The sequence below is a fragment of the Ylistrum balloti genome, unplaced genomic scaffold (assembly GCF_031769215.1).
Source record: "Ylistrum balloti isolate Yb309-2 unplaced genomic scaffold, AGI_CSIRO_Ybal_v1 Utg369794, whole genome shotgun sequence".
NCBI classification, from domain to species: Eukaryota; Metazoa; Mollusca; class Bivalvia; order Pectinida; family Pectinidae; genus Ylistrum; species Ylistrum balloti.
The window spans coordinates 573716-633340 of record NW_026781975.1 but is presented as its reverse complement, the minus strand read 5'-3'; the positions used below and the strand labels follow the sequence as shown (position 1 = coordinate 633340).

The following is a 59625-nucleotide window of genomic DNA, read 5'->3' as shown; positions in this document are numbered from 1 at the left end:
CTTGTGCTCATATTCCATGAAGTTAAATTAAGTTTTTTAACTACATTGTTTTCTATTTGTGAAAAATGGTTGTGTTAACATTTACATGTCATTCTTGTGCAGGATGTTAAAATTACATACGCATTATGGTTTGAATTGAATGGTCCTAAAACATTTTAGAAAACAGAACGAATCAGAATATGAAGTAATCTTATTTTATTTTCTCCTGGTTTGGAGCTAGAAGCAAGATAATGTTCATTTATGGAAAGTGTCAACGTTTCCTGATTCGGTTTAAGTATATCGGAACTCTCGATATTCTTGCTACGCCAGACTTTAAAAAATAATGCATTAATGATATCCATGATATGTACTTAGTACTGCTGAAGGTCTCGAAATTTTAATTAGATGTCTTTAAAAATTTTGAAATGAAAAAAGAACACAGAATCATTGTAATGATTTAATGAACCTAAATAGCTAAATATGTTTTTTATTGGTCATATTACATTCCCATTTATTCTATACCTATTCCATACGTTAGTACTTATATGGACAGACCAATACACAGGCTTACACGCTCTACTTAACACATTTGCGACACAAACACCACCCACATCCGATGTACATAATTCTTGACCAACGAAGAAAAATATGTTCAACTGGACAAATATGTTTATGACCAAATAGGGTATTTGTTTATTGGTCGAAAAGTGACTGATAAAGCACTTTGAGAAATGAATAAAATGCAATGATCGTCATATTTACATGTTGACAATTGAAGTTGGTACAATACATTTATATATAATAGAGAATTCTTATAGAAACTATCTCAATTTTATACTGTTGTCTCCAAACATTAGCACACGAAGTACTTTTTACATGTTTTGATATTCATCAAAGATTTTGTCATTTGTCAGATTTTATACAATGCATTTTATGTCTTAAAAATGCCTTCTTATTTGTTTTTTCTTCAAGATACGATTTGAAAAATGTTGTGACGTAGAAAAGATCGAAATGTTACGCTATGTACGTCACATTGTTCCCAAGGTCGAAGTGACCAGATTGACCATTGTCCGTATTTTAAAGGTCTAACCACATGTGTATATAGCGACGACCACTTTACGCTCCAAGGGAAAGATTATATCCGATATAGATATACACCAATTGACCAAGGATTTGTGTAATTCTTTTTACATAAGAACACTAGTTTGTTGATACATTTGAATAAAAGTGACGTCCACACACACGATTAGATAATATCCTGGTGTTGTTCGTATCATAATAATGATTTTGACTAATATTCTTGTGGATTGTTCAGAATAGTGCCGCAATACTTGTTTACCTACGTCAACGATGAAAACATCCGTGAGACTTGTTTGTCTACGTCTGTCAAAAAACTATAAATACAGATAGAAATGCTGAACGAATTCAAATCGTCAGATGCATGTACTTAATACACATTGGAAATCTTGGACAATTCAACGTATCACAAAGAAAGATCAGCATGGTTGCAGGTGAGTCTTTACAAAACACATCAGTTTTTGGTAATTTTCTACCCATTGTCTTAGAATTACCTTGTGTAAATTGTATAAATTTAACAAAATCTTCGATGCAATGTTAAAATTACAGTTGAGTTACATTATCAAAATATCAGGTAGCTTTTCTTTTTGTTTTAAATTGAGAAAGATAGATATGGAGAAGAAGGGAAATATTAGAGCCTTGATGTCGGAAAAGCAGAAATGACTTACCCGTCCAGAACAAAATATTTAATTTTGAGGTTGCATTCCCTTTTCTAATTTTTATTTAAAACGTCTTTTTCAGATATGCTGCTGATTTTAGCTTTATGCATGACGGCGAGTGCGGATTACTCCGTTCCGGTGGTAGAGAAGGCGGTGTGGGGAGTAGTTCCCAAACAAACTATGCAAGGTGAATGTACCTTCCACATAGGAGAATTTCAAAGGGAAGGAGATTGGCATGTTAATATAACTCTGACCAAGGCAACGCAATCCATTACTGTAAGTTTCCATAAGGACTGAATAACTGGGTTATATTTTGATATTCCAAATTTCTTCAGATAACCTTAATCTCCAACCGTCATTGAAATTAATGAAGGTGTTAGAAATAGATCGATGATTTCTTATTCACAACTGATTGTTTATTCCACATGAGCACTCTGAGAAGATATTATCTAGTGAACTCTAGTGAAATGCCGTATTGATTAAAAGCACCACATGTATATAGTGTTCTTGAAACATTTTGTTTACTATTTCCTAATTTATTTCTTCATTTATTAAATTAACTATCACGTTAAGGTGTCAAATTATACATTCTTTCGGCCTGATATGATTGTCTTAATTTCCCCTCTGGCTTTTAATGTATTCATTACAGTTTTAGGTTATTAACTCATTATTATGTGTAAATTCCAACGTACCAGTGCATTTTTATTTCCATTACGAGCACCAATTTACCAATGATACTCCCGATACTGAGGTATGGTGTGATGGTACGAGTTATCTTGCATTGCTGAACATTCATTTTTTGTTAACATTATAGTTAAAGCATACACAGACACAATGACAACGTAAATGCAGTCTTATCGATAAACCATATGATAAGCATGATTTAATATCCTTCCTCATTGCAGTGGTATATCATGAATGTCACATCACAACATAAAAGAGGGAAGTGGTATTACGGGGAAAACATATATGAACATGGCCCCCAGATAATCAACATGCAGTTCCAAGTACAGTTCAAGTCAAAGCGACCACCAAAGGGAATGTGTGTCACAAATATCCCCTACCCGACCACAGCTCCAACATCTACTTTACATTCAACAACGTCACTTTCTTCATCAACGGTAGATACTTCAACTCAACCATTCTCATCAACAACTGTGATCTCAACAACACAGCAAATCTCAATAATGACCGATGCTTCATCAACCCCAGACACCACAACAACTACAGACGTTACAACAACTCGCCAATCCTCAACAGACGCATCATCAACACAGTCATCAGTAACAACAATGGAGACTTCAACAACACAAACATCAACAACAACAACAAGAAGTACGATGGGTTCTACTGTCGAAATGACGCGACTGACAGAAAACTGGGTGTCAAACGGAAATAATTTTACCAAGTTTAATTGCCGTTTTCCTATCAGCAATACACTTAAGGAATTCAACATCTATATCAACTTAAACGGGCCGTCATCAGGACTGTCTGTGAGTATCAAAACTGAGATTTGTACTGCATTGTTAAATGTATCGGTATATTATCATTTGTACACCCCTTATCCTCTTTAATATGGTCTTTCAAAATTACACTAACTGAAATAAAATCATTACATATATATATATTTATTTAAATATTTAACATTGATATTTATCTCCTTTCAAGATTTGGGTCGGCGCCATTGACTACAGCGATGCCAAAGGCCGGCAGTACAGGATCAAGAACTACAACGAAGAACATCCACCAGCTCTAAGCTTTGATTTCATCGTGAAGTACTCCTCTCCTAACTTTCAATCTGGTTCTTGTTCACTGCATACATCGGGTCATACAATGGCTACCTCTCCAGTCACCACATTAACTACGTCATCCAACCCATCATCGTCATTGTCTACGTCATCATTATCAACAATATCCACCACTGAGTCGTCATTGTCATCCACAACAACAGGACAGAGTTCTACCACTGACGGTAGTAACGTGCAGACTACCACAACACAAGGTCAGTACACTAATAGAAAGGATCGTTATGTATCTATGGCAATCATTATTGTCATTTTGATTATGCTAACAGTAGAAGACATGCTTCTATTTGTACCTTTAAGTTGTTTAACATTTAAACGTTGGTTTACAGACCTGAACACCAAATATGACTACTCAAAAGTATTGGGATACTCGATCTTGTTCTACGAGGCTCAACGATCTGGTGTCCTTCCAGCTAGTAACCGTATACCATACAGAAATGATTCCGCTACAAATGACGGAAGTGACGTAGGATTGGACTTGACAGGAGGATGGTATGACGGTAGGTACATTGGTTTGGGTCCAGGAGTATTTTCACAAAGGCAAACTGAACCTGGGTGGTCGAATGTCGAAGTGGCAATGCATTCGTCTTTCACCTGAACGGGCGTAAATAGGTAAGGGTCACCTGACCGACCACGTGAATTTCCCTGGGTGCTCCGGGTCCCTCCCACAGTATGACAATGGGTCAACAAGCGTGATTAGAAGTTAGTTGATTTGTTTCGCAATTGTTGTAAAACATAAATACATAAAACATAAATGTTTACATAAACAGCTACTTAATAACCTCCTTATTTTCATGCTTATTTGGACGTTTGTCTTCTGATACAGCTGGGGATCACGTGAAATTCAACTTCCCAATGGCGGCCTCTACAACCATTCTGGCATGGGGATTGTCTGAATGGAGAGATTCGTACACGGTTTCAGGGCAGCTCGGACACATGCTTGATTCCATCAAATGGCCACTGGACTACTTCCTAAAGTGCTGGAATGCCTCTTCACAAGAATACTACGCACAGGTGCGTTGCTGATTTAAAACTGAACAAGTACATACTACACTTATTTTATTTTTTAAATTATTACTAACAATTGTATATGCATTGTTATTAAAGGACCTGGGGAGAATCACACAATTGATATGGTTTGTTTTACTCTTAGGTTGGGAACGGCGGACTGGACCATTCATTTTGGGGTCGACCAGAGGAAATGACCATGCAGAGGCCGTCTTATAAAATAAACAAGCTCAGTCCCGGAAGTGACGTAGCAGCAGAAACTGCTGCAGCTTTAGCGATAGGATCTTTAGTTTTCCAGCGTGAAGGAAGTAAGTTAGTCATTTATTATTTCAGGATGTGACGATGAAATTTTCAATACACCTGTACATAAAATAATGGGTTCGACAATGGCACTATTTCTGATCAGGTACATGTATATCTAAGCCCTTTGCTTACATTACAGACAATGACTACGCTAATGAGCTTCTGTCAGCAGCCGAGACACTATATAACTTCGCAAACAACTACAGAGGCAAATACAGCGACGCCATACCGGATGCTAGAAAATATTACGAGTGAGTATGTTCATATATGACAACAGGATCATTCTATTATTAGGAGATCAATTTTATACTTGTTTAGCACCAACAAACAAAACCATTTTTATCAATATAATAATAATTTAGACATATTTAAATTTTCTCAATTGCGTTGCAGATCTTACAATGGTTATGATGACGAACTGTGCTACGCCGCGGCAATGTTATATAAGGCCACGGGAACACCGAGGTACCTCAATGAAGCAGAAGCAATATTTACTCCATCACTAAACAAAAGACCTTGGGCTTTCTCCTGGGACGACAAGACTGTGGGATGTCAGGTATGTAACACATTTATAATGAAGAGCATGTATTTGTGACTTCCTCCAGTTAAAACACCATTTAGATTTGTATGTGTCGTTCCATATAATGATATTTTCTTTCTCTGTAGGTGTTGCTGTATGAAGCTACAGGAAAACCTATTTACAGGGATCTTGTGGCATCGTTCGTGCAATCCTACATGACCGGTAATGACGTCCATCATACTCCAAAAGGTTTGGCATGGCGGGACCAATGGGGTGCTCTCAGGTACTCAGGTATGTTGATTTTCCCGATCCTTATTTGGAGTTAAAATCATATAAAAAGTCGGTATATTCCTTCCCTTACATGTTGCATTGTGCAAATGACAGTTGGTTAAAATTCCGTTGGTGTCAATACATAAGACACACGAGTGAATTACACATTCCTAGTATAAAATCAGAGTTAAATAGAGTAGAGTCAAACAACCCATTGAACTACATAACACAGTTTATATATATATGTAGTAAATTCAGATGTCCCAGTGCTTAATTGAAAGATTGGCATAGCTTGAAAATTCCCAATTGAATTGTTTCAGCGAATTCCGCTTTCATCGCGCTAATGGCAGCCAAGACTGGAATAGCCGATAGCCCCGCTTTAGTGACGTCATTTAGAGACTATGCCCGGAAACAGCTTCATTACATGTTTGGCGAGAACGAGATCAACCGTAGCTACGTAATCGGTTTCGGGAATCATTTTCCAACACAGCCTCATCACAGGTCCAGGTAAGTTGAACTGATGGAGAGACGTTGAATAAAGCAAATTAATTCTTATACTGCATATCAAATATCACACGTCTCCTGATTCTGCAATTAGATGTTTTTAATTATCATTTACATGAAATCTTTCACATGGTTTGTATGTTTTTTAGTTCCTGTGATGATCTGCCAGCTATATGCAACGACAGTAACCAGTATAGGGACAGTCCCAGTCCTCAAATTCTGTACGGCGCTCTTGTGGGCGGTCCAGACAGGAATGGACAATTCATAGACAAGCGCAGTGATTACATTCAGAATGAGGTTGCGTGTGACTACAATGCCGGCTTTCAGTCCCTTGTGGCAGGTAAAGGACCTAATGTCATTTATCATCTCACCTAGACAATGGAATCATCTTAATACCTGTAGTAGTTTATTGTTCAACATTCACCGAACATTGAATTGTAATGATCTTACATATATGGACTATTCGTCCCTGTATTGGTAAGACTCCATTAAGAACTACGTTAGAAGAAATAGGAATATTTTAATTACTTGAGTGTTTTGCTTGGTTGTCTTTTCAAGAAAGGTATCGGTATTTCTTTTCAGGCATTCTGGATCTGGAACTCCCCTGAAATGATACAGAAAATTTGCCATTTACTCTGAGATGTGAAGAAGTATTGTATATTTTGTGATGTTATTGTGATTGTGAACATGACAGCGTGTGTGCCATAGACCCGTGAACATTAAGGATTTCAGAGCGCTAATTCTCCATTGGGTAATATTTGTTTCTTTTCTATTAAATTGTTTTAATTTCTTTATTGCAATAAAATATTACAAACAAATGCGCTGCATTTTGTGTTATATGTTAATATATTCATTGTTTTCTAGGCACTGTTGCCTTCTAACAACAGTGACGCTCTACATAAAGGTTTTACTCACGTACAAACTTTATATATCTTCTCTTGACATCTTCTCTATACTAAAGTGATTAAAGTTGATACATATGTAAATAATACTATCATATTTCAATGTAAACATTGATCAACAACAGATGTACCATTCAGGTTAATTCCTTGGTGATTAACATTGAAATATTACCATTCACTATTAACATTGTACAAAATACATACATGTGAATAGCAGATTTTGATAATTTTGAGTACAACTAAAAAATGGATTAAACTGCTGTTTCGTCCTTCTAGGACTCGTCAATGATAAGAGTTTAAATCAGTCATGGATCAGAGCTTAGACGCATGAAAGGAGGACAAATATATAACATGGAGAAATGAGGCAGGGAAAAAAGTAATGAAAAATGAACTGTAGAATCGTTTGTTACAGTGAGTTCGTTACACTTGTATGTAGTATAATCCAATATCAAGAACAATTAGGAGTTGGTCAGGTGAAGACAGGGCTTTAGGGAGATACAATGTTAAGGATAAAATTATTATTTATCACAATCAGCTTATCCAGTTATTTATCGTCTTACCTATTTACTTTAAATATAGGTTGAATTATTCTGACGCTCTATTCACTACACTATATCTGTCTACAGTTGATGAACATCGGACGATTTCTCGACTTCAGCTCGATATAGAAAGTCTCTATACCGTCAGAATAATTCCTATTACTGTAAATATTGCTGTTTTCGAACTTACGATTTTTATTGGTTTAATACTTAAACCTAGAACCAAAAAAACGTCCTCGATATTCCACGGGTTACGATCACTATTGCTCTGTAAACTTGGATTATGCTATTTTTACTGGTGAACGTAACCATAAATGGCTTTTAGTGTTTGATTAAACCTTTAAGCTAATTAAACAATAGGGGAGATCTATTAGATTTGTTCTCACTAAATTTGGATCGTTGATTTCATAAACAACTTTACGACGGAGGCTTGAACACTAGGTAGCGTCAACCTAGGATTTTAGACACTCGAAAGTTTGCAACACCGCAACAGTGTCTACCCTTGGTGTTTATGCAATGCTGTTGCTGCTTTCATTGGATTCCACCATCCTCCACACGGCTCTCATCATGGCGAACACCTGATCCTATGAAGATATCATAGTAACACTACTATTTACTCCGGCGTTTGTTTACTATAAAAAATATAAATATCCTAAAATCCCGAATTGTTACAAATTGTTTTACATGGTTTTCATACAAACCAGCACAAGAATATTTGCTTTTATATACATTCGTGATTTTGGAAGACATACAAATTTTAAAAAAAAAGACAAAAATGAAAACCCAATCATATGATTCCGTACGGGTAATTTTGATTTCTTTTGTGTATTAATATTCGTTCAGTATTCCTGAATTAAACCAGGATACAACAAATGTACTTAACCTCACATGTAACGTTATCAAACACAGCATCACGTCACAATCTTACCTTAAAGAATAGCAACTAAAATCGGTAACCATATATACAGGATTATCTCCAATGATCACTTGTACCGTCATGAAAAACCATTCCTCTACGTTATGGTATGTGCTTCGTAACAAATATGGTGACCAGATTCAGCATTTGTACTATTCTTCATTTCCGCGATTAACGCTGCCGAATAAAATCACGATGATGTTGCAATTACATGTACTCAGTTGTCGAGCATCCTGATTACATATCTCCTGGTTAATTCTCTCCTGGTTACCTATCTCCTGGTTAATCCTCACCTGGTTACCTATCTCCTGGTTAATTCTCTCCTGGTTACCTATCTCCTGGTTAATTAACTCCTGGTTACCTATCTCCTGGTTAATTCTCTCCTGGTTACATATCTCCTGGTTACATACCTCCTGGTTAATTCTCTCCTGGTTACATGTCTCCTGGTTAATTCTCTCCTGGTTACCTATCTCCTGGTTAATTCTCTCGTGGTTACCTATCTCCTGGTTAATTCTCTCCTGGTTACATATCTCCTGGTTAATTCTCTCCTTGTTACATATCTCCTGGTTAATTCTCTCCTGGTTACCTATCTCCTGGTTAATTCTCTCCTGGTTACCTATCTCCTGGTTAATTCTCTCCTGGTTACCTATCTCCTGGTTACATATCTCCTGGTTACATATCTCCTGGTTACCTATATCCTGGTTACCTATCTCCTGGCTACCTATCTCCTGGTTAATTCTCTCCTGGTTACATATCTCCTGGTTACATATCTCCTGGTTAATTCTCTCCTGGTTACATATCTCCTGGTTACATATCTCCTGGTTAATTCTCTCCTGGTTACATATCTCCTGGTTAATTCTCTCCTGGTTACATATCTCCTGGTTACATATCTCCTGGTTACCTATCTCCTGGTTACATATCTCCTGGTAAATTCTCTCCTGGTTACATATCTCCTGGTTACCTATCTCCTGGTTACCTATCTCCTGGTTACATATCTCCTGGTAAATTCTCTCCTGGTTACATATCTCCTGGTTACATATCTCCTGGTTAATTCTCTCCTGGTTACATATCTCCTGGTTACATATCTCCTGGTTACCTATCTCCTGGTTAATTCTCTCCTGGTTACATATCTCCTGGTTAATTATCTCCTGGTTACCTATCTCCTGGTTACCTATCTCCTGGTTACATATCTCCTGGTTACCTATCTCCTGGTTAATTCTCTCCTGGTTACCTATCTCCTGGTTAATTCTCTCCTGGTTACATATCTCCTGGTTACCTATCTCCTGGTTACATATCTCCTGGTAAATTCTCTCCTGGTTACATGTCTCCTGGTTAATTATACACAATGACACTTCCTCTCTTAACAACTTGAACATAATTGCACACAAAAGATTTTGATTGACAAAGAACCATAACTCATCTTTGACAGTTGAACTGGCCATTAAAAGTACTCTCAAATTCAGTCACAGACTGACAGTGGTTATCGAAAACACTTTTACTGAACGAAGGGAGCTAACTGTGTAAGTCTAAGATAAAATGTTTTTGTGTACGAAACATCTGTCTCATTGACACAGTCTTGTAGTAACGATATTTAAAACACTGAACAATATATCTACACGGAATTAAGGGGAAATCAATGACATATCCCTGGTAAAGAACATTAACAATCTTGCATAAAAGCAGGCGATATACTTGTCGATGATTAGCAAATGTACGAAAGTAAAATTTGCGAAGAAATCTTTTAGTCCAAGTCAAATCCCTATTCGTTCTATTTTCACAACATCAGCCTTGTACATCAAAGAAACCAAAAACGTCTACTAACCTGTTAAACAATCATGAATTATTTTCACAACATCAGCCTTGTACACCAAAGAAACCAAAATCCTCCACTAACCTGTTAAACAATCATGAATTATTTTCACATCTATCTTGTACACCACAAAAACGTCTACTAACCTGTTAAACAATCATGATGAGTCTATATTCACATGTACTGTTAGTAATTATCAGGTGCCTGTGGCACATCAGGTCCATATTTAACTCAGCTGTGACTAATTCTCATGATACAGACCAGAATAGGTCCATATTCACCTAGCCTGTAACAAATTATTGCCCTTGTGTATGCACATCTCCAGAACACTGACATTCGTCAGTGAGACGATACTTGGCAAACGGGAGGAGTCGCGGAGACGGAAAACCTGTAACAAGCTAACTATAATGTCCTTGTGACAGAGGCAAGTTTATTTTAGTCAACAATACAAGATCGTCTCTTTGTTAGCCATGAGGAAATTTGACCGGTCAAGTAATATATATATCTTTACCAGTATTTCTGGCGTAGTGTCGCAAAGTTTTTTTCCCATAGCATTTTGTCCATGTATGTTAAATATCAAATGCAGGAGGGACAGGTGCCACTTAATTAGAATTGTTAAATTTACCTGCGGTCAATATCGTCTGGATATCGGTTCCGGGCCGTTGTGTATTTCGGAACGACCATTTTGTCAAGCGATATCACATGAACTATTGACCTGCGTTGCATCGCGTTCTGATAATTTTGGTAGCTGTTACATGCCAAGATTCCAGAAAAAAGAAAATATTGTTAGTTAAACAATTCACTAAAAATATTATGAGTATATATTCATTGGTAAATTTGTGTATTTTTTTCTTTATACAAAGTTTTAAGTGTGAAACAACCTCTCAAATATGATGAAATAACCTATTAATCAATCCTCGGATGTCGGCGTTTTATTGTCGTCTGTCAAGTGAATAAAAATCAGCCATGGATAATAGGCCACTTCTGTTTGCAAATTTTTGGCTACAGAATCCAAACATGTATGCCTTATATTGAAAAGTGGTGATATTAAAATCATTACGTTTGATGCCTCATTTCAGATTTGATTTAAGTAGCAAGTTGTATGGCGAGAGATGAATAAATGAGTTTCATGGATGGATGGAGAGGAAGAAAAGTTCCTTTGTATCCATAAAAAAACTTATATAAATGTTTAATTAATAAACTTGAACCCATAAGTGTTAACACTTAATCAACAGATAGTATTTACAGGTAAAAGCATTGGCCTTCTGTCTACTCGAGAATTTCTTTATCGTAACGTTAGTAGTCTTAAGACCGTTTTTGAAACTGTTAAGATCGCAATATAGTTCTAGGTTATCTGAAAGGTGTTGGTCTGTGTTATAGACTATGACTTGCAATTTTTAGCATTGTCTTTTACCTTTAGTTTGTTTGATGTTATTTCCTTTTGGATTGCTGTGTGTTTTACCGGGTGATGGCCTTAATTACCTTTTAGGTGTTGACGGGCCGTTAAGATTGAAATAATAATAAAAATAACAATAATAATGATAGTATCAAAGTAGAAAGTCTAAGAGTTTAATTCTTAAAATTTTCGGTGGGCGAGTTGTCGAACCTGGAGACTATTTGACCATATTCAAAATAATATCACATATATATACATTTGTTTTGTGCATTTAACTGGTGACTTTTGTCAAATTAAATTTTATTGTATCTACACATACATTTGTTATTTTTTCACAATAAATTTTCTTATTCTAAATCAAGCAATTCTTCATTTAGAGTGTGGCCGAGATGTACCGGTAGACAACTTTCCTCCGAGTGTGACATGCAATTATTTTCGTTGCAATCACATGTATGCTCAGTGTCTACAGTGCAAGACATACTGAGATTGATATAAAACATTTTTGATATTTTAGTCACCATCTTCCATACAACAACTTAGAGTGGATTTTTGTCCCTTATAGATATATATAGATATGTCCCGTCTATCGGCCGAAGGGATTATCGGGACATCTAAAATTACACCACCGCTCTCGATTTAGATTTGTAACTTTGTATTTGTTTTATGTTCGATGTATGTGATGTAATTTATGTAATGTTTGTGTTTTGATAAAGGGGCAGGTTGCCTTGAGAATTTGAAAAATTAAAAATCTGTTCCAGTAATACGCATCCAACGAAGGGTTCAGTACTGAACCATACCGTCTTTTTACATTTAGCGAAACACTGAACATTCCGGTAATGGGATATGGGGTCGGAAGTAAAGATGATTATTGCTTGGGTTCAATGAAAATTAAATTTATCTTCTTGTTATCAATATATTTTACAAAAGCACCAGATAAAATATGTATTACAATTGTGCATAAGAATCTCATCACATAAGTGAATCCGACTGCCGTAGCCTAAAGGTGAAAAAAGTGGAGTCTAGTAGGCGATTTCGGATGAAAAAAAAACAAACAAAATCGGCACACATCAATGCTAAACTATAAATAGGAAGGTGCATTGAACCAATATTTGAATCATTTCCATACTGACACAATGAAACAGAATACAATGTATTTCGTAATATTGGGAACAAACAACAGAGTATATAAAATCAATTTCTAGATTCAAAATGTTGAGGAAAAAAGATATTAGGGTTTGATGTTATTAATCAGTTAGGATCGAGGTGAGCGATATTGAATGACTTGCCAAAATTAGCACGGCCTTTATTATGTATTTCAGGGTTTCAGGTTAAGTGTACAACATACGTTTACGTACATCATTGTATAACTTAAAGGATGAAATAAAAGTAGTCTAGTGAAGACGCTGTGTACGCGTACGATGGAATCTGACCTATCTGTACCTGCTGAAACACAGATAACTACATATGATAACAAACGTGGAATAGATTTAATTACACCTGTTTATGATCACCTTTATATAACGTTGGTTTCACAATTATATGAATATATATATATGATTTCTCAAATATCCCGATGGTAAATATTGATACATTGAATTGATATACTCAGAAACAAGCATACCGGTTCTGTACAGTAAAAGGACGTGGTATATCTAGATCATACATTTAATTGATGTCTCGTTCCAAACCCTAAGCATTAATTATAAATGTGTACAAATAAATTTGAATCGAATTAAAAATATCAACTCACAAACTTGTAGGTAAACCGAGTAACATACAAACAACATCACCAATAATTTACATATTTGAAAACAATGGACGCAAAAATATTAGCTAAAACGTTTACTATAATTTCCCAATAGAAGTGTTTTTTTAGTAGCTATGATATCTAAGGTTGATAACGTATTTTGTCTGCGATTTAATTGTCACAAGATGGTAAAAATTGGTGGGTAGTTTCAACATAAGTGACCTATCATCCTTAAATATGTTGTGTGCTATTACTATACTTCAATCTTAATCGTGTATGTAAAATCTGAAGATGTCTACTTTCAATGTTAAAATATTAAGGAATTATTCCTTTGTCTTTTTATAAGAACTTTTTAATCATACTGTCGGACGAATATTCACGAAACGTTACATGTAATGTATTCAATAATTGTAATGATTAATTTAAAAACGAGTCTTTGTAAAATTATTTGAATTCCTTAGTGTGAATGACCGATACTTAACCGTTGATTACATTTGACATAGATGTATTTTTCTTGTGATATATTTGTGAAACTGTATTTTTCCCTTCTTTTTTCCGTCTTAAGATAGTTTTTTCCAACCCACATTTTTTATACAATAAACATACACTTGATGATTATGTAGCACCTGTGACTCCTATCGGGATATTTTTCCAGATTTTGACTTAAATGGTTTAGTAAATTATCCAACTACTTTCTAAATTTCCAACAGGTCTTGGTGACTCATTTTTCAATGCATAATCAACGCTTTTTAGTTTACACCTTCGGTAAATCATCTATTGTCTCAGCCTATTTTAGTATTTAGCCTGAGTGAGATATACAGCAAATAACAGGTAAATAACACGCTCTGTGTCTGGTCATGACACCAGACAAAACCCATGTTCATGTACCCTCTGTATGGCATGGAAGGATGTCAGCACGTGCTGTTGACATTGTGTTGCTATTTGACAAATGAGACAATTTATCAGCAGCATAAAAGAGCGATCCCGGCATTCGAGCATGCTGCCAATAGCCAAGATTACTTGAGTTCGGTGTAAGGGGGGAACTAAATTACCACCCTAAAGTGTATAGTACCGTTCAGATATTTTTTGTCAAATTACGTTTCCTACGTCCTCTCCTAATATCAAGATAAGGAATTTAGAATAACAATAGAACAACTAATAAAACAAAAAACAAACGTGACTAAGACTTAATTAGTGAAGTGGTAAATCTGTAATATGAAATTTAGTTCCGCCACTTCACATGTGGACTGACACCGGGGATTCTGATCACCTTGTGAAACTTTCTCTATAAGCTGTCAACAGAGCTAATAACGTGAGTGACAGGTAACGTAACTTTTATGTGTTATACCATGCAAATTATCTAATATGAAGACACTCCGTGTTAATTAATAAGTAAGATTCATGAATATTCTATTTAGTTATTGTTTCCAACAGGCTCACAGTCACAGGGGCACGAGCACATGGGTCTGACATTTTGTCAATAACTTTCTTTCTAAAGCTAGTAAATGCACATTTCATACATATTTCGTGTTTGTAATGCGAGACATTACATTACATTCAATTACAAAACCTTTAATGTTAGTCATTGTAGAGGTATTTTGATTTATCACAGGTATGTTTAGCATCAATGCCAACTGTTAGTTGTTGATTTGTGGTTAAGTCAAGCAACTTTAAATTTGCAAAGCATGTTACCAAAGAATTTTTGACCAAGAGCAGTAAAACTTGAGAGGTTAATTAAAGTCTTCAGCAAAATGTTACTTATACAAACATATCATAGATAGCTTTCTATACAGTATTAGTTTACAAAATACATCTGAAAGAATGCCGGAATGAACATGGTTATCTCTGTTTTCACATTACTCAGAGATAAAGACAGGTAGGTACCTTAATATCAATCAAATGCAAAGATACTCTACAACTTGTGATTCAACTGCTGATGTTGAGAATGAAGATAATTTCATTTTGATATATGATGCCTACAAAAACTGAAGACAACATTATATCAAAACTTACTGCCTTGTGTGAAAAATACCTAGGAATTATTTCAACTAGGTAAATTTATTATAAGTTGAATATGTTAAGGAAATGATTTCTAACTCCATTCTTCTCTTTCTTTGTCTTGTTTCTTGTATTCCCCTAACAGAGGTCATTATTTATTTCAATGCCTCCGCTAGGAATCAAATCCACGACCCCTGGCTTACTAGTCTGACGCTTAACCATTCGAGCTAAAGAGAAGAACTCTTTAGCCGAGCGGTATATTGCGGCAAGTATTTACCAGGATTACATACTCCACCTCTAGGAAATAACTCATCCTTGAGTGTCCAGAGGTTACTGTGGAACTTAAGAAAATAATGCTAAGTGTTATTTCTTGAGTCCCTACATGGGGACCAATGTAACAGAGGTCATTATTTATTTCAATGCCTCTGCTAGGATTTGAACCAGGGACCTTTTGACGTACTAGTCTGACAAGAAACCAATCGAGCTAAAGAGAATTTCTCACCAGCCGAGCGGTATTTATTGTGGCTAGTGTTTACTAGGGTTACGTTCCATGTTTATATTGTACCTTGTATGTGAACTCATGTATGTTGTACGGATGGGCCTTTTAGCAAAAAGTTTATAAAAGGAATGAATGAGTTCTGCGATAACATTGAATAATCGATCATGTTATCCTTTCCTACTTCAAATATTTAACAGCCAGGACAGAACTCTATAAGAAATTATCCAATGGAAATAAAATTCCAATTATTTCCACAAATCAAATTTTAGCAGGGCATCTTCTCTAGAACATAATACTGAAATATATGTAAATAATAGGTTTCTACAACAAAATTTGTCTTAGCATCTTGGACATATACTTTAAGTGGTGTGAGATATTGGAGACTTGGCCCAATGCATACCTAGGATGCTGTATTAGGGATGTAGAAGGCCTCCTCTTCTGATCATCAGAACCCAGTTCTACACTATTTATGTTATAACTAGGTATGATCCCCAGAATACGGAGAGCTGTACAAAGGAGGAATACTGTACTGATCCTCCCATTAATTGGTGCATACTGAGACAACAAGAGGTTTAAGGTCTCCTCTTTTGAGCCCCATCCTCCACATCATATGTAAACACAATATTGCAAATGTGCAACATCACCACGACCTTGCACCGCTAATGTTTCCAGACAGGGTACATCATAACATTAACACAGAGCACTTTGGAAATAGATACAAGCAAGTTATCCCACAGGAGTTCATACCAAAGAAGCATGTAGAGCAGGTGGAGAGTTCCTGGTAAAGTGCTAACACCTCTCATCCTGACTCACCCTATATTCCCTCCAAATATGGCTGCATATGAAGAAGTCAAAATTGACATAGAGTAATGTCATAGGAAAATTCTTACTTGCTTTTTCTAAACATTACTGAATAGAGACATAAACTTTACTTGATTTGCTATTCAAAGAATGGTCTGTAATAGTAGGAATGAGGCCAATGATAACATATGATATATATAATGACGTATGAATGTAATATAATTGTGTAGAAAAAATCGAAAGTGGTATCCTAAATTATCATATTACAATATAAAACATTTCAAGCATACATGTTTTGTCCATAATTTAGCATTTCTCCAAGGATAACAGGAATTAATGCTTACTGATAATGATTAAATTCATGACAGGAGGATGATTACAGGATAGGTTTATACTAACACAGTATATACATGTCCTCTCTTTTCATCATCCATAGGTATCAACTGAGCAGTCTTGTGAATTATAATCTCTAGCAGGATTTCAGATTTTAAAAAGATACAGGAAAAATGTTGCCATAGGTTGTCATAATTTCATCCCACTGTCTGTTCTTCATTTCTCCAATCAAAATTTATTGAAGTTTGCTGTCATTAATTCAACATTATGAACAGTAGTAAGCTTATGGAGATATGAAAGATCTGGGAAAATACACAGTCAGTATTGATTGCCCTTGTGTTTGTAAAGTGTTCAGTGGAAGCTAGTACATGCACTTAAAGGTAGTGATTCAGAGAGGTTTAACGCTAACTTTGAGGTGAACATTTCAACATTTTGAATCGAGAGCTGATTGATTGATACAGGAATTCGAAGAATGAACTGATTTACAGTGAAATTGTTGTCATTGTTATCTGTAGTTTAGTGCTTATTAAGGTAGGAGAATTTACTGATAGTGAATGTGTCATCTATTCAGAATTTATCGGGCTAAATGATTAACCAAGGAAGAACTGCTATATAAAATTATTATTAAACATAATTTATAGAGAGTTGACCAAGTATTGCAGGGAAAAAGAAAAAGTTAGATAGTAATTGAAAGCTGACTTAAGTAGAGAAAATTGAATCAGTGAATTTAAACCTGTCATCATTATAATTAAAATAGACGTAAACCTTGCTGATTGATCCAGGGAGAATAAACAACTCTGATAGTTAAAATTGTCATAATTTTTCATGAATTGAAGGCTGACTTAATAATTTGAGGCAAATGAAGTGATAAGTGAACTTATCATTACTGTTCATCAATTTGAATTGATTAAGAGCTGATCAGTACTGTTACTGTACATGTGTATGCCTGCTTCAGTCCCATTAACACGCAACAAGCCATATGGCCATATGAAGATATAGGAGGGGAAAATCATGATGGACCTGAACCGACATAGAGAAAGAGAATTATATTATTGATCCATACCTTACCAAACCTTGTACAGACGGGCTCTCTTGTGTTTCTCTGCCATTACTTGGAGTTTTATACATGCATTTCCATTTCAGATGGATATAAATTTGACTTTTGTCGCATGTAAGGGTTAAGATGTCAAAGCATGCTGCCTGTCAATTATTCAGATCTGGCAGGATTGGTTATCATACTTAAATATGTATTACACATATGATGGCCCATATATCATGTAGATTATTATTGTAACAAATGTATATGAAACTGAAATGAAAGAAGATTCTATGGATTATCGCATGTTATGTTTTTAATTGCAGTGTAACTGCGAAGACCACTGAAGACAACTCTACTCAAAGATTGGTTGAACACTGCAGTGTACATTATATTGTTGCAATGCCAACTTGGATGTATTTTTAACAGTCAGTTTTTCTGGCATTGATTGCTAAAGGCAATAATCCGACCTAGTTAACACCAAACTACCAGTAAAGAGACATGATGAAATGGTGACTGGATTTGATATTACAAGAATGTTAAAATGTCTCTTCTGTGAAAGTGACATTAAACTTGACCTTGTCTTTTTATTAGCTAGCTGATATATTTTGAGTGGACATCATGATACTTTCATTGGGATATGCGGGTTTGTACCTAGTGCAGTGGCTGGTACAGTGGACGAGAAGAAACATGTTCAGACGAGCCATTTCTAAGGTGATAGGGTCACAAGGTTTAAGTCTCGTGGTTCAGAGGTCACCACAAGGATTAGAAGACCTGCTGAAATCACTGAACATATGTACTTCAACACTGGAAACCCAATGCTTACTGAACCCTAACAGGAAGGCTGTCATTTCATCCTTAATGCCACAGGTAGGTTCAAGATAACAGTTTTCTCAGCTGTGGTCATATAGTCCAGCATTTTTGCTGTCTAATTTATACATGTCTGATAAAGATCAAGGCAAAGCTGGATCAATTTACTAAAAATTTTCTTCTAGTTAAGATAACAATATCAATTTGAAAATCAATTATATTTATAGATACTGTCTCTCTGAAAGTAATTTAATATTTATCATGACATTTAAATTTGAATTGAAATTGATATATAATTCAGCTTTATCTAATTAGTGTTTATATATTGATAATGATAGAAAAAATGATAAAGCCTTTTTACATATATTGTTTAGTTTATTCTGAAGTTTAGTGATTAATAATTTCAAATGTGATTTGTTCTTCAATGTGAGCTTGTAACATTGTAATAATTGGAATTGATGAAATAATGCTTTGAAATGTGTATAAATATCACCAAAAGGACATTTTTTTACACAGATCAATATTGTTAGCATTTGATGTGTCACAGTGATAATTAATATTGTAAATTAATACATTGTCTATCATGCCTTATTGGACATATCTAATCCTTACTCTTCATAATAACATGAAATATCCAACTAATGGTTTGGAAAGTGAATGTTTTTGTGATTAGTATTGTCAAAAGAATATTGCACATTTACAATATAATTAAATGGGAATCATGAGTTTGAAAAAAACACCAGTGATAAAATTTGAATGAGAAAGTTTAAGTTTATTGTTACACAATGATCAATATGACCCTCATTCTCAACAACCTACTGTAAATAATGGAATCCTTCCATTGTCATCTATAGGTGGAAGTGAACCTTTCAGACTGGACATCATACTATGCCATGCAGAAACATTACCATACAGAGGGTGGAGAAGAGAATATTAATGTCTTACTGGAGGCTGTAAGGCCAACAGATCGCAGTAACTTCCTCCAACGGGAGTTCTCTGTTCCAGAACCTCAGAAAATACATGTAAGTTTTCACGATACATTTTTAGGCAATTTGACTTGAAGGCTTTGTCCGTTGTTGTGTGCTGTGCATAGTGTGTAAACTTTTTCTTTAAAACAAGATTTCAACAATCTTTGGCCTGATTCATCAGTTAGGGTAGGCAATAATTTTATTAAATTCAGAAAGTTGATTTGACTCCAAGGGCAGGGCCAAAAAAGGGAAAATTAGACAATATTTTGCCTCAAAACGCTATTATTTTTTAATGCTTGAATGGATTTCAACCAAATTTGGTCTGAATCATCGTTGAGAGTAGAGAATTATTTTCTAAAATCGGAAAGGTAGGCGGGCGGGATGGGCAAGTTAGTTTGTCAATATTTTGCTTTAAAATGCTACCCTTTGTTAATGCTTGAATGGATTTCAACCAAATTTGGTCTGAAACATCATTGAGGATGGGGAGTCATTTCTTAATGACCTCTTCTCAATAACCCAAAGGCCAAGAATGATGACATAAGACCTGTAGCATGATAAGATGAAGAGCTACCAACTTTGTTAATATGAATGACATTTGCTCGCTTTCAAAGTCACAGGTATCATTTGTGTTAAATGTCTAAATGACTTCTTCTCAATAACTGAAAGGACCACGGTGTTGATATTGGACCAGCTTTCAAGGTCAGAGGGTGAAATGTGTTGAAATGCTTTAGCAACTTCTTCTCAATAGCTGAAAGGCCAAGGGGCTTGATATTGAGCCTGTAGATTGCTTTTTCAACAAGCAATATGTCCAGAGTTATGGCAATTGTATAGTGTATGTTTAAAGAATAAGATTTCAAGTTCACAGAAAATGTCTCAATGAACCAAAAATGTCTTCTATGTAAGCTGTAGAGTAGTTAAGCAATTGATTTTAGGCTTATTTTGCCCCTTTCATATATATAGACCTGTCATTATAGTCAGATAACTGTTAAGGCCCATGTCTGTATAAGAAATGTGGATCAATGGTACGCATCATTTGATATGACATTTTGTAAAATTGATCAATATTTCATACCGAACGTGCAAATATATTGAACTACCATGGAAGAGGGCAAAGAGCTGAAAGTACAAAACATTGATTGCTAACCTGTTTAACATAATTTCTGGCATGTTAACTGCTACATTGTGTAGACCTCATAGTGTCAAATGTTCTTTGTACATATATGTAAAAAGTATTGGCAGATGACCCACACTGGTAGATAACCCGCTGCTTATATGATGAAAATCTTGTATGAATCTATCAAACAATACATAAATACACATAGTTACTAATTTACATTATCTATCATTTGATCGTCAGTGATGTAGTCAGCTGTGACCTTGAGCAGGTAAATTGTAACTCAGATTTGTGATAAGGTATATATTTATTAAGACCACATAGTGGAGCCCTTACTGACCTGTCTTAGTTATTACATACCTTATACTGTAAAAGAAAATACACTAATGAATCAAAACATTGGCCATGTTTGTATATAGTGTATGGATGCCCCATGAACAATACAATGTACACTTATTCACCAAATTGACCCAGAAAATGACAAAGCTGGTAATGTTTCAAGGTGAATCTGTTAGGCAAGCTGATCATGTTGATACAAGGACGATGCAACTTTCCTCAGTGATTTTGAGAGATCAGACTTCGAAGAATTGAAGAATTGAAGAAATGAAGAATTGAAGGAGACTGATTCATCTTCAGCATACGTGAACGCACTGACATAAAAATTTTGCTGATGTTGAATTTTTGTACATCATGTGATTCTTATTTATGCTTCATCATGATGTTACATAAAAGATCACACACTATAACACTGTTATATTAAAAAGTTAACAAATAGTTTGCGCAGGCAAATAGCCCGCATAGGGTCTTAAATAATAAAAATTGTAGACAGCGTGTCCGCAATACCTAAAAAGTTATTGTTTCTGGCCAAATTAATTCAGATTATTTTAGAATAACAAAAATATGGAACTCTATAATTAGAATGATAGCAGTTAAAGCTTAAGGTCTCCCTCTTGAAAGAGGGAGCTTCACGAAAAAAAAAGGAGAGAAGAAAAATGATGATAAGAATAAAAGACATATGTATATATATATAGTTAATTTAATGCTTTTAAAGAGATGGCATTCTGCTCATTCAGAAAACAACAAAATCCTGCAAACCATCTTTAATTTGATGCACTTAAACATGTCTAAATATTTGTTATTCTAGGGTTAGTGTTTGTTATGTTGACTGTGATTTGATTTTGTAGCCGATACATGTGATTTATCTTTATTTACAGGTTGCGAGTCATGGTACTGCTCTGGCCTGGAGGACAGGGCCTCCTTTTGGCATCTTGATGCGGTGTTCATTGGAGGAATTGGTTACTCTCTGCTTCGCCTTCTGTGAGGGAGCCTTAACATTAGATGAAGAACTACTTGTTCAAAGGATTGTCAGTAAGTCCTGTGAAATAATTTTAAAATTCAACATTGACATGACATTTTGTATTTAAGGGGTTATGCTCACTATCACTCTCTGTACCCATGGAGCCTTTCCTGGCAAAATTGAAAGTTCCATGTACAACACATTTTGGACAAGATGAGAAGACAAGTTTGATCCTTAGATGTACATCAATTTGCAAAGGAGCATATCAGTCTGAGATTGGTCAGTTTTTAGGCTAAATGTACTCAGTACGCATAGCCTATTGTGACGGCTTTTTAGACAAAATTTACGGATCCTGGCCTTCTCATTGGCTGAAATATCGAAAAGAGTTAGAGCCCTCTAGCGGCAATTTTCTGCGTAAATAATGGCGCGATTTTTCAAATCGCTATTTTAAAAGCATCCAAAATTAGTTTATTTTTTTAAATAACAATTCGATTACTATATATTTCAACAAAGAAGCACAGTGTGGTTGAACTAATGATAAATTTTGAACAATATATTTTACGGGATTCTCGACATGACATAGCGTACAGAACACTGTACGTGCGAGTTGGCACCATGATAAGAAGCTAGTCTGGGGGCTTGGTTTGAATTATCAACTAACAGCACTTATAAACAAACAAAACTTACAAACAGAACATCAATTTTGCTTTAATCCTTGTCGTTGTGGCAAGATCGTCTTAATATATAACATCACTTTACCTCATTAGATGTCACAAAATTGGATTGTTGGTCCTACGCGTACACCCGCCAATATGACACTTTTTCAGGATTTTCACACCCACCGCCATGATACTTTTTCATGTTCTTGAAGATAAAAAGTTTGCGCTTCGTAGGCAAGGTACATTTGGTGCTCATGATTTATGAATGATATATTTTTAATACTGTACTGATCATGATGTTGACTTTGTTATAACTTATATTTTTGCCTTTTAGTTTTATTTGATGAAGGTTGATTGTGCTGATTTCTCAAGGTTTGTTAATGTGTATCAAAGTTCCTTGAAATGAAAATATTCCTTCAAACAAAGTGCATATAAAAAAAAACCAAAATATTTATGTTTATAATTGTCAATTAACTAAAACGAAATATTTCCATAACATATTTATTCATTTAGCGTGTCATGGTGACATTATCTAATGCATTGGAGATCAGAAATAGTAGTAGCTATAGTGAAAATATCGTAAATTTTGCATATATATGGAAGTCTGGTTTAATCTCATAGAACTATGCCTTTACAGACATAATTACTGGAAGAAAAGTCTAACCATGATACTTCAAGGAAGATAGGCATGTAAATACATTTAATGTAATTACTTACACTTTTATCTATCTGAAATGCTGTGTATACCTTGTCTACTTTCCTCAACTACAAATATAATTATAATAAGTAAGGACTATTACTTTGCAATACATTCAAAATAAAGAAGTATGTATAAAGTCCTTTCGATATGTCTAAATCTCATATCGATAGGATAGTAAATGCAACATCTTGGGTATTTCAAAGGTTTCATTTAGTCAACTTCATCATAGAGCTATTTATCATTTGGCTTGTTGGTGATAAATATATGGTTGTGTGTATTTTGTTATTTTTTTTTTTTTTTACCTATTTTGATTTATTCACATTATTGTCGTCATATCTGAAATAGGAATTAAAGAAGATATAAAATCGCTTAAAATTAAGAAAAATAGCCTCTGGTTCTCTTATTTTAGTAATTTTTGCATTCCAAAGTGTAGGAGTATGGGGAAAGTAATATAGCTTAGCGGTTATTTGTGAACATTTTGCAATATGTTATCCTCTCAGTACTTTCATTTCTTCCTGAAACCTGCCCTTCATCAATCAAACTACTTCACTTGTATTTCAATTTTGCCAGGAAATGTTCCAGGAGTGCAGAAAGCGAAAATGTGAGCCTAATCTAAGGAGTATAAAGGATGGACAGTTTTATGAAAAAATATAGCTTAAACATATAGTGCTCGCATGACAATTCTGTCTAGTAGTGTAATCACATTTGTATGACAACTTTCGTTATCATGATATTTAACATCACATGACCTCGCCTCTCGAAGAGAGGGAGAGATAATGTTAACATCATCATTGGTTTCTAGTTAAGATTATAGTGCAGGTGCCATTGCCTCCTGTTCAATTCAAATCAACCTCTTCACTTTAGTAGCTTCAATTCTGAAGAGATTTTAATGAAATTGTATAGATTTCAAAGATGAACACAGAAAACTCTGTTTTGGATTAGTGTAGATATCAGGTTTCCAAGTCAAGGTAATTTACTTTTTATCATTACTTGTTAACCAATTTGGTAGCATCACTTTATATAGTACAATAGGAAGAAATCCGGTGAAAGTTGAAGCTGAAATTAGCCTCTGTGCTTAAAGAGCATTAATGGTACCAATCTCTGGTCTGTTACTATCTCTTTCTTCAAACATATTCAATGTACAGTTACTCAGATAGCTGTTGTTTCCTGAATGCTTTGTTATAAAATATTTATACGTGCAGCAGTGACATGCTCAGACCTAAATGTAAGTTTATACCTACGCTGCTTAAGAGGTATATCATTGATTTTCTAACTGAAAAATGGATTATATGCCCCAATAGACACAATATTCTTCATTCACATACATCTTACTTATAACACATTTTCATCAGTGTGTAGACAGAGAGTCTCTAGGCTTGTGTTGAGAGTTGGAGTCATTCAGATATGAAGAAAACACCATTCTGTATGTATCTAACTATCTGATGTAAATGTACACGCAAATATTCTGTTCTTAACAATTAGGCAAATGTACAATTCAAAAGATCTTTGTGCATGATGATGGACAACGTAAATAGATTGAAATTTTATCCTGCATTAATGCCTTTTGAATATAAACTTTATTTTAAAACATTTGCACAACAAGTTATTGCATCTAGCTCTAATCTCTCTTGTTGGCCCAGATGTAAGCATGTTGGGGGTCTCACTATGGTAGGAAACTGGAGTACACAGGGAAAACCCATGTTGTTGGACAGGTGACCACTTCCTTGTCTTGTCAGTCCATGGGAATCAAACCCTGGATGGCTAGGTGAAAGGTGGCTGCAATACTACTGCACCACCTCACCACTGATGAATGACTTAATGAACCTGGGATCTATAAATACTTATAGATCTATTGATTTGGTTGATTGACCAGGTGTTACTGGATAATTATTCAGGTCATTTTGCAAAGTTTGAATAAGAGATGACATAAAAACAATAGCAATTTTATCTTTCCTACGCAACCTTAGAGGATGGATGTTGAATTTCTATGATCCGTAAACTGATCTGTAAAGGGATGGATATTGAACAGTTGTCCATGTTTGGTACATGTGTCCTGTAGAGGGATGGATGTTGACATGTGAATAGTTGTCCATGTTCAGTACATGTATCCTGTAGAGAGATGGATGTTGACTTGTGGACATTTGTCAATGTTCAGTACATGTGTCCTGTAGAGGGATGGATATTGACATGTGAATAGTTGTCAATGTTCAGTACATGTGTCCTGTAGAGGGATGGATATTGACATGTGAATAGTTGTCAATATTCAGTACATGTGTCCTAAAGAGGGATGGATGTTGACATGTGAACATTTGTCAAAGTTCAGTACATGTGTCCTGTAGAGGGATGGATATTGACATGTGAATAGTTGTCAATGTTCAGTACATGTGTCATGTAGAGGGATGGATGTTGACATGTGAACATTTGTCAATGATCAGTACATGTATCCTGTAGAGGGATGGATGTTGACTTGTGAACATTTGTCAATGTTCAGTACATGTGTCCTGTAGAGGGATGGATATTGACATGTGAATAGTTGTCCATGTTCAGTACATGTATCCTGTAGAGAGATGGATGTTGACTTGTGGACATTTGTCAATGTTCAGTACATGTGTCCTGTAGAGGGATGGATATTGACATGTGAATAGTTATCAATGTTCAGTACATGTGTCCTGTAGAGGGATGGATATTGACATGTGAATAGTTGTCAATGTTCAGTACATGTGTCCTAAAGAGGGATGGATGTTGACATGTGAACATTTGTCAATGTTCAGTACATGTGTCCTGTAGAGGGATGGATATTGACATGTGAATAGTTGTCAATGTTCAGTACATGTGTCATGTAGAGGGATGGATGTTGACATGTGAACATTTGTCAATGATCAGTACATGTATCCTGTAGAGGGATGGATGTTGACTTGTGAACATTTGTCAATGTTCAGTACATGTGTCCTGTAGAGGGATGGATATTGACATGTGAATAGTTGTCAATGTTCAGTACATGTGTCCTGTAGAGGGATGGATATTGACATGTGAATAGTTGTCAATGTTCAGTACATGTGTCATGTAGAGGGATGGATGTTGACATGTGAACATTTGTCAATGATCAGTACATGTATCCTGTAGAGGGATGGATGTTGACTTGTGAACATTTGTCAATGTTCAGTACATGTGTCCTGTAGAGGGATGGATATTGACATGTGAATAGTTGTCAATGTTCAGTACATGTGTCCTGTAGAGGGATGGATGTTGACATGTGAATAGTTGTCCATGTTTGGTACATGTGTCCTGTAGAGGGATGGATATTGACATGTGAATAGTTGTCAATGTTCAGTACATGTGTCCTGTAGAGGGATGGATGTTGACATGTGAATAGTTGTCCATGTTTGGTACATGTGTCCTGTAGAGGGATGGATATTGACATGTGAATAGTTGTCAATGTTCAGTACATGTATCCTGTAGAGGGATGGTTGTTGACATGTGAATAGTTGTCAATGATCAGTACATGTATCCTGTAGAGGGATGGATATTGACATGTGAATAGTTGTCAATGTTCAGTACATGTGTCCTGTAGAGGGATGGATATTGACATGTGAATAGTTGTCAATGTTCAGTACATGTGTCCTAAAGAGGGATGGATGTTGACATGTGAATAGTTGTCAATGTTCAGTACATGTGTCCTGTAGAGGGATGGATATTGACATGTGAACATTTGTCAATGATCAGTACATGTATCCTGTAGAGGGATGGATGTTGACTTGTGAACATTTGTCAATGTTCAGTACATGTATCCTGTAGAGGGATGGATATTGACATGTGAATAGTTGTCAATGTTCAGTACATGTGTCCTGTAGAGGGATGGATGTTGACATGTGAATAGTTGTCCATGTTTGGTACATGTGTCCTGTAGAGGGATGGATGTTGACATGTGAACATTTATCAATGATCAGTACATGTGTCCTGTAGAGGGATGGATATTGACATGTGAATAGTTGTCAATGATCTGTACATGTGTCCTGTAGAGGGATGGATATTGACATGTGAACATTTGTCAATGATCAGTACATGTGTCCTGTAGAGGGATGGATGTTGACTTAACAGTTGTCAATGTTCAGTACATGTATCCTGTAGAGGGATGGTTGTTGACATGTGAATAGTTGTCAATGATCAGTACATGTATCCTGTAGAGGGATGGATATTGACATGTGAATAGTTGTCAATGTTCAGTACATGTGTCCTGTAGAGGGATGGATATTGACATGTGAATAGTTGTCAATGTTCAGTACATGTGTCCTAAAGAGGGATGGATGTTGACATGTGAACATTTGTCAATGTTCAGTACATGTGTCCTGTAGAGGGATGGATATTGACATGTGAATAGTTGTCAATGTTCAGTACATGTGTCATGTAGAGGGATGGATGTTGACATGTGAACATTTGTCAATGATCAGTACATGTATCCTGTAGAGGGATGGATGTTGACTTGTGAACATTTGTCAATGTTCAGTACATGTGTCCTGTAGAGGGATGGATATTGACATGTGAATAGTTGTCAATGTTCAGTACATGTGTCCTGTAGAGGGATGGATGTTGACATGTGAATAGTTGTCCATGTTTGGTACATGTGTCCTGTAGAGGGATGGATGTTGACATGTGAACATTTATCAATTATCAGTACATGTGTCCTGTAGAGGGATGGATATTGACATGTGAATAGTTGTCAATGATCAGTACATGTGTCCTGTAGAGGGATGGATATTGACATGTGAACATTTGTCAATGATCAGTACATGTATCCTGTAGAGGGATGGATGTTGACTTGTGAACATTTGTCAATGTTCAGTACATGTGTCCTGTAGAGGGATGGATATTGACATGTGAATAGTTGTCAATGTTCAGTACATGTGTCAATGTTCAGTACATGTGTACATGTGTCCTGTAGAGGGATGGATATTGACATGTGAATAGTTGTCAATGTTCAGTACATGTGTCCTGTAGAGGGATGGATGTTGACTTGTGAACATTTGTCAATGGTCAGTACATGTGTCCTGTAGAGGGATGGATGTTGACTTAACAGTTGTCAATGTTCAGTACATGTATCCTGTAGAGGGATGGTTGTTGACATGTGAATAGTTGTCAATGATCAGTACATGTATCCTGTAGAGGGATGGATATTGACATGTGAATAGTTGTCAATGTTCAGTACATGTGTCCTGTAGAGGGATGGATATTGACATGTGAATAGTTGTCAATGTTCAGTACATGTGTCCTAAAGAGGGATGGATGTTGACATGTGAACATTTGTCAATGTTCAGTACATGTGTCCTGTAGAGGGATGGATATTGACATGTGAATAGTTGTCAATGTTCAGTACATGTGTCGTGTAGAGGGATGGATGTTGACATGTGAACATTTGTCAATGATCAGTACATGTATCCTGTAGAGGGATGGATATTGACTTGTGAACATTTGTCAATGTTCAGTACATGTGTCCTGTAGAGGGATGGATATTGACATGTGAATAGTTGTCAATGTTCAGTACATGTGTCCTGTAGAGGGATGGATATTGACATGTGAATAGTTGTCAATGTTCAGTACATGTGTCCTGTAGAGGGATGGATGTTGACATGTGAATAGTTGTCCATGTTTGGTACATGTGTCCTGTAGAGGGATGGATGTTGACATGTGAACATTTATCAATGATCAGTACATGTGTCCTGTAGAGGGATGGATATTGACATGTGAATAGTTGTCAATGATCTGTACATGTGTCCTGTAGAGGGATGGATATTGACATGTGAACATTTGTCAATGATCAGTACATGTGTCATGTAGAGGGATGGATGTTGACTTGTGAACATTTGTCAATGATCAGTACATGTGTCCTGTAGAGGGATGGATGTTGACTTAACAGTTTTCAATGTTCAGTACATGTATCCTGTAGAGGGATGGTTGTTGACATGTGAATAGTTGTCAATGATCAGTACATGTATCCTGTAGAGGGATGGATGTTGAGATGTGAATAGTTGTCCATGTTTGGTACATGTGTCCTGTAGAGGAATGGATATTGACATGTGAACATTTATCAATGATCAGTACATGTGTCCTGTAGAGGGATGGATATTGACATGTGAATAGTTGTCAATGTTCAGTACATGTGTCCTGTAGAGGGATGGATGTTGACTTGTGAACATTTGTCAATGATCAGTACATGTGTCCTGTAGAGGGATGGATGTTGACTTAACAGTTGTCAATGTTCAGTACATGTATCCTGTAGAGGGATGGTTGTTGACATGTGAATAGTTGTCAATGATCAGTACATGTATCCTGTAGAGGGATGGATATTGACATGTGAATAGTTGTCAATGTTCAGTACATGTGTCATGTAGAGGGATGGATGTTGACATGTGAACATTTGTCAATGATCAGTACATGTGTCCTGTAGAGGGATGGATATTGACATGTGAATAGTTGTCAATGTTCAGTACATGTGTCCTGTAGAGGGATGGATATTGACATGTGAACATTTGTCAATGTTCAGTACATGTGTCCTGTAGAGGGATGGATATTGACATGTGAATAGTTGTCAATGTTCAGTACATGTGTCATGTAGAGGGATGGATGTTGACATGTGAACATTTGTCAATGATCAGTACATGTACCCTGTAGAGGGATGGATGTTGACTTGTGAACATTTGTCAATGTTCAGTACATGTGTCCTGTAGAGGGATGGATATTGACATGTGAATAGTTGTCAATGTTCAGTACATGTGTCCTGTAGAGGGATGGATGTTGACATGTGAATAGTTGTCATGTTTGACATGTGTCCTGTGGATATTGACATGTGAATGTTGTCAATGTTCACATGTGTCCTGTAGAGGGATGGATGTTGACATGTGAATAGTTGTCCATGTTTGGTACATGTGTCCTGTAGAGGGATGGATATTGACATGTGAATAGTTGTCATGTTCAGTACATGTATCCTGTAGAGGGATGGTTGTTGACATGTGAACATTTCTCAATGATCAGTACATGTGTCCTGTAGAGGGATGGATATTGACATGTGAATAGTTGTCAATGTTCAGTACATGTGTCCTGTAGAGGGATGGATGTTGACTTGTGAACATTTGTCAATGTTCAGTACATGTGTCCTGTAGAGGGATGGATGTTGACATGTGAATAGTTGTCAGTTCAGTTGTGTCCTGTAGAGGGATGGATATTGACATGTGAACATTTGTCAATGATACATGTGTCCTGTAGAGGGATGGATATTGACATGTGAACATTTGTCAATGTTCAGTACATGTGTCCTGTAGAGGGATGGATGTTGACATGTGAATAGTTGTCAATGTTCAGTACATGTGTCCTGTAGAGGGATGGATGTTGACATGTGAATAGTTGTCAATGTTCAGTACATGTGTCCTGTAGAGGGATGGTTGTTGACATGTGAACAGTTGTCTATGTTCAGTACATGTGTCCTGTAGAGGGATGGTTGTTGACATGTGAACAGTTGTCAATGTTCAGTACATGTATCCTTAAAAGGGATGGTTGTTGACATGTGAACAGTTGTCTATGTTCAGTACATGTGTCCTGTAGAGGGATGGTTGTTGACATGTGAACAGTTGTCTATGTTCAGTACATGTGTCCTGTAGAGGGATGGATGTTGACATGTGAATAGTTGTCAATGTTCAGTACATGTGTCCTGTAGTAGAGGGATGGTTGTTGACATGTGAACAGTTGTCTGTGTTCAGTACATGTGTCCTGTAGAGGGATGGTTGTTGACATGTGAACAGTTGTCTGTGTTCAGTACATGTGTCCTGTAGAGGGATGGTTGTTGACATGTGAACAGTTGTCTTTGTTCAGTACATGTGTCCTGTAGAGGGATGGTTGTTGACATGTGAACAGTTGTCTATGTTCAGTACATGTGTCCTGTAGAGGGATGGTTGTTGACATGTGAACAGTTGTCTGTGTTCAGTACATGTGTCCTGTAGAGGGATGGTTGTTGACATGTGAACAGTTGTCTGTGTTCAGTACATGTGTCCTGTAGAGGGATGGTTGTTGACATGTGAACAGTTGTCTTTGTTCAGTACATGTGTCCTGTAGAGGGATGGATATTGACATGTGAACAGTTGTCTATGTTCAGTATATGTACATGTGTCCTGTAGAGGGATGGTTGTTGACATGTGAATAGTGGTACATGTGTCCTACATGTGAACAGTTGTCTTTGTTCAGTACATGTGTCCTGTAGAGGGATGGATATTGACATGTGAACAGTTGTCTATGTTCAGTATATGTACATGTGTCCTGTAGAGGGATGGTTGTTGACATGTGAACAGTTGTCTATGTTCAGTACATGTGTCCTGTAGAGGGATGGTTGTTGACATGTGAACAGTTGTCTATGTTCAGTATATGTACATGTGTCCTGTAGAGGGATGGTTGTTGACATATGAACAGTTGTCTATGTTCAGTATATGTACATGTGTCCTGTAGAGGGATGGTTGTTGACATGTGAACAGTTGTCATGTTTAGTACATGTGTCCTGTAGTCGTATGTTTGTTGTCATTTGATCAGTTTTCTTTTTTCATTACATGTGTCCTGTAGAGGGATGGTTGTTGACATGTGAACAGTTGTCTATGTTCAGTACATGTGTCCTGTAGTAGGGATGGTTGTTGACATGTGAACAGTTGTCTATGTTCATGTACATGTGTCCTGTAGAGGGATGGTTGTTGACATGTGAACAGTTGTCTATGTTCAGTACATGTGTCCTGTAGAGGGATGGTTGTTGACATGTGAACAGTTGTCTATGTTCAGTATATGTACATGTGTCCTGTAGAGGGATGGTTGTTGACATGTGAACAGTTGTCTATGTTCAGTACATGTGTCCTGTAGAGGGATGGTTGTTGACATGTGAACAGTTGTCTATGTTCAGTACATGTGTCCTGTAGAGGGATGGTTGTTGACATGTGAACAGTTGTCTATGTTCAGTACATGTGTCCTGTAGAGGGATGGTTGTTGACATGTGAACAGTTGTCTATGTTCAGTACATGTGTCCTGTAGAGGGATGGTTGTTGACATGTGAACAGTTGTCTATGTTCAGTTCATGTGTCCTGTAGAGGGATGGTTGTTGACATGTGAACAGTTGTCTATGTTCAGTATATGTACATTTGTCCTGTAGAAGGATGGTTGTTGACATGTGAACAGTTGTCTATGTTCAGTACATGTGTCCTGTAGAGGGATGGTTGTTGACATGTGAACAGTTGTCTATGTTCAGTATATGTACATGTGTCCTGTAGAGGGATGGTTGTTGACATGTGAACACATGTGTCCTGTAGAGGGATGGTTGTTGACATGTGAACAGTTGTCTATGTTCAGTATATGTACATGTGTCCTGTAGAGGGATGGTTGTTGACATGTGAACAGTTGTCTATGTTCAGTATATGTACATGTGTCCTGTAGAAGGATGGTTGTTGACATGTGAACAGTTGTCTATGTTCAGTACATGTGTCCTGTAGAGGGATGGTTGTTGACATGTGAACAGTTGTCTATGTTCAGTATATGTACATGTGTCCTGTAGAGGGATGGTTGTTGACATGTGAACAGTTGTCTATGTTCAGTACATGTGTCCTGTAGAGGGATGGTTGTTGACATGTGAACAGTTGTCTATGTTCAGTACATGTGTCCTGTAGAGGGATGGTTGTTGACATGTGAACAGTTGTCTATGTTCAGTACATGTGTCCTGTAGAGGGATGGTTGTTGACATGTGAACAGTTGTCTATGTTCAGTATATGTACATGTGTCCTGTAGAGGGATGGTTGTTGACATGTGAACAGTTGTCTATGTTCAGTACATGTGTCCTGTAGAGGGATGGTTGTTGACATGTGAACAGTTGTCTATGTTCAGTACATGTGTCCTGTAGAGGGATGGTTGTTGACATGTGAACAGTTGTTGTAGAGGGATGGTTGTTGACATGTGAACAGTTGTCTATGTTCAGTATATGTGTCCTGTAGAGGGATGGTTGTTGACATGTGAACAGTTGTCTATGTTCAGTATATGTGTCCTGTAGAGGGATGGTTGTTGACATGTGAACAGTTGTCTATGTTCAGTATATGTACATGTGTCATCTTAACATTATAGTCAATGTTCAGTATATTTTATACATCTAGCTGAATAGGTCATCCAGCACTCTATGTCCTACATTTGCATTGAATGTGAAAGTGGTGTAGTAGTAGACACACATGTGTATACATAAGTGTTGGGAAAACCGATCTCCTATGAATAGACTGTGACTCACTTTCTCAGAACAAGGCCAGGTGTATTACTGTGGTGATAGAGACAGCAGTAAGACAGAGGAGGTTACCACGTATGTACAAAGCAGACAGGAAAGCCATTCAGTTTCATATGTTTTGTGTTTTTGTAGGAATATTTTACTTGCATGATGTAGTCATATGTTTAGTCAACGAATGCATTTTTTTAATCTTATACCAATAACTTGAGTAAAGCCTACCAGGTGTGTGTAAGTTGAAAAACCGAAAAGGCACGTGTCAGGTTTACCCCTCATTGCTATGCATACTGTAATTTTTTATATCCTGTCTGTAGAATGATTCATTTGAACTGACTCTTCACCATATACCCAGGTGTGACAATGGGAAACTTCCATTACAAGACATTGTAAAACAGCTAAAATGCTTTCATTAGTGCTGTTTTTGGTTAGAATATATTTATAGCTTACGGTAACATTAATATGCATCTTGCATAATTCTGTTTGGTGATTGTGTTTACAGTTCTTGCATGTTTGAGATATCTAGAACCTTGTTTACATTAGGTAATTAATCTAGATTAACTTTGAAATGGATTATTTTTACTGACAGTACACATGTCTGTTATTGAGTGATTGCATTTAGATTTCTGACATGTTTTACTTGGTATGTAGAATCTTCTTCACATTCAGTAATTCATTTAGATTAACTTTTTGATGGATTTCTAAATAAAAATGTTTTCACTGACAGTATACATGTATGTTGTTCTTTTCAAGGCACTGGTACTTCATTTTGAAAACACCATGGTTATAAATAATAATTGTATTCTTATTTGTTTAAGGTGTAAAGACGTGTGGGTCAGCTGCTGACCTTGTTCCACAGATTGAGGAGTGCCAAGCTGGAGAGGACACTGTTACAGAGGAAACTGACCTCCATCAAGAGCTGAACATCAACAATATTCAGTCGGTCCTACTGAAAGCTCAGCGAGATCGCCTAGGGGAAACTGTTTCATGTGATTGGTCCAACGAATCACTGGCTTCAAGAACAAGCATCTGTAGCTCCAACCTGTTGGATTCTACAACCCCAACACCATACAGCGAAAGTGTAGTGGAGGACGAGGCAGAGAGTGGTTGTGGTGAAGAACTCTGTGAGTTTGACTCTCAGTTTCTAGAATCAGTAGAACGTGTGAAAATGATGTCAGGTAATATAAAACCTCCTAACATTCTTGTGTATTGTGGGAAGAAAGACACAGACAAAAAATTTGCTGCTGTGAAAGCAACTTTGGAACAGTGTATCAATCTAGAACGTTATGTTATCTATGCCTTAAACCATGACCAAGTGAAGCGGGATCCATGGGCAGATAACTCTGCTCTTCTGGTTGTGTCATGTGACAGTCTCCATGATGGAGTAGGAGATGCTTTTCTCCGATACTTTGAGAGTGGAGGCATCATTCTCAGTTTTGGTAGTCCGTTTGATGCCATGTTTGTTGCTAGGCATGAGATAGAGCATCAGGATCACATGGGGATTTCCAAAGTCAATTTTCTTACTTGGAAAGAAGTGTCTGTACTGTGTGGGAACCACTGGTATGATCCGAAAGAGGTCACAGGTGAAAAGGTCACTCTAACTGTTCTGGGGACAAACCATAATGGTCGTCCTGTTATCTTAGATGTGAAGTCACAGGCGGAGGAGGCTGGACATGCTATAATGTCACAGGTAAGATTTATAGTTGTGTGAGCTTGCCTGGCACTAATAGTAGATGTAGCTTGTTAGATAAATCTTTGTGTTTAGATTAGTGTGATAACAAGTGTATAGCTCAAGATCAACATAAAAACATCACTCCAACAATGTTTATCATAAAACTGTTATTCTGCATAATCAACATTTCAAACACCTGATATTTAGATGTTTTTAAAGTTAGACATGATTTAAGATGCTGAGGTGTAACAGTTGAATTATCATTACAGGTGTTATTAAACAGAGACCCAACAGAGCATTCTAGTTCAGCTGAGCAGTTTACTCTGCTGAAACAATCCAATCAGGACCGTTGTGACATGCTCAAAGAACTGTTACAGGACCTTGGTGTTGATACAGATACCAGCTCTGTACCAGTGTTTACACCATGTTACCTGTTGTCAAACAATGAGGTATGTGATGAATTATTAAATTTTCACAGATGTAACAGGTAGTATTGAATCCATTTAGAATTTCTCTTTTAGAATTTAGATTCAAAACAACTATTGATATAGCTATCTTTTAATAATTGTTGATTTAATCAAAATGAATATATTTATGTTGTACAGAGTGTCAAGTCCAAGTTTCTGGAGAGCGTGCAAACAAAGTTGAATGCAGATGGTAAACTCCTATCCAGTACTGTCACCCTACAATTTATGTCCGAGTACTCCCAAAGTGAAGGGCCTGTCACTGAGAGTCTTTTGCCTGTAGTGACTGGGCACTCCACTGGTCAAGGAGTTCTAAACTTCTTCAATGATGATGTCTACTTCAAAAACTTGTCCTCTACTACACTGGGAAATACACTGATGGTGATTGATGTGCTTCCTACCACAATGCCGCTTTTTGACAAGTGAGTAGTCAGCTTTCCCAACAACAAAACTAAATTTAGGACTAAACTTTAATTTGTGCAAAAATTTAATACATTATTTAGAATTAAATTAGAATATTGTCAAAGACATGTCATATAGTGATTTTAATTCTTCATAACCACATGTTTTACATATTGGTACAAAGGAGGTTTTAATAATTAACAAAGGTTGTCTGTGTGTACCTTTGTGTCACCTGTATCTGTTTGATGTACATGTGTGTCACCTGTATCTGTTTGATGTACCTGAGTGTCACCTGTACCTGTTTGATGTACCTGTGTGTCACCTATATCTGTTTGATGTACATGTGTGTCACCTATATCTGTTTGATGTACCTGTGTGTCACCTGTATCTGTTTGATGTACCTGTGTGTCATCTGTACCTGTTTGATGTACCTGTTTGATGTACCTGTGTGTCACCTATATTTGTTTAATGTACCTGTGTGTCACCTATATCTGTTTAATGTACATGTGTGTCACCTATATCTGTTTAATGTACCTGTGTGTCACCTGTATCTGTTTGATGTACCTGTGTGTCATCTGTACCTGTTTGATGTACCTGTTTGATGTACCTGTGTGTCACCTATATTTGTTTAATATACCTGTGTGTCACCTATATGTTTGATGTACCTGTGTGTCACCTATATCTGTTTGATGTACCTGTGTGTCACCTGTATCTGTTTGATGTACATGTGTGTCACCTATATCTGTTTGATATACCTGTGTGTCACCTGTATCTGTTTGATGTACCTGTGTGTGACCTGTATCTATATTAATGTACCTGTGTGTCACCTGTATCTGTTTGATGTACATGTATATCACCTGTATCTGTTTGATGTACATGTGTGTCACCTATATCTGTTTAATGTACCTGTGTGTCATCTGTACCTGTTTGATGTACCTGTGTGTCACCTATATGTTTGATTTACCTGTGTGTCACCTATATCTGTTTGATGTACATGTGTGTCACCTGTATCTGTTTGATGTACATGTGTGTCACCTGTATCTGTTTGATGTACATGTGTGTCACCTGTATCTGTTTGATGTACATGTGTATCACCTGTATCTGTTTGATGTACATGTGTGTCACCTATATCTGTTTAATGTACCTGTGTGTCATCTGTATCTGTTTGATGTACATGTGTGTCACCTATATCTGTTTGATGTACCTGTGTGTCACCTGTATCTGTTTGTTATACATGTGTGTCACCTGTATCTGTTTGATATACCTGTGTGTCACCTGTATCTGTTTGATGTACCTGTGTGTGACCTGTATCTATATTAATGTACCTGTGTGTCACCTGTATCTGTTTGATGTACATGTATATCACCTGTATCTGTTTGATGTACATGTGTGTCACCTATATCTGTTTAATGTACCTGTGTGTCATCTGTACCTGTTTGATGTACCTGTGTGTCACCTATATGTTTGATTTACCTGTGTGTCACCTATATCTGTTTGATGTACATGTGTGTCACCTGTATCTGTTTGATGTACATGTGTGTCACCTGTATCTGTTTGATGTACATGTGTGTCACCTGTATCTGTTTGATGTACATGTGTATCACCTGTATCTGTTTGATGTACATGTGTGTCACCTATATCTGTTTAATGTACCTGTGTGTCATCTGTATCTGTTTGATGTACCTGTGTGTCACCTGTATCTGTTTGATGTGCCTTTGTGTCACCTGTATCTATTTGATTTACCTGTGTGTCACCTGTATCTGTTTGATGTACCTGTGTGTCACTTGTGTCTGTTTGATGTACCTGTGTGTCACCTGTATCTGTTTTAATGTACAGTTCTTTGTAACTGTGTGTCACCTATATCTTTTTGATGTACATGTGTGTCACCTGTATCTGTTTAATGTGCCTGTGTGTCACCTATATCTGTTTTGACTGACAGGGGGGAAGGAGCCAACGTCGGTCCGGTAAGTAAGGAGGGGTCCTTAGCTGGGTAGATCACTGGAAGATGGATACCTGTTTTGATGTACAGTTCTTTGTACATGTGTGTCTCATGTATCTGTTTATTGTACATGTGTGTCACCTGTATCTGTTTGATGTACCTGTGTGTCACCTATATCTGTTTGATGTACATGTGTGTCACCTGTATCTGTTTGTTATACATGTGTGTCACCTGTATCTGTTTGATGTACCTGTGTGTCACCTGTATCTGTTTGATGTACCTGTGTGTGACCTGTTTCTGTTTGATGTACCTGTGTGTCACCTGTATCTATTTTAATGTACCTGTGTGTCACCTGTATCTGTTTGATGTACATGTATATCACCTGTATCTGTTTGATGTACATGTGTGTCACCTATATCTGTTTAATGTACCTGTGTGTCACCTGTATCTGTTTGATGTACATGTGTATCACCTGTATCTGTTTGATGTACATGTGTGTCACCTATATCTGTTTAATGTACCTGTGTGTCACCTGTATCTGTTTGATGTACCTGTGTGTCACCTGTATTTGTTTGATGTGCCTTTGTGTCACCTGTATCTATTTGATTTACCTTTGTGTCACCTGTATCTGTTTAATGTACCTGTGTGTCACCTGTATCTGTTTGATGTACCTGTGTGTGACCTGTTTCTGTTTGATGTACATGTGTGTCACCTGTATCTGTTTGATGTACCTGTGTGTCACCTGTATCTGTTTGATGTACCTGAATGTCACCTGTACCTGTTTGATGTACCTGTTTGTCACCTGTATCTGTTTGATGTACCTGTGTGTCACCTGTATCTGTTTGCTGTACCTGTGTGTCACCTGTACCTGTTTGATGTACCTGTGTGTCACCTATGTGTTTGATTTACCTGTGTGTCACCTATATCTGTTTGATGTACCTGTGTGTCACCTGTATCTATTTTAATGTACCTGTGTGTCACCTATATCTGTTTAATGTACCTGTGTGTCACCTGTATCTGTTTGATGTACCTGTGTGTCACCTGTATTTGTTTGATGTGCCTGTGTGTCACCTGTATCTATTTGATGTACATGTGTGTCACCTGTATCTGTTTGATGTGCCTGTGTGTCACCCGTATCTGTTTGATGTACATGTGTGTCACCTGTATCTGTTTGATGTACATGTGTGTCACCTGTATCTGTTTGATGTACATGTGTATCACCTGTATCTATTTGATGTACATGTGTGTCACCTGTATCTGTTTGATGTACCTGTGTGTCACTTGTATCTGTTTGATGTACCTGTGTGTCACCTGTATCTGTTTTAATGTACATTTCTTTGTACCTGTGTGTCACCTATATCTTTTTGATGTACATGTGTGTCACCTGTATCTGTTTGATGTACATGTGTGTCACCTGTATATGTTTGATGTACATGTGTGTCACCTGTATCTGTTTGATGTACATGTGTATCACCTGTATCTGTTTGATCTGTTTAATGTACCTGTGTGTCATCTGTATCTGTTTGATGTACATGTGTGTCACCTATATCTGTTTGATGTACCTGTGTGTCACCTGTATCTGTTTGTTATACATGTGTGTCACCTGTATCTGTTTGATATACCTGTGTGTGACCTGTATCTGTTTGATGTACCTGTGTGTGACCTGTATCTATATTAATGTACCTGTGTGTCACCTGTATCTGTTTGATGTACATGTGTGTCACCTGTATCTGTTTGATGTACATGTGTGTCACCTATATCTGTTTAATGTACCTGTGTGTCATTGTACTGTTTGATGTACCTGTGTGTCACCTATATGTTTGATTTACCTGTGTGTCACCTATATCTGTTTGATGTACATGTGTGTCACCTGTATCTGTTTGATGTACATGTGTGTCACCTGTATCTGTTTGATGTACATGTGTGTCACCTGTATCTGTTTGATGTACATGTGTATCACCTGTATCTGTTTGATGTACATGTGTGTCACCTATATCTGTTTAATGTACCTGTGTGTCATCTGTATCTGTTTGATGTACCTGTGTGTCACCTGTATCTGTTTGATGTGCCTGTGTGTCACCTATATCTTTTTGATGTACATGTGTGTCACCTGTATCTGTTTAATGTACCTGTGTGTCACCTGTATCTGTTTGATGTGCCTGTGTGTCACCTATATCTGTTTTGATGCACAGTGCTATGTACTTATGTGTCACCTATATCTTTTTGATGTACATGTGTGTCACCTGTATCTGTTTAATGTACCTGTGTGTCACCTGCATCTGTTTTGACTGACAGTGTCACCTGTATCTGTTTGTAGCAGCCTGGAGGGGTCCTGTGTGTCACCTGTATCTGTTTTGATGTACCTGTGTGTCACCTGTATCTGTTTATGTACATGTGTGTCACCTGTATCTGTTTGATGTACCTGTGTGTCACCTATATCTGTTTGATGTACATGTGTGTCACCTGTGTTTGTTATACATGTGTGTCACCTGTATCTGTTTGATGTACCTGTGTGTCACCTGTATCTGTTTGATGTACCTGTGTGTGACCTGTTTCTGTTTGATGTACCTGTGTGTCACCTGTATCTATTTTAATGTACCTGTGTGTCACCTGTATCTGTTTGATGTACATGTGTATCACCTGTATCTGTTTGATGTACATGTGTGTCACCTGTATCTGTTTAATGTACCTGTGTGTCACCTGTATCTGTTTGATGTACATGTGTATCACCTGTATCTGTTTGATGTACATGTGTGTCACCTATATCTGTTTAATGTACCTGTGTGTCACCTGTATCTGTTTAATGTACCTGTGTGTCACCTGTATTTGTTTGATGTGCCTGTGTGTCACCTGTATCTATTTGATTTACCTTTGTGTCACCTGTATCTGTTTAATGTACCTGTGTGTCACCTGTGTGTACCTGTGTGTGACCTGTATCTGTTTGATGTACCTGTGTGTCACCTGTATCTGTTTGCTGTACCTGTGTGTCACCTGTATCTGTTTGATGTACCTGTGTGTCACCTATATCTGTTTGATGTACCTGTGTGTCACCTGTATCTGTTTGATGTACCTGTGTGTCACCTGTATCTATATTAATGTACCTGTGTGTCACCTGTATCTGTTTGATGTACATGTGTGTCACCTGTATCTGTTTGATGTACCTGTGTGTGACCTGTTTCTGTTTGATGTACCTGTGTGTCACCTGTATCTGTTTGATGTACCTGTGTGTCACCTGTATCTGTTTGATGTACATGTGTATCACCTGTATCTGTTTGATGTACATGTGTGTCACCTATATCTGTTTAATGTACCTGTGTGTCACCTGTATCTGTTTGATGTACCTGTGTGTCACCTATATCTGTTTGATGTACCTGTGTGTCACCTGTATCTGTTTGATGTACCTGTGTGTCACCTGTATCTGTTTGATTACCTGTGTGTCATGTACTGTTTGATGTGTGTGTGACCTGTATCTGTTTGATGTACCTGTGTGTCACCTTTATCTGTTTGATGTACATGTGTGTCACCTGTATCTGTTTGATGTACATGTGTGTCACCTATATCTGTATCTATTGTGTCATGTACCTGTGTGTCACCTGTGTGTCTGTTTGATGTACCTGTGTGTCACCTGTATCTGTTTGATGTACATGTGTGTCACCTGTATCTGTTTGATGTACCTGTGTGTCACCTGTATCTGTTTGATGTACCTGTGTGTCACCTGTATCTGTTTGATGTACCTGTGTGTCACCTGTATCTGTTTGATGTGTGTGTCACCTGTATCTGTTTGATGTACTGTGTGTCACCTGTATCTGTTTGACCTGTGTGTCACCTGTATCTCTTTGCTGTACCTGTGTGTCACCTGTATCTGTTTGATGTACCTGTGTGTCACCTGTATCTGTTTGATGTACCTGTGTGTCACCTGTATCTGTTTTAATGTACAGTTCTTTGTACCTGTGTGTCACCTATATCTTTTTGATGTACATGTGTGTCTCATGTATCTGTTTATTGTACATGTGTGTCACCTGTATCTGTTTGATGTACCTGTGTGTCACCTGTATCTATTTGCTGTACCTGTGTGTCACCTGTATCTGTTTGATGTACCTGTGTGTCACCTATATCTGTTTGATGTACATGTGTGTCACCTGTATCTGTTTGTTATACATGTGTGTCACCTGTATCTGTTTGATGTACCTGTGTGTCACCTGTATCTGTTTGATGTACCTGTGTGTGACCTGTTTCTGTTTGATGTACCTGTGTGTCACCTGTATCTATTTTAATGTACCTGTGTGTCACCTGTATCTGTTTCATGTACCTGTGTGTCACCTGTATTTGTTTGATGTACATGTGTGTCACCTGTATCTATTTGATTTACCTTTGTGTCACCTGTATCTGTTTAATGTACCTGTGTGTCACCTGTATCTGTTTGATGTACCTGTGTGTGACCTGTTTCTGTTTGATGTACCTGTGTGTCACCTGTATCTGTTTGATGTACCTGTGTGTCACCTGTATCTGTTTGATGTACCTGAATGTCACCTGTACCTGTTTGATGTACCTGTTTGTCACCTGTATCTTTTTGATGTACCTGTGTGTCACCTGTATCTGTTTGCTGTACCTGTGTGTCACCTGTACCTGTTTGATGTACCTGTGTGTCACCTGTATCTATTTTAATGTACCTGTGTGTCACCTATATCTGTTTAATGTACCTGTGTGTCACCTGTATCTGTTTGATGTACCTGTGTGTCACCTGTATTTGTTTGATGTGCCTGTGTGTCACCTGTATCTATTTGATGTACATGTGTGTCACCTGTATTTGTTTGATGTGCCTGTGTGTCACCCGTATCTATTTGATGTACATGTGTGTCACCTGTATCTGTTTGATGTACATGTGTATCACCTGTATCTGTTTGATGTACCTGTGTGTCACCTGTATCTGTTTGATGTGCCTGTGTGTCACCTGTATCTATTTGATATACCTGTGTGTCACCTCTATCTGTTTGCTGTACCTGTGTGTCACCTCTATCTCTTTGCTGTACCTGTGTGTCACCTGTATCTGTTTGATGTACCTGTGTGTCACATGTATCTGTTTGATGTACCTGTGTGTCACCTGTATCTGTTTTAATGTACATTTCTTTGTACCTGTGTGTCACCTATATCTTTTTGATGTACATGTGTGTCACCTGTATCTGTTTAATGTACCTGTGTGTCACCTGCATCTGTTTGATGTGCCTGTGTGTCACCTATATCTGTTTTGATGCACAGTGCTATGTATTTATGTGTCACCTTTATCTGTTTGCTGTTCATGTATATCACCTACATCTGTTTTGATGCACAGTGCTATGTACTTATGTGTCACCTTTATCTGATCATTTTGTTAACAGGCTACAGTTTTGTGTACCCAGTGGTGCAGGAGTAATTGCCATTCCAGGCAAACAGACGCGAGGCAAAGGTTGGTCATGTTTTTTTAAATACCACAATAATGTGAGGTACAAGTTGTGACTGAAAGAATTGTTTTTAGATATGATATAAATCTATATAACAGGCAAAGATAGATTGGGCTACAGTGGTTTTGTTAAATACCACAATAATGTGAGGTACAAGTTGTGACTGAAAGAATTGTTTTTAGATATGATATAAATCTATATAACAGTATAAAAGTGATGATAAAGATAGATTGGGCTACAGTGGGACACTATAAGTTAATGTTAGTAGGGCTACAGAGACTTGTGAGTTAATGTTGGTAGGGGTTCAGGGACATTGTGAGTTAATGTTGGTAGGGGTTCAGGGACATTGTGAGTTAATGTTGGTAGGGGTTCAGGGACATTGTGAGTTAATGTTGGTAGGGGTTCAGGGACATTGTGAGTTCATGTTGGTAGGGGTTCAGGGACATTGTGAGTTCATGTTGGTAGGGGTTCAGGGACATTGTGAGTTCATGTTGGTAGGGGTTCAGGGACATTGTGAGTTCATGTTGGTAGGGGTTCAGGGACATTGTGAGTTCATGTTGGTAGGGGTTCAGGGACATTGTGAGTTCATGTTGGTAGGGGTTCAGGGACATTGTGAGTTCATGTTGGTAGGGGTTCAGGGACATTGTGAGTTCATGTTGGTAGGGGTTCAGGGACATTGTGAGTTCATGTTGGTAGGGCTACAGAGGGACATTGTGAGTTATTGTTGGTAGGATAATATGGGCATTATGAATTAGTGTTGGAAGTACTACTGGGACAATGTGAGTTAATGTTGGTAGGACTACAGAGACAATGTGAGTTAATGTTGGTAGGATAATAGGGGCATTGTGAATTAATGTTGGAAGTACTACTGGGACAATGTGATTTAATGTTGGTAGGACTACAGAGACCTTGTGAGTTAATGTTGGTAGGGCTACATGGGCATTATAAGTAAATGTTGGAAGTACTACTGGGACATTGTGAGTTAATGCTCGTAGGATAACAGGGGACAGGGGTATTATGAGTAAATGTTGGAAGCACTACTAGGACAGTAAATGTTGGGAGGGCTACAGGGACATTGTGAGTTAATGATAATTGGTAGCTCTTCTGAGATAGTGGCTTAAATTATCATCGGTTAAAATACAGGGATATAGAAATATTTCGAGTGAATGTTTGAAGAACTACATGGAAATTTTGATTTAATGCAAGTAGCCAGTACTTTTGAGTTTATGTTGTTACAACAACATGGATATTTTAAGTTCAATACTTTGTACACCTATATCGATTATTTACTGTTGTAGGCCGTGGTGGCAATGCCTGGCTTAGTCCTGTGGGCTGTGCCATGTTCTCTCTCCTTGTCAGTGTACCTATGGACAGTCCTCTTGGCCGACATGCATCCTACCTCCAACACATCACCTCACTGGCTGTCGTGGAGAGTGTACGCTCCCTTCCAGGTTACCAGGTAAATACAAGACATCCTTTCAATACTGGGATATTGGATGAATAGGAAGTTAAATTATCTATAAATTTTGTGGAAAATCTACTTTCCATAACATATTCTCTAATGAATACCTGATTAACAGTGAAGCCAGGATGATAACCTAGTGACCTTTTATGTACATTTTGTATATTCCTTGCATGCATTCAGTAATAATCTCATCGCTACAAATGTCGGAGAGTGGATATAGGGATGTTCCAATAGATAACACATGGCATACATAATGTAGGAGTTATACTTGTCAAACTTCACACGCTCATAAAGGACCATTAGATCTTAGACTTGTTCCATTTCTCATAGTTGTAGGGTTGGGGTCACTGTAACTACTGTTAGTAAATCTTTATCAGAACTCTTTGTAGTTTCATTCCTGAAAGGATTTCAGTCAAATTTTGTATTTATGTAAAGAACCATAATATAATAATTCATTGCTTAATTTAAGTTCAAAGTTGTCCAGGTCCAGGTCAAAGTCACCATTACTATTTTTAGAAAAACCTTGTAACTACTGCTGGTACTCTTAACCAGTAACTTCATAAATTACTTGAGAGATTTTGATTAATCTTCACACTCTTGATCATCATCTTTCTTGATTACTGAGCTTAAGTCATGGTGGAACTGCAGTTATGGGATTTGTATCATTAACAATGCCTTGTTATTGAATAACTTCGGCTTACACATTATGAATACCATCAATGATTTTGTTTGATTACTATGTTATATATAACCTTGTTAAGGAAAGGATATTGTAATCTGGTTAAGGAAAGGAGTTTGTAACCTAACCTGGTTAAGGAAAGGAGATTATAACCTGGTTAAGGAAAGGAGATTGTGAAATGTGTAAATCATTACTGAGTAGGCTTACATTTTATGAATACCTCAATAAACAAATGTTGATATCACAGCTTCTGGTGTACATAATTATTGTTACTCGGAATTGTGTCATGACAGACAAGTATAATATCAAAACACTAGTTTAACCAAATTTGATATTAAAAATCATGTTATCCTTTCAACAGTTTCTGTTATATGATATACTTCTAGGACATTGACTTAAGGTTGAAGTGGCCAAACGACATATACTTTAGTAACAAGATGAAGCTTGGGGGAGTCGTTATTAAGTCAACCATCACTGATGGTGTTCTTCAAGCAAACATTGGTAAGTATTCATTTACTACAAAGTGTGACAAATCAAATCATAATTACTGAGATTGAGAAGACTAAGGAGTATTTTCATGGAACCAAGAACTGGCTGTAGCTTGAGAAATTCTCTAATTGTAGGTGACTTGTAATTTTGTATGTACATTCAATAGATAGTGGACCTTAAGTGAGTTTCAATTTCATGTGGAATTTATTTACCAAGTTCAATGATTTCATAAGAAAGACAAATTATTTAGTGGGTTTTAGTAACTCCATATCACATGGACATGAGTATGTGATTCTGTTTATCTTATAGCACAAATGAAAAACTTGAAAACTTAAATAAAATTCTCAATAATTGAAGCAGGCTTATTTCAAATTGGATGGGACAGTTTTTAACTACTGACACAATTATGTGATAACATCAAGACGTGACTTATTTAGATATTACAATAGAGGTTATTGCAGATTTTTCTTATGATATCTAAGACATGGCCAGTGATGTGACCCAACAGGTCAGTTATGGAATAAAATCTACTCTAACATTCAAATTCTGATTGTTGCTCTCTTCAATGAGACTTTGTTGCTGAAAATGTTTCCTTTTGTGTTTTAAGATTTAGTTGTTTTAGATCAGGTAGTCTGTCACTGATATATAAGAATTAATGAAATTAGTCCCTCAAAAACCAGAGACTCCATATCAATAGAATTTTTTGTAGTGTGTCAATAAACTTTAAAACACTAATAAATTTTAGTGGAAAAAAGAAATTAAATTTTGTGTTATTTTGTACTAGGTTGCGGTTTTAATGTCAGCAACAAGAATCCAACAATTTGTATCAACGATCTGATCGAGCGCCACAACAACGAGACAGGAAACACACTGGATCTGTGTAGTAAAGAACAATTGGTAGGACGTACAGTGTCCATCATAGAACACCTGATCAACCAGTTCCAGACTGAGGGTGAAAGCAAGTTCCTCCAACTCTACTGCCAACGCTGGCTACACAGGTGAGGTGACCCTGCAAAAAATGGCTACTCCAGATAGAGATACCGCTGATACATATACTGGCTTGTCATGTATCAAATGTTACAGTAACTAATGTCACTTTTATTTTCAAGGATAGAGTAACAGGGTGTTCTTCACAATTTCATAGATTTAGTACATGGTTCAGAATTTGAATTTTTGAGATGCTGTTTTCATAAATATTAGTACAGACCTTTCGATTTCAATGAAAATCCTCCAATACAAGCTTGAATAATAGGACTATTGAACAAATCATAACTAAGAAATTTTCATACAATCTATTGAAATACAAAATCCTGTGTGATATCTTTCTCCACCTTAAGTCTGTGGAATTATATTGATCTTGACAGTGGCAGTCGTGTGCATCTAGAGGAGGAGAATATTGATGTAACAATACAGGGCCTGGATGAGTACGGCTATCTGGATGTGATCGCAGATGATGGAACTAGACACTCAGTACAGCCTGATGGAAACAGCTTTGACATGATGAGGAATCTGATCTCCATGAAGACTCGTTAGAAAATTTCACCAGGAAATGATTCATTCCATGAAGAAATGGCAATAAAGAAGACTTCCATACATAATTTAGATATTAATAAATTATGGAGATGTGAAGGATAGTCGAAGAAGATATATAGAATATGTATTTGTAATTTAAAGTTAAAGGAACAGTACATATATTACTATTTAAAAGTAGGACTGAAGATATTGCAGAACTCCACTTTAGCCAAGAAAAGCTTTAGCCAAGATCCTACACAAGTATTGGTGGATACACAGAAACCTCACACAAAGTCTGTATAGTACAGTGTACCAGATCAGAGAGTTAGATGAATGTGTGGTAATTCTACATTGTGATTGATAAATAAGAGCTGTACTTAGCTGTTTTGAATGGAGAGTTAGATATCAACCGATACTTAAAATTAAAATCAGGATATCTCTGAACATGTAATTACACCTCTCCAGGATTTAATTACAGCACAGGGAATCTTTATGAAATTTTATGAACTTTTAAGATGTGTGCCTGGACAGACTCTGAATGTGGTTTGAAATAATTTATAACATCATTTGTTGCACCTGTAGGACTCTACAACTTGTGATGAGACTGTTAATGTTTCAAGTTTACCATGAACAGCATTTATTTTCTGATGTCAAATATGACTACATTTAAAAAGCATTTCTGTGAAATATAAATTAGTTACATGCGTCCTTTTTGATAAAATATTCATTAACAGAATGGACCTCAATTCCTTTATGATATATACAAAGTATGTATCAAATTAGCACTGACATTTCTTACATTATCTGAAAAATCTTTTACACTTTAACAATTGTAAATGTTCTTTAATATATATGCAGCAAAACATCTAGAGGAAAACATTTTCAAAAAAACACAGCAAATAAGTCCAACAATTTAGTTTGGGTTGATCTACAATTTTTTCATATATATATTGTCATCTTATTCATAAAATTGAATGCAGAATAATTTTGTAGCTAGCAAAGACATTTTTTTTCATTCTTTTTTTATTCAAGTTGCCGAAATAAAATAGAAAAATAGTGAAATTCCTTGGAAAGTAGGTATCCTCAGGTAGCAAGAGGAACCTTCAAGCACAATTAATGATTTTGATTGGAATATCAACATTTTGTAAATTTTGTGCATTAATAGGAATTTTGTGGATATGATATTTGTTTTAATTTCCTACACCAGCTTTGCCTTGCTTGCAGTTCATACCACAGCTTACCTTTGTGTACATGTTAATATGTAATGAATTTTTTTGCATTTTGAAAACTATTTACATTACATGGTCATATCTTTTACAGTTAGTGAAATGTTTAACAGTTAAGTGTACATGCATTAATTAAAATGAAGTGCTAATTATATCTTACTTACAGTAAAATGGTTGTTGGTGCCAATATGCAAAATGAGTATGTTTATTTACTCATTGAATAGAAATTTGTATTGACTTAATTGCTATTCTTATAATTAAAACACAGTAAAATATGTAATAAATGGATGCTATACTTGTGATATATATGCTTTTGGGTTTATCCTTTGGAGTTTTTTTTCACAAATATGTCTCTGTAATACATTTACACTTTAAACATACGATTTCCTTAAAAAATAGTTTGTCAAGGAAAAAAGAGAAAATGTTCTCTGTGTAAGCTATTGAAATGATGAGTTTGTTACGAGTTATTGATTTGTGAATAAATTTCAACACACACAGTGTCTTTGGTTTATGTTCAGTCAAAATACCACCAAATAAAGGTCACACAATTTGATCTTTCACTACATGCTGGTTTTACGAAATTGAATAAATTTCATGTTTGATAGTAGAAATATACCAATTCATGTGATTTTTTTTTTTTTCTTTTCTTTTCTTGAGCTTTAGAAGTTTTCTAGCTCTTTTGAATAAGGATTTACTTCTCTTTACTGGTGTGCTTGTTATCAGCTCCAATGGAAAGAAAAAGAGACTTGGTGTAAAACTTTTAGATACTTTGTGTTTTGATCAGGAAATTGAAGCAATAATTTGTTACATTGAATTTATTTTTTAACTATGTATGATCACTGTGTAACTCCACTATATTTTATCATGCTAGTAAAACTGGTGTAGCCAAAATTGGCTTATGATATTCATCATCTTGTCACGTCTGTTACTTTTGATTGCTGAAAATTTGGTATCGCTCCTAAATTACATTTGAACGATGTGTTTTATACACAGGTTAACCATGTCAGTCATTTCCTGAAGATTTAAGGTCACTAAGAGGTTATTCCCTGTGAACAGTTTCCCTTATATCACTGATAACTCCTCAAGGGACCCACAAGACTCTGTCATTTCAGTCAATAACAGTGTAATCTGGTGGGTGTATGTTGCTTCTACTCAACACTACTGGAGACTCACCTCAGCCAGGTTGAGTGTATGCTTACCTTACATTCTCTAAAATATATGTTTAAAATTAAAGTTGTGTATATATGCATAGGAAAATATGCTTCTGTATCAGTTATGGTTACGATGTATATACTTAACATACAGAAAACGAAACACACCTGATACATGTAAAAATAATTACCTGATAATTACATATAGTGAACATTAAATGTGATAAGTGGTATTATATATGGTATTTATATAGGAAATGATGATTAACCTCTCTCTAGAAATCAATTTTGTAAAGTTTGTCATATCAAATCTTTGACATATCTAAGTTTAAATTGAATTATTTCATGATTGTGAACTATTATGTTACAATTTAATTTGAATTATATGTGATTACTAACTCAGTTTTCGCAAAAGTGATTATTCTAAACATTACTCCATGCACTAAACAAGTTTTGTTGTGTCAGGAATGAGGATAAGCCATTTCTTTGTCAAGTAACTTTAACTTCATGCTATTATTACCACATCATTCAGGTTTGATTTCTCATTTTCAGTCTTATGCATACAACAGTATTGTTATAGTAATATTTAAATTTTGATGGAAGCGTTTTTGCTGCTGAAAAGAAAAAAGCTCACTTGCATGCATTTGTGAGAGGACATTTCAACAGTTTAATTGCAATAAAATTCAGCCGCATAATTCTGAAAAGGTTGATTCTACAAACATATTTTTTTGTATATAGAAGAAAGATCCATTTGTTAACATTTCTGGATACTCACCATGACACTCGCTCTATCAACACCTCATGTACAATGACAATAGTATGGTTAGCTAGTCTGTAAAAGTCTATAGAATCAGACATCTCATTTTATTTACATCATAACAAAAGTTCTGTCATCAAGTTGACTGAAGTTAAAAAAGGAATTTATTTAGTAAAAAGGTTGCTGTAGGTCTGTCAACATTAAGTGCAATGATGAAATTCGGTCACAAGAACCATAAAAGCTTCTGTTTATGCAAATGTTTTATGAGTTTATTCAGAAATTTGAAGAGGTTGTCACAACGACTATTTATGAAACAACAACATACAAAGGATTTAAATTTAAAGTATGTATTTATATAATGTTTTCTAAAACAATAGTACTCACATTCCTTGCATACAAGCTAATGTACATGTAATTTCGAAATATTGACAAAGAGGGTAGGCCACCCAAACATTTACATGACTTATTAATAGTATCCTTATATGGCAAGTAATATATACAGTCGTAATACTATTGAGTTGATTGACTGTAAAAGCACCTGTGACGTACGCCGTAATTCTGGTGGAATAAAGCAATATCACAACGATGATAGAACTCAAGGACCATGTGGCAAAAAAAAAAAAAAAAAACCTAACCATGGAGATACCGTCCAACAATATCACTGGAAGTTCTATTATTAACTTTAAAGTCATGAAAACATGCTACAATATAGGGATAGGAAACAGGTCTTTCCTTTCCCTGAACTGTCACTAAAACTACACCAATACGTGTAAATAATACGGTAGTGTGTTTATTCAACCAATGTTTAGGAATTTTGTAAAGATTTGCTGTATTTGGCATAAGTGTATTTATATGTCAATAAATGTGGGTTGACAACTCTGTTTTTTCTGTATTTTTTATTGGATATGGAGAGAATGTGTAACGGTTACGTACAGATAAGGAGGTGGAGGCCAGTCCATGATAGGTAGGTAAGGATGATAATTGTCTCTATGTTAACCATCGCTATCAAATTTGGAAATTTTCACATTTACAAAAAAATGTCGACCAGAACATTGATTAATCACTTATCCATTTTTGAAGATTTAGTCAAAACTGTGGAAATGTTAGAAAGGAAATAAAAAAAAAAAAAAGGGGGGGGGGGGGGGGGGGGGGGGGGTGGATGAGGTGTCGGTACAAAGTTGTCTGAATTCATTGCATCTAACAATTACACACTTGTAAAACTATATGATGGCACAGTCATTGTGTTTTAGTTAGAGTTAACTCCCTTACACTACGTATAATTTTTTTTCATGTACAAAACGTTATTTGTGAAAGTATATTCCAAAATTTCTGACATTGAATGTATCATCAGGAGTAAATTTTCTTACAATAAGTGTATCATCAGGAGTAAATTTTGATTTTTGGCCTATGATAGGTTCAATGTCGATGTGGGTTCCAAATGCATATAGTTTATCTATTTTTACTTCCAGGTTTTTACAACATTTTGTTTACTTTCGGTTTGACGTCGCGATGGCCGAACTGGTGTGAAATCCGAAGGTAAGTTAACTTTTTTTTTCACATCGGAGTAGAAGAGCTTAGAATCTATATTCAAGTCCGTGATGTAATAGAAGAGAGAAATGAAAAATGCTCTGTCCTCGTAGGAGCTTGAATAGGCTGCTTTCACTCAAAAGGTGTGAATTCCACCATCCGAAAGCAGTAATCAAGATGACATGTCCTGACAGCTTTTACACTATTTTCTACTTCCTCTTTCACTGTCTCATTATTACCATAATCCAAAATTAAATTCAAGGAAACCAGGACAAAATAGTAAAAAAAGAACGATTTACACGAAGACTCATGAAAAAGTACAAAAAGAATAAAACCCAATGTTCCGGAAGAGCAAGTGGCATGTGCTTCATCGACGACACCCGTCATGTAAACCTTGATCAATCCAGGTAATATTATGTCCTCAAACGAGAAGAATAAGGTATACAACAATGTAATCGTCAAGTAAACTAACGAACATCAAACACTGTCCGTTTCACATTGCACAAAGAAATATAAGACAACCGTAAAACGCCCTATCAATTTTCATCAGTCTGCATCGTATGAAACCAGTATTACGAGATTATCCGTCAGTTTACGACTTCTTGCACGAAAATCGTGATAATGGGAAAAGACCCCTGAATATCGAATCAGCTGCTATATGTAAAAAATATATATGTTGGAGATGCAGGGATGTTGGTATCCTGAAACAGAAAATTCACAATAGCGAAATTGAAATAATCACATTTATCATACAGCTTGGTGGAAAGCTGTCCATGTTTGCTTTGTTGTAGGAAAAGATAAGCGGCTGATTTAGAAGAGTCTGTCGTGTCTTTAATTTCCAATGCTGGTTGGTACAAGAGATGGACGTGGTCAATAAATTTCTTGGGTTTATCAAGAAAAGACGTCATCAATATACCTGAAAGTTAAATTGTGTCTGTTTTGATAAGCTCTTCAATAGATTTAGCCTCGTATGAAAACAAAAAAACAAGTCAGCTAACAGAGGGAGAAAATTAGTTGCCATAGATATTCCAATTGTCTGTCGGAAGTTTATGCCACCAAGCCCGACGAAGATGTGGTCAAATAGAAAAAAGACAGCCCTCTCACAACCACAAACCATATTCTAGTTCTATTGTAAGGATATTACATATACAACAACATCAATTAACTAATGGTAAGCAGTAATCGGAAACGTCCTGTGGTCACAAGGCGGACACTATACAGTTATATTAATGGGAGATTCCACTAGGCGATGCTACGTACTCTCAGCTTCCACGCGTGTAAATTGTGTAACATTTACACATGCAGTAATTGTTCTACGAAAGACATTTTGACAGGACTGCTATAAAAGATAAGGTGTGCTCACATTATCAATACATTTAAGTGTGTTTTTCGACTCTCTATGCACGACAATGGGTGCAATGGGAACCACCACTAAGACAAAAAATAAAATCATGGATAGATTGTTAATTCCATTCTGACTACTAAGAGTGGAGTTGTGTCTGCAAAACAGACCAGGTTCCATTTTATTCAAATAAATAATGACTTTAAAGTTTCTTAATATGTTATGTATATGTCGAAGGCCAATTTTTAGGATAGAGCAGTCGCATGTTTTTTTTTTTTGTTTTTTTTTGTTTTTTTGTTTTGTTTTTTGTTTTTGTTTTTTTGTCGAGTGTTGACGTGAATACACAATGCATTTTCAGTTTCCCTATTGTAAATGTTCCATTTCTTGATAGTAATAACCCAGCATCCTCAACCTTTAGTGTTTATAGGCCTGTTCCCGTTATCACGATTTGCGTGCATGAAGTCGTCAAGTGACGGGCAATCTCGTAACACAGGGTTTCAAAAGATGCAGGTTGATGAAAATTATGGGGAAGTTTTCCGGACGTCATGGTGATTTCATTGAGAAATACTCTATTTCTTTGTGCGATATGAGAGTGGACAGTTCGATACTCGTTAGTTTGCCTGTTGGGACCGTTTTTGTATACATTGTTCTGATTTACTTGGATTGACCAAGGTTTACATGGCCGGTGTTGTCGATGAAGTAAAAGATGTTCACTCTTCCGGAACACCTGGCTTTATTCTCTTGTACTTTTTCAGGAGGCTCTGTGTAAATTTTCCATTTATTCATATTTTGTCCTGGTTTTATGTAATTAGAATTTAAATTATGGATATATTTTCATGTTAGTATTTTCTTGTTGCCGTTTTACTTGTAAACTTTAAAGTTTAGAAATATGCCCAAATATCGATTAAAGATAAAATTATTTTAGGATAAGGTCCATTATTCTCCCACCAAGTAAGGTCTATTGTACAATATATGTGGATGGTGCTTCTAAGTAATTTGTGTATTCAACCATGTTTTATATACACCGGTTTATCAACAGCGTATTTTGTTTATTCATTATGGAATACGGATAGGATTGACAGGTAGTTCGTATTTAGGTGGTCAGTGTTTCATGACCAAGAGAAATGTTTGATTTAATTTGGACTTATAACTATGTGCATTGCACTTTCCTTTACAGAGTTTACCTGGCTTGTTACACACAGAAAACAGCCCGATAAGAAGAAGCCGTTATAGTAACATGGAGAAGCAAATTCTTAGTAAAGCGAATCAACTCAGTTACAGTCCGAGTGATGCGAGTTTGAAAGTTAAGTCATTTATCAGCTGTAAAGACTTAGAAGGATTAAAATTGTATTTGAATCATTTTAGTAAAGAAAAACAAAGTACGATAATAAATCATGTCCAAGATGAGCAGGCGCCATTTTTTCACGCATGTTTGCTGGGTAAAGTAGATATAGTGAACTATATGTTGACCGAATGTAATGTTGATACTGAATTACGAGGTTTATATGTACTAGAGACAGAAAATTTCGAAGACCGAGTTACTCCCCTTTGGGTCGCCGTGGGCGAACAATTTTTCCCAATAGTGAAACTCTTAGTAGAACACGGGGCTGATATTCATGCTGACTCTTCCACATACTCGACTCCTGTGCGCTGCGCGTGCTACCTCAATAATCTAAAGATAGTTCGGTATCTTGTTGAAAACGGCGCCAATATTCATCAGCCAAATGTGTACGGCAGCACATGCCTGATAAATGCAACCAATGGTCCTGTAGAGCTCTGTGAGTTTCTGGTCAGTAACGGCGCATCTGTAAATTCCACAACGATAGATGGATACACAGCAATGTTTCACGCCATAGAATCTGATCGGTTTGATTTAGTCAGGCTTTTCCTTGGGGCCGGTGTATCCCATTTCATAAAAATTACCACAGAGGTCCACATCCTCCATCAAGCAGCAATTCAAGGGAACCAGACAATATTCGATTACATCAGGGACAATACTGTGATGAAGCTGTCACGATTGGTAGAGGGGTACGAACTGCTTGGCGCATCCATGATTGATGACTTCGATGATATTCCAAAAGGACTGCAATTTTGGGAAAAAGCAATGGACTTGAGGTACACTAATCCGAAGGCACCTCTCACAAAAGCAATCCCAGAAGAAACTAAGCAAGTGTATAGATTCCATAGAGAAACTGCAAATCCTGAAGAGTGCAGATCTCTGATAACTTCGGATAAGGACAAAATTTACATGCATGCATTGCTTGCCCGCGAAAGGATCCTAGGTACGAGGCACGAGCAGACAATAATTAGGATTTGGAACAGAGGGGTAACTTATGCTAATTCCAATCACTATCAACGTGCGGTCGATCTCTGGAAATATGCGTATGGCGAAATGAGACGATGGCTAGCAGCATCTGACGAAAACGTCGTATCAGACTTACGCAAGTTAAAAGATCTCTTCGAGGAGATGATAAAACTGTCCTCTTCCGGACAAATCAACGAGAAGGTAAAGTAGTTGCGGTACAACAATTTTGAAATATTTGTGTCGGATCTTGTTCTGTTATCTATTATCATATCTTATTATTCATACTCCTTCACAAACACGACAACAGCCATTGAGGAATCCTGTTAACATTTTCGTCTGTAGTGAATAGTTCCATTGACTTTGCGAAATTTTAACAAATAGCAAATTAATGCAATTGATTTACTTTTAATAGGATATTTCGCTTAGATCGAACTGTTGTCCATCAATGTCTCTGCAATTTCTGTGTGTTTGTGTGAGGGTGTGGGTGGGTGGGTGGGTGTGGGTGTGTGGGTGTGTTAAATTATATCAGGAATATCTATTTGTGGTAGAAAATTGTCATATTGAATGTTTATATCTCACTAAATTACATTATATGGATATTTTTGACAGGTACAGGCTAGCGATATTGTAGATGTGTTTGGCATGGTGGTAAAACAAATCCAGGATTTTTCCGGAATACTGGCAGTTCGGCCATTGCAGAAGAATACATTTGAAAACTTCAGATCGCTCCTTGTGATCGCTATTGATTTTATACAATTGTTTTACTATTCGGAAGGACAGGATGCAGAAAAAGAAGGTTTCACTGAAGAAGTAAGGCGAGTGATTGTACTCAACCCAGAAAGTGAACAAGGTAAACAGCTTCTACTTTTGGCATTGATGGTGCTTTCTGACAAAATGGACGCTATTGTCCCATCCCTTGATCTCTAAAGCAGGAGCATATGTGAATATAACTGACGAAGCGAACAACTCTCCACTTCACCACTGTATTACATAATGGAAGAAACAGGCAGAGGCACCATGCTGATGGAACGTATGGAAAGCGTAGACGCTCAGAACTGTGCCAAGGAAACACCATTCACATTCCTTCGGGAACAGGGATGTGTAATATCTGGCAGCTAGGATGGCGAACACGAACAGTGTGACACCTACCAACATCCGCAAAGATAAGATTTTAATTCTACATGAGGTGCTCGATTTTAGGGATCGCTGGTAAGAGACTTTATAAAATAGGTGAACGTTTTGGTGCACTAAAAGCGCGATCTTGTAAACACGATTACCATAAACACAGAATAACAGAGTTGTTGAAATTTAGCGGTATTCCAAATGTGAAAGTAAAGGTGACACATATAAAATTTGGTAATAGTTGAACGATCCATTTTGGAGACATTAAACTTTAAAATTACATTTTCCCTGTATAATGTATGGACATGTATCTTACTAATCGTGCTAACACATCTGTCTACTTCTTATAACTAGTTTGATAATACTTTGTCTATATATGTTATTCCATCGCTTTTTAAGTTAAAACCTTGAACATTATTTACGTGATATCCTGAAAAAGTATGATTAGTGTACAGGAAGTGTAACCGCTCTCACGAAAGCCAGAAATAGAGCATGTCAAGTGATGATATTCCAGACGAAGGTTTGTTACACTGTTACAGAAACTGCATCGTTGTGTAAGGAAGGGCTTGTGAATAATTTATACCTTACACGCTAACTTGTTGGTTCACCTCAGATAAAACATCATACCACTGGGACATTTAATATTTCATACATTTCAAAATAAAGCACAATTTTAGTTAAAAAATATTCTCATGTCATTCACTCCTGCCACAATTTTGCGTGAAAACTAATAATGAAACGCAATTATGCACAATATATTAAGCCATCACAAGTCACAGTGGCATAAATGACTAAAATAATATAGTAATATAGTATCTTTTTTGTGAAATGTAATTTCAGATTATCTACTTCATGTCTAAAATTCAACTTGATGACAAATTAGAGGAATTAAGTTATTTGTTAGGAACATATATCATTGACACGAAAATAACTCCAATGTTTGAAGTTGTCTCCGTAATATATGGTAATATACCACTACATGTGTAAAAGATGTATGCGAAAGATATCCTTAACTGAAATGAAATATTTATGTAAAAAATAAGCATCATGATAATGTATGATACATTTAAGTCACAAGTTTATTATTATTAAATAGTTACATTATATATAAATAGCAAAAATATCTGTTGAAAGGCCATGACTTACATGCAGTAAAAAAAATCCGTTTTTAGTCATAATCTACGTGTCACTTTTTAGCCAATACATTGTGTGCGTAACACGTAACAGGCTGCCAATCAGAAATGAGTTTATACGTCACATCAACAAAATCGCCTTACCGAAATAACCTAAAAAGCAAACTCCTGCTTTGAATTATTCTTAATGTAGTACTGCATTAAAAGTGCCTGGTGGCATTTTTTTTCAGACCAAAAACCCACATTCGAGGTAATGAAACAAAACTAGATACGCATGATAATTCATGTTTTATTTAACTGTTAGGAGCAATACAATCATTGCTTGCATAATGTGAAGTAGTGGCGAGTGATCAAAACAATTACCTGAATGATAATGCATCAGATTGTTTAATGTTGATTTATTATTTTTATAACACATTTTTGATAATTAAACAAAATATTTAACTATTTTTGTTTTATTTTCCGTCATTATGACAAACTGAAATAATACATCTGTGTTTAACATAATAAAATAGATAATTATTGAACCGAAATGTTTAAATGCATTTGATTTGAAGCATCGTCGACGATGAAGAAACATTAACCCTGCCAGAAAGGCAAAAGTCTGAATATAATACACGAGACAGGCATTACATCCTCGTTAACAGGATTTCTCCATCCTGATTTGATAACATATGCAACATCTGACAGGAACCGAGTTTACATCTAACCTGCACATGTAGAAGAAACTTGACCTTCGCTGGGAATAGCAGATATCGGATTCAGTGAATTAGCAGTTATATACCTATGGTACGAATGTTCACTGTAAGATAAGGTGAAGCGATATTCACGTGTCAATGTATCTATAACTAGGTCGGTTTTAGCTTTATATCACGAGCTGTATCATTAAGTGATACATCGTCAGCAGTAAATTTATTTCAATTATCCAAATTATACGCATCCAATCTATGATAAATACGACAGCTTCACTGCCAGAAAAAAGAAAGCTCTACAACAATATTTCGGATATACAATGATTGTTTTTCAGAATGAGTATTTCAGGATATGTCTTTGAACAATCAAGATCCTCGTTCCTC

The 59625-nt window shown here is 36.4% G+C and overlaps 3 protein-coding genes and 1 pseudogene across 4 annotated transcripts; 3 read left to right on the top strand and 1 right to left on the bottom strand.

Moving 5' to 3' along the window:
- The first annotated feature begins 1480 nt into the window (after positions 1-1480).
- On the top strand, positions 1481-6753 carry LOC132544381 (endoglucanase A-like). Its single transcript, XM_060207965.1, has 13 exons — positions 1481-1490; positions 1798-1991; positions 2621-3208; positions 3384-3717; positions 3850-4020; positions 4347-4534; positions 4674-4827; positions 4971-5082; positions 5225-5387; positions 5498-5642; positions 5942-6128; positions 6275-6465; positions 6708-6753. Exons 1-13 carry the CDS (start codon positions 1481-1483, stop codon positions 6731-6733), a joined length of 2463 nt encoding a protein of 820 aa, XP_060063948.1. The 3' UTR covers positions 6734-6753.
- Positions 6754-8634: 1881 nt separating this feature from the next.
- On the bottom strand, positions 8635-9924 carry LOC132544380 (protein PF3D7_1417600-like). The gene has a single exon (XM_060207964.1). The coding sequence runs from the start codon at positions 9922-9924 to the stop codon at positions 8635-8637; it is 1290 nt and encodes a 429-aa protein (XP_060063947.1).
- Positions 9925-14681: 4757 nt separating this feature from the next.
- Positions 14682-49707, top strand: LOC132544353 (biotin--protein ligase-like). Of its 2 annotated transcripts, none has more exons than XM_060207937.1 (12): positions 14682-14747; positions 18429-18972; positions 19767-19934; positions 22209-22362; positions 34745-35616; positions 35868-36047; positions 36204-36484; positions 43779-43846; positions 45140-45300; positions 46372-46486; positions 47259-47472; positions 47839-49707. In XM_060207937.1, the coding sequence occupies exons 2-12, from the start codon at positions 18724-18726 to the stop codon at positions 48005-48007; spliced, it is 2631 nt and encodes an 876-aa protein (XP_060063920.1). In that variant the 5' UTR covers positions 14682-14747; positions 18429-18723; the 3' UTR covers positions 48008-49707. The 2 variants fall into 2 exon arrangements, with proteins under 2 accessions (XP_060063920.1, XP_060063919.1); XM_060207936.1 differs by having other exon boundaries at positions 14704-14758.
- Positions 49708-55226: 5519 nt separating this feature from the next.
- Positions 55227-57413, top strand: LOC132544379 (protein fem-1 homolog C-like; annotated as a pseudogene).
- The last annotated feature ends 2212 nt before the right edge of the window (positions 57414-59625 follow it).

Bases quoted from the DNA above. Each gene is read 5' to 3' on its own strand.
- LOC132544380 (XM_060207964.1), bottom strand. From the start codon at position 9,924: ATGGCCAGTTCAACTGTCAAAGATGAGTTATGGTTCTTTGTCAATCAA.
- LOC132544353 (XM_060207937.1), top strand. From the start codon at position 18,724: ATGATACTTTCATTGGGATATGCGGGTTTGTACCTAGTGCAGTGGCTG. The intron at 43,847-45,139 runs GTTGGTCATGTT...TTACTGTTGTAG, and splicing joins CAAACAGACGCGAGGCAAAG to GCCGTGGTGGCAATGCCTGG. The intron at 47,473-47,838 runs GTGAGGTGACCC...TGATCTTGACAG, and splicing joins TGCCAACGCTGGCTACACAG to TGGCAGTCGTGTGCATCTAG.
- LOC132544381 (XM_060207965.1), top strand. The intron at 1,992-2,620 runs GTAAGTTTCCAT...TCCTCATTGCAG, and splicing joins AGGCAACGCAATCCATTACT to TGGTATATCATGAATGTCAC. The intron at 3,209-3,383 runs GTGAGTATCAAA...TCTCCTTTCAAG, and splicing joins GGCCGTCATCAGGACTGTCT to ATTTGGGTCGGCGCCATTGA.